Source organism: Sprattus sprattus (assembly GCF_963457725.1).
Source record: "Sprattus sprattus genome assembly, chromosome: 4".
Lineage (NCBI taxonomy): Eukaryota > Metazoa > Chordata > Actinopteri > Clupeiformes > Clupeidae > Sprattus > Sprattus sprattus.
The window spans coordinates 11,259,145-11,328,294 of NC_137923.1; the positions used below are offsets into that span (position 1 = coordinate 11,259,145).

General features: G+C 41.0%; 5 protein-coding genes and 1 long non-coding RNA gene across 7 annotated transcripts; 4 read left to right on the forward strand and 2 right to left on the reverse strand.

Annotated features, from left to right (window-relative positions):
• The first annotated feature begins 923 nt into the window (after window positions 1-923).
• LOC308364419 lies at window positions 924-3,461 on the forward strand. The gene is made up of 5 exons (XR_013968628.1): window positions 924-954; window positions 1,577-1,695; window positions 2,091-2,208; window positions 2,522-2,634; window positions 2,951-3,461. It is a non-coding gene; the product is annotated as an uncharacterized lncRNA (long non-coding RNA).
• Window positions 3,462-3,965: 504 nt separating this feature from the next.
• LOC308364414 (segment polarity protein dishevelled homolog DVL-3-like) lies at window positions 3,966-13,405 on the forward strand. 2 transcript variants are annotated; one of them, XM_080837540.1, is made up of 15 exons: window positions 3,966-4,447; window positions 6,555-6,624; window positions 7,175-7,293; window positions 7,842-7,957; window positions 8,427-8,562; window positions 9,395-9,485; window positions 9,613-9,682; window positions 9,916-10,055; window positions 10,171-10,247; window positions 10,424-10,491; window positions 10,617-10,766; window positions 11,017-11,148; window positions 11,674-11,841; window positions 12,199-12,399; window positions 12,594-13,405. In XM_080837540.1, exons 1-15 carry the CDS (start codon window positions 4,287-4,289, stop codon window positions 12,902-12,904), a joined length of 2,010 nt encoding a protein of 669 aa, XP_080693666.1. In that variant the 5' UTR covers window positions 3,966-4,286; the 3' UTR covers window positions 12,905-13,405. The 2 variants fall into 2 exon arrangements, with proteins under 2 accessions (XP_080693666.1, XP_080693667.1); XM_080837541.1 differs by having other exon boundaries at window positions 11,674-11,838.
• Window positions 13,406-14,437: 1,032 nt separating this feature from the next.
• On the forward strand, window positions 14,438-22,440 carry LOC308364418 (AP-2 complex subunit mu-A). Its single transcript, XM_080837545.1, has 11 exons — window positions 14,438-14,557; window positions 15,644-15,760; window positions 16,989-17,254; window positions 18,064-18,146; window positions 18,402-18,537; window positions 18,853-18,997; window positions 19,648-19,770; window positions 21,016-21,151; window positions 21,262-21,359; window positions 21,496-21,607; window positions 21,828-22,440. The coding sequence occupies exons 2-11, from the start codon at window positions 15,687-15,689 to the stop codon at window positions 21,960-21,962; spliced, it is 1,308 nt and encodes a 435-aa protein (XP_080693671.1). The 5' UTR covers window positions 14,438-14,557; window positions 15,644-15,686; the 3' UTR covers window positions 21,963-22,440.
• A 135-nt stretch (window positions 22,441-22,575) lies between these two features.
• Window positions 22,576-34,559, reverse strand: pcyt1aa (phosphate cytidylyltransferase 1A, choline a). Its single transcript, XM_080837542.1, has 9 exons — window positions 34,347-34,559; window positions 28,541-28,652; window positions 27,930-28,029; window positions 26,438-26,554; window positions 26,012-26,163; window positions 25,568-25,646; window positions 25,306-25,448; window positions 24,829-25,017; window positions 22,576-24,534 (listed from the first exon to the last, which is right to left on the reverse strand). Exons 2-9 carry the CDS (start codon window positions 28,649-28,651, stop codon window positions 24,295-24,297), a joined length of 1,131 nt encoding a protein of 376 aa, XP_080693668.1. The 5' UTR covers window position 28,652; window positions 34,347-34,559; the 3' UTR covers window positions 22,576-24,294.
• A 2,128-nt stretch (window positions 34,560-36,687) lies between these two features.
• LOC308364417 (stress-associated endoplasmic reticulum protein 1) lies at window positions 36,688-38,774 on the reverse strand. The gene is made up of 3 exons (XM_080837544.1): window positions 38,602-38,774; window positions 38,244-38,319; window positions 36,688-37,217 (listed from the first exon to the last, which is right to left on the reverse strand). The coding sequence occupies exons 1-3, from the start codon at window positions 38,683-38,685 to the stop codon at window positions 37,177-37,179; spliced, it is 201 nt and encodes a 66-aa protein (XP_080693670.1). The 5' UTR covers window positions 38,686-38,774; the 3' UTR covers window positions 36,688-37,176.
• A 4,728-nt stretch (window positions 38,775-43,502) lies between these two features.
• Window positions 43,503-46,597, forward strand: selenot1a (selenoprotein T, 1a). The gene is made up of 6 exons (XM_080837975.1): window positions 43,503-43,652; window positions 44,296-44,406; window positions 44,595-44,721; window positions 45,163-45,250; window positions 45,366-45,532; window positions 45,888-46,597. The coding sequence occupies exons 1-5, from the start codon at window positions 43,519-43,521 to the stop codon at window positions 45,488-45,490; spliced, it is 585 nt and encodes a 194-aa protein (XP_080694101.1). The 5' UTR covers window positions 43,503-43,518; the 3' UTR covers window positions 45,491-45,532; window positions 45,888-46,597.
• Window positions 46,598-69,150: the final 22,553 nt, after the last annotated feature.

Genomic DNA, 69,150 nt, shown 5'->3' on the forward strand with positions numbered 1-69,150 from the left:
ATTAAAGAAGAAACATCGCGCGAGTCCATCTAAAAATGTCGGAAACAGCAGGGAAAGCATCACACAAATGAAAGTATTTTCTTTGTAATTCACGATTTTAAAACTTGGTTGATGAAATGTTGCATTGTGTAAATAACAGCTGCAGACGCCATGTTTGTTTATGTCTGGTGAGTGACAGCTGTCGCTCTCCGGTAACGTAACAGCTGACGCAGCGTACTGATGACGTACGTAAGTGTTGAAGGGCTATCCCAATTCGTAGGGCTAGAGTTTAAACCCCTTCGACTACCCCTCCGTTTGAAAAAGCGAGGGCAAAGGGGTAGGGGTAAGGGTAGGGGTGGAGATTAGAAATGGGATTGGGCCTTAATGTTCCTAGTTACAGTTAAATTGAGAGGGACATAGAAGAGGTTCCTTTGATTTGGCGCAGGTGTCAGTGAAGCACAGGTGCAAGCCAGTTTAAAGACCCTATTATGATGTCATAATGGCCCAATGTAAGTCAATGGGAAAATTTAGATTCGTTTTTATTTAATATCTTAAAAAGTATAAAGTTTAGAAAAGTGAAAAATACATAGCATAAGTGTCCTTTACAAGACCTACGCGACAAAGTTTGAATGAAGTTTCTACGTTAAGCGGTTCGGGGTGAATTAATCGCAGAAAAAGGTGAGAAGAATAAGAAGAAGAAGCCTAGGAATAACAATACAGGGCATTCCATGCACTGTAATTACAGGTAGGAATACAGATAGGAATGTGGCTCGATGAAATGCCGAAACGTCTTGCCATAAATCGGGAGCATTTCAGACTACTTCGTTACCAACAGAGTTTTGCTGTCATGGACTTCAACGTCACCACATATCGTCAGAGGTCTTGATGATGATGATCTTCCCAGCGTGCTTTGCGCCGCCCGTACTCTCTTCTCACGTGGGCAGAGTCAAGCGACAGCAGTACCAAACTACAATGGTAGGTCTCATTCTTCGATATTAACCTTTGGAATTCTCACTTTAGCTGTAATTTAATTCTTACATAGTAGTATTACAGAAGACACCTAACTAGCATTAAATCTGAACTTGGTTATCTTAATTACATAAAAGTGTAAAGCGTGGCGCACTTTCATCATCTGGTAACGTTGTCAGTAAGATTCTTGTTGCTCCGGTTTTTAATGTGTAATTTCACAAAAGGCGACCAAAAACCAAAACCTAACACAACCGGTCACTATTGTGGCGCCGAAGCGAACTAACGTTAGCAGCATGTACCAGGCAGCTAACACGTGTACGTTAGCTAGTGGATAGCAGGGTGCCAACTTTGCGTTGCCCATCGAAATAAATGTAAGACTAAAAACTTGTGGGCCCTTCTAACTGCCCATTTCCCCATCTCGTTGGTACGTTATGTATTAGGTCTTAAGTCAAATTGACTGCATTTGGAAGATCGCTCTGTGACATCGTCATCTGTTTCCCCTGTTAGTATAAGCAAGCTTATTTTACCAGAGGATTTCCCAACGGGAGGTTCTGAGCTGTGGTTCGTTCAGGGTCTACACACTAATACCAAATACTTCTTTTCATGTGGCTTATGTTATTTTTGACAGTACAATGGAGAGCGGCTATTATGGAGGTACACCCAGATTGAGTGATGAAGACGTCTGCAAAATGGTTGCCTTGCATGACCCTGTACGACACGGTTTCTCCATGGAGGATCCTTTGGAAGGTGGGTTTGAACCAAAGCCTGCGTGTTGAAGTCATGGGAATGTTATAATGGAACATATTTTTTGGTTGTACTTAGAATCGGTCCTGTGGTCTGTTACCATGTACGTGTATACGCCTTATGATAAACGTGATTCAAGAACGTCACTGCATGGATTGAAGACCAGTACATTTGAGAAGTTTGCCTTTATGTGTTGCCTGTTCACTTTCCCAGTGGTGAATGTGGTGTCAACTAAGGCATACATCAACTCTTGATGTGTGGATATCGTTCAAAAGTACAAAAAGTACTTTTTACTTCCCCCTCAAGCACATTCTACTCAGAGTAAACGATTGAAAGGGTTTTTAATCTGTTAAGTTATTTTCACGGTTAATTCACTCTTGTTTTTGTTTCATATTCAGATAACTTGTTCAACTTAAAAATAACTGAGAGGATTGGTATGGGGTGATGCCACAACTTCTTTCTGGATTTGTGCAACTGCGATGCTATCCCACGACAGCCCAGTCTCTGAAAGGCATGGTAAGACCGATCAACAGCACATGCTTATCATTGATCTCAGTGAGAAATTAGTTTGTTTATCTTATTGCCTGAAGATGTATGCATGTCTTGCCTTTTTGTGTTGCCCGTCCATTGTTTATTCAGTGAATGCGGTGTCAATAAAGGCATACATTAACTTTTGAGGTGAATTAGTAAAAATGCTCTCTTGTGACCATTTTTTCCCCTTATCTCAAGCACATTATGAGATATGAATTATGATTGGTGCTGAAATGACTACCTCAATGTAAATATGTTCCTGCTGACGGTTAATTTAATATGTGGTTATCTTGAACAGGAAATCAAAGCAAGGTGGCTCAAACCCAGTAAAAATGGGTCTTAACAACAACCAGTCTTGGACACCAAAATTAAATCTAGATCACTGCTGGAAAAGAAACCCAGGAGCAAGAGGTAATACCATGAGCTCAACAGTCTCAAAAAACAAACTACTGTGTCTAATACGTGTATTAGCTTTTCGTGAGCTTATTTCTATTACAGTGCCTGGCAGTGATGCCACTTGCCTTTGTGTTGCCCGTTCATTTTTCTGTAATTGAACGTGGTGTCTACTAAGGCACACATTAATCTTGAGGGGATTTTAACCTGGAAATGTATGTATTTTGCACTTCTGAAGCTCCTCAAGAACATTTCCTTAATTGTATATGGTGGATGTTATATTTTGTATTGCTATTGGATACAGATAGTTTTAGCGGATGGTTGTTTATTTCAGCAAGACATAAACTGGAGTTGGATCAGTGGCAGTGGACACACCAGGGGGAAATCTTCCAGTCAACGCCTCCATTTTGCGTACCTGGGGAAGCTATGAGGAACATGGGTGGGAACATCGGTATTAAGGAGAGGATGAAATGGAGGTTACAGCCCGAGGACCAAACCGATACCATTGGGGGGAATAGTCTCCTGGACTTCAAGGATGGAGGCCCAAGAGGACCACAGCATCGTAGGCTTGGTCAACTCTTAAGGACCAAACCAGCAGATGTCTCAAACCGTTTTTGCAAGCTATGTGATTTTTGTCCTTCATTGGGTTTCCCTGTTCAGTTCTGAAGTGTGGGTTGTTTATCCAAGGTGTGCATGACCATGTCTGTTATGGTTTGTGGTCACATTTTATGATGTGTGTTGCAGGATTTTCTCTTATTGGACATGAATATATTTGAAGTTATTTTTGTCCTTGTTGGTGGTGTGTTCATGAATGAGGATATATGTACTGCAATTTCAAAAATAAAGAAAAATATCAGACATATTTTGGATGTTTCGTTTCATGAATTCCGTTTGCCACATGTAAATGAACCGTTGGTCATCCTAACCAATGACTGTAAAACATTTATTTTCAGTAATTTGTTCTACCTTCTAATCAGTCTAATTACCTGCTGAATGAGTTTCTCTGGTTTCCAATCTGACCGTAATGATGAAATGGTCACAACTTAAATGCTGTGAAATAGTGAAGAGTTAGCTGAGACTGCATAAACTATTTGGAGCTAACATATAACTATATTGCTTAGACTTGAATAATGGAACCCACACATAAACACTACATGTTACATATAACTCATATTTTAGTGGAGCAAAACATTGTCTGGCATTTAAGTGTCAAGTAACGTCAGAGGTCGCTGTGTTCCACAATGTAATGGATACAATGCAACTTTTCTTCCTCGGTGATCCTTCATAGCCATTTCTCTCCAGTAGAGGGAGTTTTATGGAATAATGTCCACACTGCCACAAAGCCTTGTGAGTAGTGGACGCGCTACATGGGAAACGAAAAGATTACAATTCCTATTCGCTACACAGGTCTGTATTTGATCAAAGATTGTTATCGTCGAAGTTAGAATTGCTTATTGGCGATCAGAAGAGAGAAGAACTGGAACGCAGGAATGGTCCAGTTGGCGGTGAGAGCTCCATAGAGGTCCAGAGGAAGCCTCGATGTTTGGCGAAAGTAAAGAAAGAAAAACACAGAAATAAAGGCAACTACCACAGCACAAGCCGGTTCCGGAGAGGGATCCAAAAACACTAAAGCTGGATGATCACAGACTATCTTTCCCCGGTGGTCTGCGATGGGGGAGACCAAAATAATATATCATCTCGACGACCAGGAAACTCCTTACCTGGTCAAATTGCCCATCCCAGCCGATAGGGTCACTCTCTTGGACCTAAAAAATGCTCTCAAGAAGCCGAACTACAAGTTTTTCTTTAAATCAATGGATGATGACTTCGGGTGAGTGTGTTTGCTTAGTAAACCTCTCTTCGCTTTCGTATTATACCTCTTGTTTTACTGCAGTTTAACTCTTAACAGTTTTTTTGTTCGCGTCTCCCTCCATGCTTGGGAACTACAACAAGAGTCAGCGAGGTCTCACTTGCTAGTTTTAGTCGCTTGTATTTCGCCCTTCATGTGTGTATATATAAATATATTCCTTAAAACGTTGTATCTAATTGAAAAGTACCCAGTTTCGCTCGATTGTGCCAGCAGCATGCATGTTAAACCTGTTCAGTTACCAAATAGGGATTGTATCTCTTTTACGAGGTAGAGTGAATGGGGGAGTCCGTAAGAGGAATAATGGACGTAGCTAACGTTAATACAGTCTTCAAAATGTGGCCCAGTGATGCCAAAACGCGTACACGGCTCCCCGAAGTATGTTGTTCACAAATAACCATTATATTCTCTTAAATACATATATTTTACTTGCAACATAAATATATATACATATATATATAATCACATTGTTGGCGTGAAAGGGATTCCGTAGGTTACGAATCGTCTGTTAAAATTAAATGAGATGTTTTTTTTTATTTTTTTTTTACGTTTTACGTTAGTCTAATATCGAATGACCATCTGCAAGATGCTCGTTTTTTAAATACACGTAGGCTGTAAATATCCGTCTGATTTCTTCAATCTCTCAACCCCTTCAACATGTGCACTAGTGGTGACTCAGGACCTGTCTTTGTCCCACATAGGCTACTTAGTATAGTACACAGTTTAATTGTATCATCTTCATTATAGACTGTTTTGTCAGTTGACAGTGGAACGTGGGTTCAAAGATGATTAAAATACCTACATAGGAAATGAGGCCAAATAAATAAATAACCTAAAAACTGTTCATCTAGAGTTCTTGATTACTTTTGAAACTGATCTACACTACTAATAGCGCTAAAACTACCTAATGTAGTCATTGTCTACTGTATCATCTTGAGACATTTTCTAGAGGAATAATATTTCTGAGTGATGAGAAAAGCACAGCTTGGTTTCCATTACAGTCTAGAGTTTCAAGCGTCTTTCATAAACTTTCTTTTTTACTAACATGTGCATAGCTTCCCACATACTAGCTATTTGTTATCTCCAGTCTTACCAAGGCCCTTCTGCCTGTGTCTGTACATTAAAGCGGGGCAGGAATGCCGCTGTGAAACAACTGCAATCAGTCACTTAGGAATGTCCTGATCACACCGAGGACTGGCAGCTTTACTGCTGCGGCCTCAGCTGTGAAATGTGTTCCAGGTCAGACTCCACCCAAGGAAGGGTTTCTCTCCCCATGTGCAAATTAAAAACTCCACGACTCGTCCAGCCACTCTCCCCACAACAGGGATACCAGCCACCCCAACTTCATAGATTTGTACACTTAGTGGTGCCAAGTGAGACTTGGGCTTGAATTGACTGTTTGAAAGTTGTGCATGAGAGTTGTGCTTGATGCTCATGGAAGTGTGTGTGTGTGTGTGTGTTTGTGTGTTTGTGTGTGTGTGTGTGTGTGTGTGTGTGTGTGTGTGTGTGTGTGTGTGTGTGTGTGTGTGTGTGTGTGTGTGTTTAATTGCAACGGAGTAGAGCCATTTTTGGGAGCCTGTGTGTGGAATGCAGAATTGTGAATTGTGAAAGTGTAATGGCTCTCTCAGTTGCTCTCTCTCACGTCAGTGTATGTTCACTGATTGGTTACTATGATATACACTATGAAAGAATCTCTCTTTCTCTCTTGGTCTCTCCCAATCAATGACCCAGTTTTTGTGCTGTTTTATTTTCTTGTCATGTCTTTCTTTCTTTTGTATTTGAGTTTGTATGCATGCATGTGTGTCTGTGCCTGTGCCTATTTGATGTATGCACAGAAGATTAGATCCCCTTCCCCCACCCTGAATCTTAATGACATTTTTGTATTTATTTGATTCAGTCTAATTTATTCACCAGAACTTCCAGCCAGGCTGTAGGTAATTGATGTGCTTTGATCTTGTGCTCTGTATTTATTTGACATTGAAAATGAACACATCAGACTTGCACAACTTAAAGGTCATGTAAAAATGGCGGTAGCCTAAAGTCTCTCATCCGCTCTTGTGTGCTGTTTCAGGGTGGTGAAGGAAGAGATTTCAGACGACAATGCAAGGCTCCCCTGTTACAATGGCCGTGTCATTGCTTGGGTAAGCTCATAGACAGACACCTTTCCCAACTCAGTGGCCCCGAACCAAAGTGCATCTTGACCTCCCCTGACGTACGCATGCTCAGTTGCCTGTGAGGGGATGTCAATTGTGTCCATCTGGTGGGTCCTATTGCTCACTCAGTATGACAGAGACACATGGGCAGCATGGTGCATATTATTTATGCTGCCATTAATGAAGTCCATGTACCTTATTTTACGCACACATATTTCAGATCCATTGGAATAGACCGACACACTTAGTTTCAACTCGGTCTACTGCAAAGGCTTATTTCCCCCAAAGGACAGGACTGATTAAATAAATCTAACTTGAATCACAGGACTTGGATGAGGGTTCAATCAAACTAAAAACAACAGTCACAGGATGAATGTAGGCAGAGAATTTTTTGGGAATGCTAAACCTTTTTATATGTAAAAAGACTATATCCATTAGTTACCTTCTAAATCTAGCAATGATTAGTTATTGTACCATACTGTACAATACTGAGTATAGTTATAGTGAGCTGGTTGTGATGTTGTCTCTGTCTCTGTAGTTGGTGTCCGCTGATGGTTCTCATTCAGACGGGGGCTCTGTGGCTGAGAGCCAGTCAGATCGCCCCCCTTCCCTTGAGAGGTGCCAAGGCATTGGAGATTCCAGACCACCCTCCTTCCAGTAAGTACTACCCTTCTCTCTGTCTGTCTGTGTCTGTCTGTCTCATTTTTCTTGCGTTCTACCCCCTTCTTTCTTTGTTTCTCTATCTTCCTTTCCCTGTACCCCATTTATTTATTCATTCATTCATTCATTCAATCTTTAAGTATCTGTGACTTAATCATTTGGTGTTTAGGTATATGTGATTTATTTATTCATTCAATCTATCTTGAAGTATGTGTGATTGAGTCATTTGGTATTTAAGTATGTGTGATTTGTTCATTCATTCATTCATTCATACATTCAGTCTTTAAGTATGTGTGGTTTATTTATTTAATCATTCATTCATTTATTCACTCTTTAAGTATGTGTGATTTATTCTTAATTGAGATCCAAGCCATTGCTTCCTAACAAATATGCCAAATCAATCCTTTATGAGGATGAGTATGATACCTTGTAATTGATTGTATATGTTGTTATGAGTACTAATAACCATTAAAGGCATCACAGATCGTCATCATCGTAACCTCCCTCCTCCTCCTCCTCCTTCTCCTGTTCTGTGTATGGCTCAGTGCAAAGTCAGCTGGCAGTCGTGACGGCATGGATGATAACACAGAGACTGACTCTGTGGCGTCCCATCGCAGGGACAGGGAGAGGTCGCGCCGGAAACACCCCCAAGATCACACAGGTTTGCCATTTTCTCACTCTGGCTTTCTTTCATGTTTGCCATCATCCTGTCCTCTCCTACTTTTCCACTGTCTGTCCTTTTATTTCCAACCTTGTAACTTCCATCCAGTTCTTTTCCCTTTGGCACTATTCTTTCACTGTTTGTCTCTCTCTTTTCACTTGTGTGCTAAAGCCCTCCAGAGGACCTTTGGTGACCACATTGATTTAAGGTGAAGTGCTTGGGGAAACTACACTGTAAATAGTCATTATTAATAGTCATACTGTGTCAAGGAGTTTTTGGTTTAGTTGTTCCATATCAGTGTCAATAGCTATTTTAAAGATCCAAAAAGCACTTAAGTGAATAGAACATTACTCTTTTTACCCCCCTGAGACTGTTTGTGTGTTTAGTTGAAGAAACAGAACTCTTCATGATGACGTTGAATGGCCATGTCTATGCTGTGCTGATCCAGGGGTGTTTGTTTTGGGTGCAGGAGGGAGGATGAATGGGTACACACGTGCTGGTCGAGGACTGGACCTGGGGGGCTACGACAGTCAATCATCCCTCATGAGCAGCGAGCTGGAGTCCAGTAGCTGCTTCGACTCAGAAGATGATGGATCCACCAGCCGGTAAGAGGCACCACCACACTCAGACAGCTGTATATTCATAGCTTAAAGGCCTGAGACGGGCCTCCTCAGATGGCACTCTGACAGAACCTGTCTGGGCTGGTGCTGACAAATGCCCTGCTTTTATGCTCCATCAGAACTACAGTTCTGGCAGTGATCCAAAGCTATTTATCCACCCAGAGGAGTGGTCTGAGTGATGCTGTTACAGAGGACTCATTGCAACACCAAACCATTTCCAAACACGCACAGCTGCCAAATCTTTTTTTTTTTTTTTTTTTTTAGGCATTCACTTGCTTTTTGTTCTTACCTCATCATTTCTCCTACCTTTTTTCATCCAGAAACTGTAGCACAATTGAATCAAATTGAGTTGGGTTTTTCATGTGTCATTCAATTTACATACCCATCATTACAGCAAATATAAATAGTGTTGGCTCCCTCTTTCTCCCACCCTGGTCTGAAGCCATGATTTACAAAATGACTGTCAGTTGTATATAACAAACAGACTAAACAAAACATCTGCTGTTCCTTTAAGCAGACACTCTTACATACATTGTATTGTGTTTTGAATGGTGCTTCTGTCATAGACCTATGAGTTAAAGCAATTGTTATTGTTAAGATGGTATGGAATGCTTAGATTGGTTTGGAATTATACTTGCATCTTGTAGATAGTCATCTGGCTTAGAACATTTATACAGGAATGCTTGACTTGAATTAACCATCTGCTACACTGGTTTAGATGTTCCGGTGTACAGTTGTGTATTTCTAACACACTTTTACCTCCTTCCTGGATTGTGCCTGGCTAAGAGAGTGATGTTATGTGGTGCATGTCTGTCAGGTTCAGCAGTGTTACAGAACAGAGTGGCTCATCACGCCTGGTCAGGCGTCCTCGCCGTCGGCGGCGAAGACCCAAACAAAACATTGAAAGGGTGAGAGTGTTTTTTTTAAATGTGTGTATATATATATATATATTTATCTGCAGTGGCGCCACATTTGAGTGAAATTAGTGTTTGTTCAGTTGTGTAACCGTCCTGTTGGTCTATCTCCTCTGTGTAGTCGTCATCCTTCAGCAGCATCACTGACTCAACCATGTCACTCAACATTATCACTGTTACACTAAACATGGGTAAGTATCAGAGCCCTCCAGCCGTCCTACATTTGAATAACTGTTAAACAGAAGATGTACCCAGTATTTAATCACAGCTGTATGCCTGTGGAGGCTTGGTTTATGACTCTAACACAGCTATAACAGCCCTACTTTGTAAACCTGAATTGTCTCACCATGTTTTATCAGGGTTTCCTAGTGTCCTTGAATCTTTCCATTGACTGTGTGTTTTGTCCTTTTTGCTCTCCCCACAGAGAAGTATAATTTCCTGGGTATCAGTATTGTTGGGCAGAGCAACGAGAGAGGAGATGGAGGCATCTACATTGGTTCCATCATGAAAGGTGGGGCAGTGGCAGCAGATGGACGGATAGAACCAGGAGACATGCTACTTCAGGTATGTAGGCGCTAAACATGAACTCCAATTGTCAAAAGAGTACTGTGGAGTGTTAACCTGAAATGGTTTCATATTGATTCACGTGATTGTTTTCGTATTCGATCTCCTCTTGCAGGTGAATGACATCAACTTTGAGAACTTGTGCAATGATGATGCAGTGCGAGTTCTGAGAGATATCGTTCATAAGCCGGGGTGAGTGGCAGGCCCTTGGCATATGATGCTGGAGATATTTCCTCATGATTTAACATGATTATATATGGATTTAGAACATTCTGGAGTGGTCTTCTGTGCATGGAAACAAAGTCATTCAGAATTAGCTTCTGAGGTTACATTTTGAAAAATTAATTTTGAATTCTCTCTGTGCCTAGCCCTGTTTCTCTGACTGTGGCAAAGTGCTGGGACCCAAACCCAAACAGCTGCTTTGCACTACCTAGAAGTGAGTATTAATGCTCTACACTGCCTTCCCCTCCTCTACAACAGTCCTGCTCTTTGTGTTATGCTCTATGGCTGTGTTTATCCCACGGCTCTGTGTGACTCTGACCCTTTGTCCTGCCTCTGTAGGTGAGCCTATTAGGCCCATTGACCCCGCAGCATGGGTGTCCCACACGGCGGCCATGACGGGTGTGTACCCCGCCTACGGGATGAGCCCCTCTATGAGCACCGTCACCTCCACCAGCTCCTCCATCACCAGCTCCATCCCTGAGACCGAGCGTAAGAGCCATCTGCATGTCCACACACTCAGTTCAGTCAGTCAGTATCTGCTGTTAGAAAGTGTTAGAAACTAAGCGTTTGTGGCATGACTAAAATCGTAACAAGGCAAATGTAAATATTTTGTTCACATGATCGTACGTTTATGTTTGTCAGGGTGACTTGTTTCTATACTTAAGCCTCACGCTTTCGTGTGGATAGACTGAGATGAAGTTAAACTGTCACACTGTTACTTCATCTGTTTTCCTGTCAGGCTTCGATGATTACCACCTGTCAGTTCACAGTGACATGGCAACTGTTGCTAAAGCAATGGCATGTCCTGATTCTGGATTGGAAGTTCGTGATCGGTTGTGGCTGAAGATAACCATCGCTAATGCCTTCATAGGTACAGTATGAACTGTCTGCCTCTCTATCTGAATGTTCATAGTCAGCACCTGCATAGACTAATTGTCTTCGTGGCTATAGTCTGTCTGTCTGGCCTTTATCAGTATGGTTATGGTGTAGTATGGCTATTCTTACAGAACACATGATGTGTGCTTCTAGGCATTTAGATTAATTTAATTCTTGCATTTCAGTATACTAGTAAAGACTGTAGATACGTATTGAGACATACCGTAATGATTTTTAAAAAAGAGGTCCCTGTCTGCATTGTGCTAATGACAACTCTGTCAAGCCTGAAAAAGAAAGCTGGAATCGGCTCCTAGATAAACTGTAGAAATGCAAAACATGCAAGTTTGATGGAATATTTAGCTTATTATAGCTATAATAAACAGTAGCGCAAAGGAAACATCTTCTTGATGAAAAAACAACCCCTCTTCATGTTTGGACTAGTTACAGCTATAACAGATATTTGTTTTGTTGTGGTGGCAAAAATATGACGACTAGCACTAAATTCAGATCCTGTTCTCAGGGTCAGATGTAGTCGACTGGCTCTTCCATCACGTTGAGGGCTTCACAGATCGCCGTGAGGCACGCAAGTACGCCAGCAACCTGCTGAAGGCTGGTTTCATCCGCCATACTGTCAACAAGATCACCTTCTCTGAGCAGTGCTACTACACATTTGGTGATCTCTGTGGTAGTAAGTCTTTTTTTTATTATTATTATTTTTTTATTATTATTCTATCCTCTTTGTTGCCTTTTTAATTTAATTACTTGATTCACCTTCCTATTTTAATTCAACATTGAAAACTGCCATAGAACAATGAAATGCCTGGTCAGTGCCAGGGACTACCTCCTCAACTACTGCACATGTCTTCGAATGCCAACTGCATTACCATAACAGTAGTAGAGAAAATTAAGGATGTCGTTTTAGCAGTTTCAATTTTTGGCATCTGAGACATCAGTCAAGAATCAACTGCTTGCCTGTAGCTGTATTCAAGTAACTGTTGTATTTTGTGTGTGACCTTAAACTGCTGGTCTTTGCCCATCCTTTCAGACATGGCTCACATGTCCCTGCAAGACCATGATGGCTCGAGTGGGGCTTCTGATCAGGACACTCTGGCTCCTCTCCTCCACTCTGGTGAGGCTCCGTGGCCTATGGCTTTCCCTTACCAGTACCCAGTTCCCCACCCTCCGGAGCTGCCCCATGGCTTCAGCGAAGCAGGAGGAGGAAGTGCAGGCAGCCAGCATAGTGAGGGTGAGATGATTTTATGACTGGTGACAACACACACACACACACACACACACAGAAAACAATCAATAACACAACACATCACTCAAAGAGACAGACAGACACACACACACACACAGAAATGTTAAAAGGACAAACACATACATTTCCACTGAGATGAGACCGCGCTCACCTCCTTCCATCTGTCTGTCTTCTGTCAGGGAGCCGTAGCAGCGGGTCCCACTGCAGCGAATCAGATCTCAGGAGGGAGAGGGCCCCCAGCGAACGCTCCGCCCCCAGTGAGTGCAGCATGCGCAGCTCGCACAGCATGCGCAACCCTCGTTCCCACGGTCACAGCTCCGGCTCAGTTCGCCTAGCCCACCCGCCTCTCGGGGCGGTGGCGCTGGCGGTGGCCACACCGGGCTCCCCCTCTGGCCGCACTCTGATATCCATGCCCCCCGAACTCTCTGGCTCGCGCCAGTCCTGCCACACAGTGGGCAGCCAGGGCGAGTTCTTTGTTGACATTATGTGATGTTGGCTAGATGAATGGATGGATGAATTAGATGTATGATGTGTGTATGTGAGTTTCCTCTTGTTCGTGAAAGACAGTAAAGATATGCCATGTTTCCGTTAGGCATCCTGCGTCTCTAGGGGCTACCTGGGAAGGTGGCAAATAGGGCCGTTAAGAAGAAATGTAGGTCCGAGAGAGTAGGAGAGAACATCAACTCATCTGGATGAACTTCAAAAGGCGTTGTAGAAGGAAGAAAAGCAAATACCCATTTCAAGATGTGACAAAATAGAAGTGAGGGCTCTAACCTCCCTCTGGCTCTGCTTTCGCTCTGGTTTCCTTGCCATCATTTGAGCATGACTATGTTGATCTAGAATGTATCTCACAGACATATACTTTTAGTATTGGTCATTTCCATTTTGTCAACATTTCTTTTTTTAACTTTGAAGCTTCACTTGGCAGAAATGCATTGACTAAAACAAACTCCATTTTTGATGAGAAAATGTTTTTTATTTATAAATATAGTTTTATTGCCTAAGCCTGGAATATCCCTCTATTTGTGTCTGCGTGTTTATTAAGAAGACCACTAGGGTCTGTAAGTGTCCGCTAGCTGGACATGTTGGGTGAACTTAAAACAAGTGAGGAATTTCACTTCCTTGGACTGGAATGTTTGTTGGAATGTTATCTGGAACCCAGATGTGTGAGTGTCGTCCTCAAAAGAAGGCAGCAGTCCACTGTATGTTATGAATGGACAAATGGAGTTCTATTGGAAAGGAACTGTGGAGGAGCTTGTAAGTAGGCTACTTGTCTCTAGACTGCCTGGACAGGAGCCATTTTGATGGAGACTTTGCTATTGTGACCCATTGGCACCATTATGTGCATAATGAAATACACACACCAACAGACGTGCAACAATATTTATAGGAACATTTCAGCAGTTCGGAAATGCACTTATCGGCGTCTTCCAAGATCAAGGGTGTGTCCTGGAAGAATTTCACTTTAAACAACACTTAGACAGAATTCATTGGAAATTGTTTTTCAGGTAGACAAAATTTTGCAAGCAGTAAAATGAAAAAGACAGTAAAGCAAGATTGCATAGTAATTAACTGTTGGATATATGCAATCATTATAGTAAATGTCATTTCTATTTCTGTGTAGAATGAGAAAAAAATTGTATCCTGTCTTTTAAATGCATGTCTTTTTGCCTCTTGGCTATCCTGACCACATACTGACAACCACAACGGAGAGGAGTTAAGTAAAGAGGCTATATTAGTATAGGAATCCAAAATCTGTACAGGTTGGGCAGGTTTAAGTTCTGCTGTCTAGGATTGACGAATGGGTCATCAAACTGTTCAGTGCTACCACACACATTAATTAAGTCTGAGAGAACCGTTCTCCAGAATGTTGAAACAGCCATGACGTAGGCCACTTCACAATAATCTATAAATTCATTTTGGATTTATACATGACAGACTTTTATCCCATTGGTCACGCACAGCACGACATTTCGGTAATGACGTAAACGCGTAGACCACTGATGGTTGTCAGCTGACTGACCATTGGGAGGGAGGGGCTTGAGTCGGCGAAGCAAGAATCCCGCTAATCCCTTTGATCCTGGAAATACCAAGCAAAAGGAAAGGGCGATACCGCGCTTTTTTGTGCAGCGGTATTTATCAGGTAAGATTTAACACACTCCAATAAGATTGCATGAAAATTCGTTCAGTGCCCCTATTTTGTTTCGTCGGTCACGACACCATTATTAGCGGCAGATCTCTGTTCTATTTCGCAACAGGAACAGGATAGCTTGAAACTAAATGAAATCAAAAATATGGGAAAGATCTATCTGTGTAGGGTTTTAAGAGTTGTAAACGAAGGTGTAGTCCCAGCGGTCAACGAAAATCTGATGAATACGAAAGGGTGAAAAACATTAACATTTCATGAGCATTTTCTTTCCGTTGAGGCAGACATCTTGGACCAATTATATTGCGATAAACCAGCCACGGGAATGATACTTCCTGTATTTTCACCATTGTGAATGTCCGAACTAGCTAGAGCTACATTGTATTAATTCGCAGCCACCTTGTCCCATGTCCTTGAGTCGATATGGACTGAAAATGATATAATCCTGCGGTATTTTTGACCTTAACTGTGCGATGTTGATAGTCCAAGCCAGGTCACGTCTTAGTGGACACGAACAGATTTGGGTAACCCGGCTAAAACGATATGGCTTTTACCACCACCCTAACGGTAGTTGCTAAGGTTTGGTTTGATAACGTGTGCTTCAGTGGGTGCAAGGTAACATTCCCGTTGAATTGGTTTGTCTGTAGCAAACACCAGGCTAGTGTTCATGCACCAACACCCGTCATACATCGAGACTTTGCTCGTGCACATCCTGGTCATATCTGTTTTGAGATGTTGCACGTTATCAGCATCGCCATGCCGCCTGTAATGTGAACAGTGCCTCTATATTACCATGTTGTTCAGTTCTATCAAGTGTTGCTGGAGGTCATTATGGCAACCTATTCATTGGTAAGGATGCAATAAATTGTGCATACATTTTTCATCGCTAACCAGACAGCTGCAGCCATCAGTGACCCCAGTGCTGATCAAACTGAAAGTCAAAATAGATGTGTAAGTGGTATAGAATAATAGAGATGAGCTCCAATGGGAAAAACTCAGTTTTTGTTGCTCAAACAGTAACTTGTTACTTGTACATCACGAATAAATCATGTATGGCTCATGCTTAGTGCTCTTGTTGTGTAGGTGTTGGACCATCATGACTCGTGAGGACTGAAGAACAGCCACCATGATTGGAGGACTGTTTATCTACAACCATAAGGGAGAGGTTCTTATCTCCCGTGTCTACCGTGATGATATTGGGTATGTCCTGAAAGGCTGAGGGATGATTCTTGAACATTCTGCCGCCTGCCACACTTTCTTTTATGCTGTCATAAACGGTCACCAAGTCAAACCAATGAGAAATGTAATTAAAAAGGGTGCTATTCATGTGGAATTATTTAATTTAAGACTTGATCATGTTTTTGTCAGCACCCTACAAAATCATTTGTGAATTATGTACAAATCCCTCCATATTGTGAGACCATTTTAATGCCATCAGCCATCCCTAGAGCCTCTTTGTGTGTGAATATATTGTGTGTGGGTGAGTATACACACCTACCCTACCTATGTTTATGTATCTGTCCTCTCATTCTCTTCATCCCTTTTGTCATATTGCTCCCTCTACATTTCCATTATGGCAACTGTAGGAGTAGGTAAGAGATGTCCCCCTATCACTTCCTCAGAAGCATGTTCCCAGACCCATGACAACCAATCAAACTGAAGCGCATGCCACCTGACCAATGGCAAAAGACTTAGGACCGCAAAGCATGAAACCTGACAAACATGTGCATAACTATAATTTGTATATTATTGCACCTAACAAGGCAGGCCAATGAAGTGTGGAAATTGATAGTATTAAGAGAGACCAGCCAATTGCATAAGGGGCCGCCAATTGCACCAGCTGTCATTTCCCAGTCATCCGCCTTTTTAGTTCCTCCTTTTTTGTTTACTTTGAAAGCATGTTCGCAAGAAATTATGTAAACTGAACTCTGAAGCCCAACCCAAATATGTTTTACCTGCTCATCCATGTGAAGAGGAGTACGCCTATTGTAATCAGTGTCAGCCTTCTGTATATGCACACACAGTGCACACTGATGATGACCTTATGCACCCTGTTTAAATGGGAACGGGAAGGTTACCTTGGACATGATTGGTATATTTAGAGATCAACTCCTGAAGGGAAAATCACAACATTTCATGGCAGACTAGTGGTTAGTCATTATTGAAGACATTAGTTAGCTGAACTCTGTGAAGTGAAGCCAAGTGGAGGACTTGTCTCATTAGAGGACGTTATTAAGTGGCAGGTGTCTGGCATAAAATGGTGAGGGAAGCCGGTTGGCTTGAAAGCGTGCCTCTGAGGAATGGACACTGTGACCTTGATAACTGGCATACTATACAAGTGGAGATGCGTCAGCTGCTTTTTGTTGTTGACATCAATCTGTTTCTTTTCCCTCATCTCTGTCTCCCTCTCTATCTCTTTATGTCTCAGACGCAATGCAGTGGATGCGTTCCGTGTGAATGTGATCCATGCGCGGCAACAAGTGCGCTCACCAGTCACCAACATTGCCCGCACCAGCTTCTTCCATGTCAAGCGAGCCAACATCTGGCTGGCGGCCGTCACCAAGCAGAATGTCAACGCTGCCATGGTGTTTGAATTCCTCTACAAGATGTGTGATGTTATGACTGCCTACTTTGGCAAGATCAGCGAGGAGAACATCAAGAACAACTTTGTGCTGATCTACGAACTGCTTGATGGTAAGGGCTATGGCACCATTAGTTGACATCATTCATCAAAAGCAGAAAGGCGTTTTCCTTGTTTGTTTATTTATTTTTACGTTCACTTTTTGAATTTTGCTCATTTGTTCAAATTCACATTTTTTTTACCCTGAGGTCAAAGTGAATAAGGGAATTCTGATTCCTCTGTCAAAACTTGTACAGAGAGGGGCACCTCCAGAGAGCAGCCGGCTCGAGAGCAGTGGTGGCCCTTCCCTGGAGTGTGTTAGCACCAGCACCAGGGCCTCCGCTGTTCCAGAATTGGCAGCGATCTGTGAAAAAGAGCCAAACCTTTTCTGTCCGAACACAAGCTCTGACAGTGAGGGACAAAATGGCCCCTTATTCTCTTCCCTTTGTACACCCACTCATCTTTTAAGTTGGTATGCTGCAATTTTGTTTGCGTTGCAACTTTAACAATGGGTATTGTCCCAGTCTGACAGGAAGCAGAACTCTCGTCGTCCATTGTATCCATTGAGGCCGTCTTTTCCTCTGTTTATTGCACTCTGTAAAGGATGGTGATTGATCATTTGGGATATCAAGCAGTGTGAAGCTTTTGATTTTGTCAGTTTAACTAACCAAATACTACATCTTTAAAACTTGGCGGACATTCATGGCCAGACATCAGGTACAGACTGTGCTAAAAAAAAAAAAACAAGGTGGCTATAATTGGCTGATGAAATAGGCCAATGGGGATGATTAAAGGGAAGTAGGTATTTCAAGTCTAGGTTCATTACTATGCATGTATGACTGTGTGTGTGTGTGTGTGTGTGTGTGTGTGTGTGCACCTGCAGAGATCCTTGATTTTGGCTACCCTCAGAATTCTGAGACAGGAGCACTGAAAACCTTCATCACCCAGACGGGAATCAAGGGCCAGGTGAGAAGCCTGTTCACATTCCTCACAAAGCATCAATATCAGTATTATGCACACAATCCACTCTTTAATCCAGTTATTGGGATGTTTTAAACTTGAACACCTTTTCCATTTTCATTTCCCGCCCTGTCTTTGTTGATGGATCTTCCAACCCACAGCATCAGGTAATGACATAACTTATCTCGATTATCAATTGATGTCGGATGTCAGACATGATTCAGGACCTGTTGACTTGTCCTTCTGCATGTGACACCACAGACCAAGGAGGAGCAGTCTCAGATCACCAGCCAGGTGACTGGGCAGATAGGCTGGCGTCGAGAGGGCATCAAGTACCGCCGTAATGAGCTCTTTCTGGATGTGCTGGAGAGCGTTAACCTGCTCATGTCCCCACAAGGTAATAGTCCTTGCGGAGTTAAAGTAGATTTTGGGTTTAGAGGCTCAACTTCTAATGCTGTCAAACTGCAAAAAAAAAAAAAAAAAACATTTTCTTTTTTTTTGTGTTGGCAGGTAGCATATACAATAAGCGGGATAATGAATAGTCCGCCAGTCATTCTGCTTCATTCAAAATTAATTATTTCAGGATGAAACAAGACCACTTTACAGATTTACTTTTCAACAATAAGTGGCAGACTACATTATCCCTTACATTTAGGATATGCTCTACTGTTTTCAGTTCCACTCACCCTCCTGTTGTGTGCCCTTGCTGCAGGTCAGGTGCTCAGCGCGCATGTGTCTGGCCGAGTGGTGATGAAGAGCTACCTGAGTGGCATGCCTGAGTGCAAATTTGGCATGAATGACAAAATTGTGATTGACAAGGCGGGAAAAGGCGCAACTACAGATGAAGCAGGCAAGAGGTGAGTTGGTGGGCGTGTTCTGAAACGTTTTGAATGGCGATGTAAATGGGACCTCTTTTTAATTGTAAATGGGGAGGCTGTCAGTTAACCTTGTTTTGGTGCTCTGTACGTGTTTTTCGTTATGTTTTTTATGCATGGATATATCTGGTGTATTCGTTGAGTTAGCTGTTTATTTATGATTAGGGTGTAGAAGCCACGGTTGGTTTTGTTTGAGTTCTGAAGTTGTGTACTTCTGTTGCATTCCCCTTGCTTTCTCTTTCTGTGCTCTACCTCAGTGAGTTAGGGGGAAGGTACTGTATCTCTGGCATTCGTTCCTTCACATCCATCCCCCTCTCTGTGTTCAGTGTGTTGAGTTCTCCCTTTCCATTTGGCATATTAGCATCGCACACACCAGTTTTCAAATCTCTATGAAACTCATAACTTGACAGTGATGGTAATATGAATTTACTCATTCTACCATGTGCCCCCCACCCCACCCATTAGTAGATAATGTTCTTGTGGTTGTGTAGCTATCATTGAAGATTGTTGTGCTAGCTAACTAACTGATCATAGCTAAATCACACATGTGACTAAAACCAAATTAAGTGAAAGATAACATTTGTTAGGATGTGTGCACCCTACTGAGCCCCCCCTGTGAATATGTTCTGCAGCAGTGGAAAGCAGTCCATAGCCATCGACGACTGCACTTTCCACCAGTGTGTGCGCCTCAGCAAGTTCGACTCGGAGCGCAGCATCAGCTTCATCCCTCCAGATGGCGAGTACGAGCTCATGAGGTGAGTGGGGACAACATATGGCAAGCCATTTTAACATTTAATCGAACCACACTCCTATCTTTAATTACTCTTTAGATATTCATAATGGCATTTCTTGAAGTCAAAATTGTATTCTCACTAGTCAAAATGGTTATGAAAGATATCCACAATAAAATTCTTATACAGGAATTGTATTTCAAAATATCCACAGCTTTGATTGTACTTGGGTTAGGGTTAGACTTTAAGATATCTAAAAAAAAATCTTTAAACAGTATAGTGGCCATTTTAACATAAAATAGCTAGGCTGGATATATATTATAGATATCTGTAATTCAATTTATCCTGGTCACGAAGAACATGTCAGATATCCACAATGACATTCTTCCTGTCCACAATTGTCATTACAGATATCCTCAACATCATATGAATTGGTCTTTAAATTTCAGATATCAGATAAAACTCCCATTTCAGATGCCTACAATGCAGTTGTTTCTAATTTGGTAATACAATCAGATATCCAAAATAATGGCGGGGGAAGAAAAAAAAACATTCAAATTTTGAATATCCGGAAATACATTATTAATAGTCAAAATTTCAGATGTCCACAGTAAATGTATTATAGTAAATTAATTAAATGTATTAGATGTAATAAATGTAAAGTATTAGGACTAGTACAATTTCAGATATCTACAGTTAGGTCTAGAATCAATGCAACTGCATTGCAGATATCCACAATTGTCTCTCTTACTAGTAGGAATGCAATTCTGGATATCCAAAAAGATAACGATAAATGCCCAAATCGGTCAGTTCAGTTTTTCCTACTAAGAATTATATCAATGTAACTGGATATCTGAAATTATAATTGTGGATAGGGAGAAAGTCATTGTGGATATCTGAAATGTTCTTTTTGACTAGGATGAGTTGAATTACAGATTATCTGCAATATATATCAGTCTGGCTATTAAATGTTAAAACGGCTTGCCACAGACAACAAGCCCTTTTCAGCCTTGAGCCAAGAAAGGAAGGGGTGCACATTCAGTACAAATGCAGTGTAGATGTAGTGCTTTGAGGTTTAAAAAAAACACCCTGCCTAAATAGTGCATTGTCATGTTTTTTTTTCTGTGTATTTCAGAATAAGTTGAAATGTAGGTGTCTGTGCAACCATGAAACATTGGACCAACATTTCAGTAAATCAGTAATTGAGTAATTGTCCATATGGTGACATGTTTGGGTTGCCATATACCTCATTGTGGATGCCATGAGCAGGTATCGGACCACCAAGGACATCATCCTGCCCTTCCGTGTCATTCCACTGGTGAGGGAGGTGGGGCGCACCAAGCTGGAGGTGAAGGTGGTCATCAAGTCCAACTTTAAGCCCTCTCTGCTTGCACAAAAGATTGAGGTGAGTAAGACCAGGCTGGAGCTGTGTGTCCTTGGAGTTTCTGAGCCAGCTGTCGTTTTGGGGGTGGCTGGTTTTGTTTAGTCTGGTGACCCTCTTTTTCCCTCCTCTAGGTCCGCATCCCAACTCCTCTAAACACAAGTGGGGTTCAGGTGATCTGCATGAAGGGAAAGGCCAAGTACAAGGCCAGCGAGAACGCCATTGTGTGGAAGTGAGTGAGCTGAGCTTGTCTGTATTCTCCTGGCTCGTTGCACGCTCTCGTGCAGTGGCACCCACCCAGAATAGCGTGCTAATGTGGAAGTGGTGCAGGGGTAACTTGCTCTGTGTGTGCCCTCCCGTCTCATTAGGATCAAACGCATGGCTGGAATGAAGGAGTCCCAGATTAGTGCTGAGATTGAGCTGCTGCCCACCAATGACAAGAAGAAGTGGGCCCGTCCACCCATCTCTATGAACTTTGAGGTACAGTCTTGCTGTGTATTTAAAACACATTTATTCACTTCGTTTGTTAGACTTTTGTTGTTGATTTAAAAAACAAAACTCTGATACTTTGATGTGGAAATGTTGTGGTATGTTTTAAGTATTTAGGACGGTGCGTTCATAAATTATTAAACTATTTATTTCTTAACCTGTCAATTTGTCATGTAACATCACATTGTAAATCCCTATTTATGTACTTTAGGTTCCATTTGCACCTTCTGGACTGAAGGTGCGTTACCTGAAGGTGTTTGAGTCCAAACTGAACTACAGCGACCACGATGTGATCAAATGGGTGCGTTACATTGGTCGCAGCGGCATCTACGAGACACGCTGTTGATGAGCCACTGAACAGATGAAATCCTCCTTTCTCTATCTCTACCTACAGTATATCCATCCCCCCCATTCCTCTCCCGATTTGTGGATGAATTATAAAAAAAAACACTGCAAAGCTCAAAAGAAATATGCAAAATGTGAACGCTTGTTTTCTCTGTCTGTCTGTATACTGAGTGATCAAATGAACTGGTTCAGTGGGCAAATGGTGACTGAATAGTTAGACCAGGAGGCTTCTCCCTCTGGGGCCCCCTAGTGTTGGGGGGGGGGGCCCCCCTCCTTCTCAGCCACCCCTCTTGCCTGGACCAGTGTAGCAGGCCTAAGTGATGTGACTTGGCCACTGAACCCATTCATTTAGAGCTCCACTTTTGTGGGTTGTAATCTGTGGTTGCCCCTTATTGACTTTATCATACCTTAAGTGTCTGTCTGATCTCGCTTTCAGTGGTCATTGTCTAGTTCAGTATAAAATACATCATGGAAACAGACATGTCATGCCTTCCTTTGTTTTAGATTGATTTCCTCAGAGGACATAGTGATGGTACTCTGTCTTTAGGTTGTGGTGCAGCTTAAGTCATATGTACTTTACAGATATGTGGCAGTATAAATGAACAAAAGAGACATGATATTTAGAAGATTTATTTTACATTTAGGTGTTTCTTTTGTCCCTACTTGATGATCTGTACATGTACACAAGCCACTGAGGGAAAACAAACACAAAGGCCTGGATGACAGATTAAGTCTGTCAATAATGGCATTCCTTAACAGAGGCTGAGGTGAATCTATGTAATTGACAGGCCATTGTAAAGTTTACACAGCTCTTGATTTTGCAGAGAAAAAGATTCGATCACGGATTCACTATTTTAAAGAGGTTGACTAATTTTAAGGACGACTAAACTCAAATAAAATACTTGCAGTAACAACCACGCACACCGTTGCCAGTCAGAAATACCTCAAAGGTAACTGCTTTAAACAACCTTTCACAGTTCTGGGAATAATAAAACTTACTTCAAACGACATTTCTTGTCTTACAAACAGTGGTAGGTTTATTCTTAATCTTAGGATCTTCATAATTTATCACAGGTAAACCACATTTCCTTCAGAAAGTGCAACAAAATGCCTACTCTACCTGTTCATGCACTAGTTCAGATCTCTTCCACACTGACCATGCACCAATCCACTTGACCTGGACCTGTATTTTAAAGTTTAAAGGAAGATGAACTGTAACCAGACAAACGTATCTAGGGGCCTTCCCCGGCTGCCCTGATCATCCTTAGCTTCCTCTGAGCTGGTGGCAGATAAGTGAGTTCATGAACTGCTGCTGAATGTCATACAAAAACCAAACCAGGCAGCCCTGCCAGTCTGATAGCAGCAGCACCTATACGTCCAACTCGAGCTGTTCATCTGCTGGTTTCTGGGTCTTTTCAAAGGTCTAATAGTGTTCAAACTATATTCAAAGATGGAAGAAAAAACAGTAACAACGTCAAACGCAAGGCAAAAAGAAGCTACTCATGTGTCTACCTGGGAATCGGTACAATTGAACCACTGCCATCTTTTCACAGAGAAAATTCACAGTGGTAAGTAACTCTTAGGGGGACCTGGAGCTTCGGGGCCAGGTGGGTTGTGCACACACAACAATGATGCCCTGCCAAGAGCGCTTTTAGGCGATGTAAAGTCACACACTGCACCTACACACATCTGTGAGAACACAAACAGCTTGACAAACAACAGATCTGCCCTGCACGCACAACAGGCTGAGCAATTCACAGGGTTAACTGCACTATATTTGTGCACTTTCCTGATCTTTTGTTAAACTATTAACTATAAGCATAATAAAAATTGCATTGTGTGAGCATTATCACTGCCAAAACACTGAAACTAAAAACCAAGTGGACTGTGTAGTTGTATATCTTGTTTGTATGTATATCTTATCCCCAACACGGTGATCATAAAAAAGGCAGGAGAACCCATATATATTTAAATGGTCTTGCCCTGTCTTCCCCAAATCTTTGCAGTGCTACAAGTGTGGAAACTGAATGTATACATTAATAGTCTCAAAGTACTACAAAGCTGCTGGGGAATTGCGTCCTGTCAAAAAAGACGGGCTTGATCCACTCAACACAAACCCCCAAATAAATAACGTCCTATGTTTTTTAGTGTGTGTGTGTGTGTTTCTGCAAGACTCCTGTCCATGAACTAGTGTGGATCAGCGCAATAACATATGGAGATATGACATGACAAGACCAATCAGATAGAAAGTGCTGATTATGAGGAGTGAGGTTCTTGCAGTCTAGTTGCCAGGTAAAATCAGTGCGAGAGGGAGTCTGGGAGGCTGAGATGCCCTACTCGTCATCGTCGTCATCGTCATCTTCGCTGATGGCTTGTCCCCGCACAGCGTAAGAGTAGCCACGGAAGGCGCTGCCATGCTGGGATGGGGGGGAGGAGGATGGAGAGGTCTTGTTGAAGAACGGCAGGCGAAAGGTGGGAGAGGGAGAGCGTTCACGTGTGGGGCTGCTGTTGGGGCTCTGCCGTGGGCTGATGGCCTGAATCATACGACCCTTGCCCTCTTTCAGCATGTGCTTCTGTAGAAAGAGTAAGATGCATTTAGCAAAAGGGGAACTGTATTTCTGATTTGCACCCAATCAGAATGACCTTCAGAGAGTACTGTGTTCTTTTCTCTGAGGAGCTACGCTGAGTGAAGCATTGTAGATAAAAATTATTCTAGGCATGAGGGTAAGTAAGATGCAGAGGAAGAGAAGTGAGGTGAGATAATAAAGCCTTCTGCACAATCTACAATCTGCTTTTCTTTACAATCTCACAAGGCCTCACAATTCAACCACACTGTGCTGCATCACCGTTCAGAGGCAGAGACTCACCAGTGCCCCCTCTGGACCAAACATCTGCAGAAAGTTGCCAATGAATTCCCGGGACTTCTCCTCCCACTTCTGGATAAGGTCAATGCTCTTCTCCTCCACCTTCTGCACAAACTCCTTACTCTTCTCCTCCACGTCACGCACCTTCTTCTTCACTTTGTCAACTCTCTCCTGCAGGTGATACTTCTTCTCCTGGGAAGCGTAGAAATCACATACATGCACTTAGGGTACAAAGGTGTTTAGCCTATTGTGGAAGAACCCATTAAGATTCAAACAAATCCTCATGGGTTCTACACTGCACCATTTTGGGGGTGTTAATGAACAGATATTGTTTAGGCCTACTTTCAAGTGTCACTGTATGTACTAATCAAAGTTTGATAGTAAAAGTGAAATCATATCAAGCTCTTACATGGCGTATCTGCTGAATTAGTAAAAATGAAACTAAGGGGCACCTACTGAGAAACCACACTTAATCCTTACATTGATGAAGCTGACATTCAGCTCCTTGGCAGTGTACCCGCGCTGTAGGTTCCGGCGCACATAAACATCATAGTCACGGACAATCCTTGTGATGATGTCAGAAGTGGAAATGCCCTCTGTCCGCTGGGTCGGGGCAAACATTCCTGAAAAACCACCACAAGGAAGCAAAAAAAAGAGAAAAGAGGACTTCATGAAACACTTTCAGCTTTTAAAGAGACGGCTCTCACTGAAGACAGCATCTAAAGGGGCTATAAGCACCCACCAGCTTCCTTGATGTGCTTGTAAACATCCTCACTTCCTGCCGATGAGTATGGGATGTCGTCATGGGCAACAAAGTCAATCTGAAAAATCAGGATATTCCAGATAGGATAGGATAACAAGAGGGAAGCACAATAAACACTCACAAGATATTTATGTTTAACTGTCATAACATTATCAGTGTAAGTCAGAAACACAAGCATGTTATCTACTAGAGCATGTTATCTACTCAGAGTTTCTCTGAGTAAAATGGAAGTTTAGTACTAGCCACACATTATCCCCTCTGACAGCTACATTATATAAATCACTACACTTATAATTTAGCAGACACTTATTTCTTTTGTCCAGAAAGAGGCATTTCACCAGACCAGTGGAACAAATGTTCTAAGGCTAAAATAGACGCTGACAAGAGCTCTAATTCCACCCAACTATGCCCCATTCTGCTTACCCGGTGCTCAGCCAGAAACCCGGGCGAGAGCGTCCAGGGTGCGTTTCGGACAACCTCATCAACGTAGCGGCAGTGGCTGATGGCATCGTAGCGCTCGTCTTCGTTCATGACGGTGAAGCCTTTAAACTTGTGTGTGAGGTCATCACTGCACACTGTGGTGGGGTGGGAAAGGCACTGAATACAACTATATTGATAACCCTAGGCTAAACCTCCACCTGTACTTAGGAACTGTTGGGCAGAAGAATTTTGCTCAAAATTCAACATGACTTACATTTATGAAAAGCACACTGAAAGAAGGACAGGGTCTCAGTCATAAGTGTCAAAACAACCTTCCTTGGTAAATGACATTGAACAGCAGACAAACACAGTCTGACACACAAACACAGAAAAAGAGAGAGCGAAACATTAAAATAGAAATGAGCTCACCGCCCACGATGAGGTGTGTGTTTGGGAACAGTCCTTTGGCCTGCATGAGGGCTCTAGCATGTCCAGAGTGGAACATGTCAAAGATCCCATCAGCATACACCCGCACCGGTCTGTCCGCTAGATCAGCAAAGCCACAAAAGAGTTCAGCCCTGTGGTAACACTTGAGTATATGCTGATTAAAAACCTATATACAACTTGGACGATTTCCTGTGATGTATTACTTTTGTCATCTCTTTAACTGAATGAAAATGGACCTTAAACAGAAGGCCGTTACCAAAAAGGCCCATGTGGAATAATCTGCCTGGTTAAAGTTGTCATTCAGACCTCCAAAGGCTCCTCAAAGCAGCCAGTGGTTACTCATAATACCTGATCGAGGGTGTCTGGGAAACAAAACATCTTTCCACCTTTATTTGACAGTGTTGGAGCCCTAGGCAAGACTTTAATTTGCTGACTACTTTTCCCATGATGAATTTGTGGCACAATATTTTGCTTTGAAAAATTGTGTGTAAGGCATTTTGGGTGTGCACAGATAAGAAAGCGAGTGAGAAAGACGCTGTGCGAGGGGGTGTAGATTTGAAGTTGACGCACATGGTATAAATGGAATAGATAGGTTTCCTTCGCTGGAGAAAAAAAAATACTTTACAAAATATAATTTCCTGTGTGCAAATTTTAATTTTTTTTTGTATTCAAAAAAGCCCAGTGCACACTCAGGAATGAGGCACAATAATAACACCATAGTAGTCTCCTTCTTATTCAATGTCAAGGTGTAAGCCATCACGTAGCCTACGCCTTTCTAGAACCCCACACAGCATATCATAGATCATAGATCATAGATCTGATTTGTAAGACATCCTGTTACCTTGCTCATAGACATTAGCAAACCCTCTGGTGAAACTTCGTCAGAAGGTATAACATGAACACGCAGCAGAGAGGCTCCACATAGCAACACAGATGTTACAGCAATCAACTGTTTGGATTGGCTATAGCTCAGAACCAGAATAGAATAAAGTTGTCATTAAGGGGCGAAATAAATCTCTTTTGTGCCCTAGGCAACTGCCCATGTCGCCTATGTCGGGAGGTTCATTTGTAGTTGAGCTGAAGGATCCAGCATAGGGCCTCTGAAAGAGAGTCGAATATTTTGGGGCTGCAGCAACACAGAAGAAATATGTTTCTTGTTGCTACAAAATATCTTACCTGCAAAATGCATAAAGTGCACTTACCTCTTATGGCCACATGGTGCCACCTTTAATGTTAATGTCAACACATTTGATATTGTTTTCATATGTTTACATAAGGTTTTGGCTATGGTATTTTAAGTGCAGACAAAGAGCATTTGTGCATTTTTTCATTATAAAACTTTATTTTATGACTTCAGTTTGTGTATCAGTACACAACATTGTCAACATTTCCAGCACATTTTTGAACATTGTGAGCATCTCTATTCGACCCAGGCCAGTGATGGGAGCTACATGTGTTGTTGAAAGGGACTCACGTGGGGTGCCTTTGCGAGCCTCCTCCATGCTCACACGCTGATACGACCGGTTATCCACTGACACAAGCTGATCTGCAAATGGTGCTGGGTCTTTCAAAGCCTGAGCAGGCAACAGGAGAAAAGTATTCAATTCAGCACCATCTTCACTTTTTATTTTTACATATCTCTGACCTCCATCTCTCTTTGCACAAACAACAACAATGGCAAACAGCCATGCAGCTATCAAATACAATTACCATGCTACAACTTTGCAAATACCATATTACAACTTGCAACTACTTCCAAAACTACTTGCAATAAAACAAAATAACTATTAAATCAAATAGTCTAAAATAGGCTGTTTATCTGCTCTATTGAATTCAGGAATGTTATTTTTGTTGTTAGAACCAAGAAATGTTACTAGGCTCAAGATGATGAAGTAATCCCAAAGGCACAATATTGTTGCACGTCAGGCAACGGAGATGTGCTCGGAGAGGGTTTGCAACGTCGGAGAGGGCTCTCTGTGACTCCGAAAACGGACGACCAGAAATCTGCCTTAAGTCATGTCTGTATATATATTTCTTTATTCTGTGTAGTGGGGGGGAAAACATGGCAGATGTCATCTCACTGACCTCGGTGCGTCGCTTAATCTTGCCTTGCCGCTCCCCCTCTTCTGCCTCGCCATTTGACCCGTCCCTTTTTCTCTTCCGAGACAGCAGTCGTGCTGAGCCATGGGCCTCCATGCTGGGAATATATTACATATCGGGTTCAAAGGTCAGACACACAGTCCCATATACACATATACATGCACACACATACATAAACACTGAGAACAAATGTCATCAAAACACTGTTGTATAACTGTATACCAGCACAGCTGTTTTGAGATGAGAAATAAAAGTTGAAAATATTCCTTCATTTTTAAAATGGTTCGGCTTAGCAGCTAGGCCCTAAAGATCCGCCACTGTTGTTAACTTAAATTATCACATTACTTTAAAATACTATAAGCAGTGGCATTATCAGAATGTCTTCCTGGGGTATGCATTTGTAGGACGGCAACTAAATTCAACATGAATAGATAAAATCCAACCCATAGTGCCATAGTGTAGGCTACAATTGCAACTTTGCAACACAATAATTGTCAATTTGATGCCAGCAAAAAACGGTTAAACTCTTTTGCTTAGTGTTAGTGTATGTTGCCTGAAACCATCGATTGTATAAAGAGGTGGACAATGTGGCTTCTTGCCCTTCTGTTCTATTAAATGAAGCCTAATACCTCCCGCCATGTTGTCACACTTGGAGCCAGCATTGGCCACTGTTGTTACCTTATATAAATATTATAAGCAGTGGCGTTATAAGAAGGTCATCCTGGGGTGGGCATTTGTAGGATGGGCGACTAAATTCAACATGAATAGATAAAATCCAACCCATAGTGCCATATTGTAGGCTACAATTGCAACCTCCAACACGATCATGATCAATTTGATGCCAGCAAAAACTCTTGCCTGAAGCCATCAATTCTATATAGAGGTGGACGATTAGTTTCTTGCCCTTCTGGGAAGAAGCTGTTATTGAGGCGTGTCGTTCCAGCTCGAATAGATCTGTAGCGTCTTCCAGAAGGCAGAAGTTCAAAAAGGTCATGGCTTGGATGGGAGGAGTCTCTGATTATGTTCTTTGCACGATTAAAGCTACGCTCAGCATACAAAGAGAGGACTGATGGAAGGTCACAACCAATAATGTTGGAGGCTTTGGTCATCACTCTCTCCAGTTTCATCTTTGTGCGACTGTCAGAATTTCCATACCAGACAGTTATTGATGCGGTGATGACACTTTCTATGATGGCTTTATAGAAGAGCACCAAAAGGTGTTTGTGACATGAAACTTTTTCAGTTGTCTGAGGAAATACAGTCTTTGTTGGGCTTTTTTGATAAGGTGGGTGGTGTTGATATCCCATTTGAAATGTTGGCTGATGTAAGAGCCCAGAAATGTATAGAACTCTGTAAGGGTTATGGGCTGGTCAAATACATTGACTAAGGCTTTGGTGTTAGGCCTCCTTCTCAAGTCCACAACTATTTCCTTAGTTTTTTAGGCGTTAAGATGGAGCTTGTTCTTCCTACACCAGTCTATAGCCCAGTTCAGCTTCTTGATGTACTGAGACTCATCCTCATCTCTGATTAGGCCGATGATGGTGGTGTCATCTGCATATTTGAGCATCTTGACGGAGTGGTGGTGAGATCTCAGGTCATTTGTATAGATGGAGAACAGACGAGGAGATAGCACACAGCCTTGCGGCGCACCAGTGTTGAGGGTCAGAGGGCATGATGTTGCATTGTTGACATTGACTGTTTGAGTTCTGTTCCTCAGGAAGTCCAGTATCCAGTGACACAGAGCTATGTCGATGTTCATGGCTTGCAGCCTGGAGAATTGAATGTGTGGATCTATCGTGTTGAAGGCTAAGCTAAAGTCAATAAACAGCATGTGTGCATAGGTGTTACTTGGCTCCAGATGTTGCAGAGTAGAGTGAAAAGCTAGGTTGATGGGATCTTCTACAAATCTGTTAGCCTGGTAAGCAAACTGATGGGGATCCATCAGCGGTGATACACTGGATTGTAGGTGAGAGAGTACTAACCGTTCAAACACCTTCATGGCCACTGAAGTGAGGCCCACTGGCCTGAAGTCAATGAGCTCTGTTGTTTTTGCTGACTTTGGGACCGGGATGATGACAGATGATTTAAAACACTGTGGGACTGCACACTGTTGCAAAGAGGAGTTGAAAATGTCTGTGAAGACATAAGCCAGTTGATTTGCACAGTGTCTGTAAACAGCTGGGGAAAGCTGCTCTTGTCCTGCTGCTTTCCTAGCATTCTGATTTTGAAAAAGCTTGCACACCTCTGCCTCCTGGATGACAAAAGGAGGAGAGGAGGAAGAGGGAAAGACTGCCAGGGACTGATTGTCCTCAAACCGGGCATAAAACTCATTGAGTTTGTCAGGAGGATCAGGGTCCTCGTCTGGTAGAGGGGCAGGCCCTTTCTTGTAGTTAGTCATATCCTTCAGATTTCTACACACTGACCGAGGGTTGTTGGTAGTGACTTGATGGAGATGGAGTAAATGTAAGAAAGAGATGGTGCTCAACTAAACATAACTAACAGACGTTTTCATAATCCTTATCATCTGTTCTCATATTTCTTATTGGACATAATGGCTTTAATATCAATATCAGCCCGTCGTGATCTCTACTGGGCCTTTGGCTAACAGTAGCCACTCGTGGGAGCTATTCATGCAGAATTCTCCCGCAGTGCAGGGTGAGATAATAACTCATTATTAAAACATTAGGCTTACCAGAAAAACAGTTAAGAACTTATAACAACCAAGAGCAACACAACCAGGACATGGCTGTTAAAACCTTTACATTTTACAGTACTACAACACAGTGGAAGGTTAAACTAAGTCGCCAAACTCAGCTACTCCACGTAATGAATAAGGACTGGTGCAATTCAGGTACTGCAGCTGATCTCTTCCAACGAAGGCCGTCAATCACCTAATTCCCAAGAGTATCCACGCCGTAGTAGATTCATGTTTTAATAAATTATTTCTTTAAATGATTTCTTTGAAAAAATAAAACATTTGCAGATATATGCATAGGGCAAACTAACTGTTTGTAAAAGAAAGGAGTCGCACATTGTACTGCTAGACCTGTGGTGGCCTCACTTTTTGGAGATGACACGCTGTTCATCTGGCACAAATTTGCAAGGTGGCAAGATTTGATCCTTACTTTAGTTGTGTCTTGTCTGCCATTCCTTAATTTAGATAGTTCGCTTTGTGTGGAGAAACTATGAGATAAGTTAATTGGGAATAAATCAAATGTTCTTCATTACATAAAGTTCATCGAAGTATCCGTTGTTTGCCATTAATGTGTGGTGAACATAACACTGCCAAGGTTTGTTTACTATGTTAATTCACGTCAATGGCAAATCTGACAGATTGCTAAATGCTTTTCAAATTGAAATATTCAAAGAATTTATATTAATTAATCACAAAGCATACAGCCCTAGTAAATTTACTAACCTCCTTGTACAAACCCAAATCAGAAAAAGTTGGGACGGTATGTTAAATTAAAATTAAAACTAAAAACAGTGATTTTACCTGTTTTACATTGAAAACAATACAACAGCACATTACATTGAAGCTTTAACTCATTCATTTTCAAAATAAACACTTTCGAGTCTTGCAACATATTTCAAAAAAAGTTGGGACAGTAAAGCATTCATCACTTTGTGAAGTTGCAATTCCTTAAAACACTTAAAAGACGTTTAGGGACAAGAGACACCAAGCGACGAAGCGTTTCAGATGTTACTTTGTCCCATACCTCCTGCAAACAAGTCTTAAGGTGTGCAACGGTACGGGGTCTTGTTGTCGCATTTTGCGTTTCAAAATGCGCCGCACATTCTCTATTGGGGACGAGTCAGGATTGCAGGCATGCCAGTCCAGCACCCGCACACCATCCTTCCTCAGCCATGACTTTGAAATGAATTGTCTTGTTGAAATATGCATGGGCTTCCCTGGAAAGGATGTCGTCTTGAATGCAGCACATGTTGGACCAAAATCTCTATGTACTTTTAATGGCATTAATGGTGCCATCACAGAAATGTAAGGTACCTTTGTCAAGGGCACTGACACAACCCCATACCATGACAGACTCTGGCTTTGGGACTTGTAGCTGGTTACAGTCTGGATGGTCCTTTTCTTCTTTGGTCCGGAGCACACTGCGTCCATTTCTTCCAAGAAAGAACTGAAAAACTGATTGGTCTGACCACAATACATGTTTCCACTCTGTGATGGTCCATCCCAGATGCCTCAGAGCCCAGAGAAGTTGAAGGCGCTTCTAGACACAGTTAACATAAGGCTTCCTTTTGGCACAGTAAAGTTTTAACTGGCATTTGTGGATGTGACAAATCACATCATTATTTAATTTTTCTTCCTCATTACTACTCCTTAATTGCCGTCGTCCCGACTTTTTTTTTTTATGTGTTGCAGGCCTGAATGGCATGATTGGATTTATATTTACAAATCAAATAAAGTTGACCAGACAAAATATGAAGTGTTCTGTCTTCAATGAAATACAAATCAAGCTAAATTAATAAATCACTGCTTTCTTTTTACTTTTCATACCGTCCGAGCTTTTTCTGATTTGGGTTTGTACACAATGGTATAATTTGCCTATACAGTACAGATACTAAGTTCTGATAATGCCATTGCCATGGCCTGTGGGAAAGCACCTGTCACCCACAGGCAACTTACGCCACAGTTCCTACCAAAGTGGCTGAAATTAACACTCAAACTGATATGCGAGGGCATTCCTACAATATTCAATAGCAGCGAAACCAAACTAATAGAATCTATGCCACTGGAGACATTAGTATAATGTTTAGCCTTCTTGTAAAGTAATTAGTTGGCCTGGGATTCTAGTGTGTAAACCTATATTTCCTAAACAGGCCCTCTTTACGGCACATTTCTATTGGCACTCACATTATACTATCACATGTCTGCACATAAGTCTTGATTTATGTTGTGACACCATCCAAGCCCTTGTGATCAAGTAACTTTAATTATGCAGACAAATGTATGGAAATGACAACAACGTTTTGTTATGTTTTTCTTATTTGTATACTAAGTGTGGAAAGTAAAAGGTTCTGAATATGACTTTATGAAACAAGGTTCCAAAGAGTGGAGTAGCCTTAACCTGTTGCAGCTGTTCTGCTTGTAGCTGGCAATCTTATTTACAGTCAACCTACATCAGAAATAGCTACAGAAGCTATGTCGCAGTCTGGAGAGACAAAACAGCTGAAGTAACCCCTATCTAGTTCAGTTGTTGGCGAGCAAACCTGCACTAATTGTAGGCTATTCACGACAAACTTGGTAGAAGCACCTAGTTATCCTAGCTAGCTAGCTAAATTTACAAAGAAAAACAGGTATCCTTGCGTAGACAGCAATTTGAAATCTAATTTCGTAACGAAAAGATGATGAAGCAGATCAACCAATATAATGATAGATTTGCATACCAGGTAACATTGAACACTGCAATGTTCCATAGCAGGCCAGCGTTCAATGTCATGAGGTTAGCTAATGTAATCTACCTACTGTAAGCTTATATGACCAGCATATATTGGCATTTGCAAACGTTACTGCATAACGTCAAGTCTTTCATACAGTGTCAACATCGCAGGCAACCCCAGTTTAGCAATCAGAAGACAACTGTCAAATTTAGCTTGACTTCCTGACAAGTTAACGTTACCTAAAGCCATCTAACGAAGCATTTTCTGAAGTCGATCTAAAACCACCTTCTCCCCCTAGTTCATACTATAAATCTGGCTCAGCTGGCTACCTTGCTAGCTCGTCTCAGAGCTCAATATACCCAAAGCTAGCGCTTAAGTTACTTACCCTTGCAGAGGTCGGTGTGAGTTCGATCAAGTTGATTTATCTTAACTCGACACCCTGATCTCAAGTGTGTCCTCTCGTCATTAACAGTAATTTTACTTGGCGGCGGTTTGATTGGTCAGTTACGGGCGTATAAGCGTCGATAAAACAATAACTTACTTATCAACCAGTTTGTATTATTCAGTGTTCAAACTCGTTGACAGCGTCAATATTCTTCATAAGAAACTACAACGGAAGTGATGCCTCTTTAGGAAGTGACGATGGAAGAAAGGTGGAAGGCGATACCATCGAGACCAGAGAAGATTAGTTAGTAGGCCTATTAGAAATTCACTTGGCAAGACTGGCGCATCCCGTCAAGTCGGTCTGTTTCTTTTGCTCCAAACAGGTTATTTATTTGACCTTTTTGGCGATACCTTTTAGAAGTGTTTGTCCAACTAGGCTTGGCTAAAGTTCCAAACCTTTTTAACAATTGAACATTAGCAGGCCTAACCAACTGGATATCATAGAGTAGGCCTTTGTGGAGGCATCTGCTGGCGAGGAGGATATTAGGCAATAAAGGGAGGCACGGTTAAAAGTTATGTGTTAGTTACTTTGCAGTGCACAGGCCCAAACAAGGACTCAAAATGCGATTTAAGTTAAATCATAATGTATTATATGAAAAAGCCTTTAATTATAATGATAATGGATCACTGATGTCTTTGGATGCAATGCATATGTGGAAGTGAAATATATTGCTCAGACTGGCAGATCAAATCTGAAATTGAGATTAAACTAATGTGTCATAATGTGTCATTTTCTGTCAAATGTTTGAATGTCTCCAGTAAAGTCCACGTGAGGAGACAAAAGTTAAAAACATTGTTGAATACTTGACTTCAGATACAACAGAACTCTGTTACTTAATTTGACGGTGGGTGGTGTGCATGTTGTACCTGTTCATTGAACGAAAGTTCATGAACTCGTTCATAATTTTGGTGAACGTGAACTGAACGTACTGTATTACTGTACTATTACTGCCTCATGAACGATACTGTGAACGCGAAATACACCGTTAACAGTCCTGTATCTAATTGCTGCGTGTGCTTTCTTTTACTGTCTATGACTGGCAAGTGTGAGAGCGCCGAAGTTGCATAGAGGCCGAGAGCGGTGTTGCAGACATATAGAGATTTAGAAAAAATTATAGCTCGCAACATATTGAAAAAAAACTGAACTAGTTCATTTTTTGGCGCTGTGAACTTAGTTCACAATTTTGAATTATGAACTGAACTAGTTCATTTTAAAATTTGTGAACTATGAACTGAACTAGTTCTGACAAACTGACAAACGAATAACCCACCCTGATCCTTTGCCTGCTCCACAACAATGCCCAAATGTATTTCACAAGACTGCTTTATTTACCCCTGAGGTTGTATCTTTTAAGCCAACCGGTGTTGACAATGTAATATCCAATGCTGCGGCTGTATGTGCGTCTGTTGGTGACGATTGCTCCAATGTTGTGAATGTGTCTGATTCGCATTTAAATGCATAAGGGTTCAATATTTTGAGTGAACATTACTTATTCTCTTCCCCTCTCTTACCACTGTGCCCTATGACCTCTCCTTCGTGTTGTCTCCCTATTATTTCGTTAAGACATATGTGCAAAGTCTTTTGAATCTTTAGTTCGGATGACGTCTATTATAATAAGACACCTCTTAGGGTGAGGCATAGTAAGCTGAGACCACCATTCACATACTGAGTTATTTATCAAAGTATTTTCTCTGCACAGAGACTTGAGTATTTGTGCTGTGCTGCAAAATAAATTCAAATGACCCATGTTTCCATTTCACCTAACAGGACTGCACAAACAAACAGTGGTTGTGTGTGTGGGTGGATATTACAATGTGAATAACATTCACTTGCTGTATGAATTCAGATGTCTTTTTGCAAAGATAATCCAGGCAACACTCAAGAAATGTAGTGAAAATGTTGGTCTTTGAAGCCTTAGTACATTTGTACATCTGTATAATGCCAATGGAAATAAATGAATGTAATTTGTGTATTACAGTTAATTTACAATTTCTTTTTGTTGTAATCCATACATTATCCTAGATCAACTTTACTAGATTTACTGCCTTCTAGTAGTGCCATGCTGAACACAATTCATTATCATGATCCCTTATGATAAGCATTAAACATAAATGTGAAACACAAATGATCCCACTCTTTGGACGTATACATAAACTCTAAAAAAAAATGTGAAACTGCATAATCATTTATTTTCCTGTATTATTCTTTGTTCATCAACAACAGATATTCATTAACTCTGCTGAGAAATACAGCATGGGTCTAATACACACCTGTTCTAACAGGTGGCATTCATTAGTCGATGATGCAAGAAAGCTAAACCTATGTAGGCTCTATATAAATTACATTACAAACATCCTGGGTGTGCTTATAAAATCATCTTCTTAAGCTTTCACTTTTGTAACTTGTGCAAATCCCATGTAATTTGGTCACATCATATCCTTTACATGACAGGAAAAAGTAGGCCAAGACAGCAATTACATGATATTGTTGAACAATTATAGCATGCCACGCTTAAACCCCAAAAGAAAACAGAACAGCTCCTGCTGCAACCCTGTGCCATTACATCAAATCAGACACCCTTAATTGGAATGCAACTGTATAACTTTAAAAAAATCTGTAATACATGACTTAAGGCACGAACAAGGCAATGATCTCCATGGACACACAAATCTTGGCAAAATCACTTCATAGTATGGTCCGTGAATCCTCCTGGACAACAGTGGAATGGATGGAACTTTGGCATGTTGAATCACGGTTGTTGGTCCTCATCTTACATACCCATGCGTATGCTCTGAATGATTTGGAATATTGCTGTAAAACAATCAGCATCAGGAAATAGAGACATTCATTCAAAACCACACACACACACACACACACACACACACACACACACACACACACACACACACACACACAGTGGACAATTAAAACCCAGATAAATAATACAGTATTATAACAGTACAATAACAGATGCAAATTCAGTGAGGGAAACAATGTTTTCCCACTACGGAGGGAAAATCAGATAAAGGGCTGTCAAATGTACACTTCACAGTAAACGAGGGTTATGTCGAAGTGTGCTATTCTAACTAGTCCTGTTTGAATGCTGTGGTAGTGATTGCAGGTGGAAGAGAAGTTGTTCAGCAATCGGAAGATTGCTAGTTGGATCTCGACTTCTATATTCTCTCACTTTATGCGCATGCTCCATGACGTCTTTACAGCGTTTTCAACCACTCCGTGTGGACGCAGATTTTTCTTGACACGGCTCAGTGAGGACGTGATTAAAAAAAGTACCAGATCCAAAAATGTTTCATGGTTCATGCAATCCAGGTTTCGTGTGGATTTCGTGTGGACGTATAAAATAGACCAAACACACAAACAAAGTAAAATGGGTAAATAACAATTTTGTTTGACCTCTGTGACCTCAGACAGGAAAGGTGTTTGTTTTTTGTTGCAGAGGGTTGCTGCTGCAGTGAAGGTCTAATCTTAACATATCAGTTTGTGTGAGTGTTACCAACTGGAGAGGCACACGCATGAAAACACACATGCCTGCTATCACACCAGCCTTGCCCACGTGTACACATAGTGGGTTTTTATCTCAACCTTCACTTTCACACCAAGGTTTTGAAATCATACAAATACGGTAAACACAATCCCTATCTCAACACAATGTGTATCGTTTGGTAAAAAGTCCTTTTCTATAATAACACCTGAGGAGAAGACTCAGTGAACAACCGAAATATTTCACACAGCTGAAAGGTGAAGGTTGAGAGGAGATGTGTATCTGTTAATGGATATTACACCAGTGATGCATACTCCACTTGCCAATGAAATACCCACCTGATCCACACACAACAAAAATGAAGAGAGCCAGAAGCCATGGTCCCACAGCGACTTTGTCATCAGCATTGCTCCTCTGCATCAGAAAAGAGAATATTCATTCAATAAATAAAATGAATATATATATAGGCTATATAGGCCTACACATATGTATGTATGTATTTGTGTGTGTGTAAGATGTCATAATAATCTAAGAGCATTGGGATCGAATCAACATTGAGTGACGAATTATATTTTCAACGTTTTAATACCTTTACTGGAAATCAAAAAAATTAAGCCCAGTGTAAATGTACATTCACGCAAACCAATGGTCTAAAATAAACGGAACATCTGGATCGAGAACCCTCATCCTACTTACCGATGTTTTCGCTACGTTGCCCCTTTGATTGATGTTTTTGCTGTGTTTTTCATTTGCCATACGAATCCTTTGCTTCGCAACCATTGTTAAAAGCTTTAAAAGATGATAATTATCTAGGTGCAGAGATTAGCTATTCAATCAACACTAACCAACGCTCTTGGTTGTAGCTGACGTTCGACTACCTCGCTTTTCCTCTGAGACTACGCTCACACAACTATGTCTACGTAGCATATCCAATAGTAGGTCCCACCCACATTAGAACATCTCAGTTCCGGGTGGCGTGTCATAAATGGGCTTGCTGTTGCTGTTCAGCTGTGTTCATAGATATCTTATAAAGGCTAGATATCTTGCCCGCGTTTCTGGCCGACGGAGTCGAATGTCCGCACATGGCGGCCATTTTGCGACAGCATAGCTCGCTCACCCTTAACATTGTGTTGGTAGTGGTAGCCTACATACTTTTTAAATAACCAGAACTTACTCAATTTTCAACCAATTTTCAAACGGGTTGGTTTGTTGTAAACGTAAGATATACAGTTATGACATTGTGTTTTCATATGAAAATAACATTGAATAAAACAGATAGGTGCAATAAATACACATGCACAAGCTATTTATGTAAAATCAATATCTAGGCTACTAAAACTCAGCATACAGAATGGCAACAGGAGATAAATGTATAATATTATTATCACCTTTATAAAAGCAATATTACTGATATAATAAAATAATGGTGATCCCACGGGTTCTCGTTTAGAGGGAACGTTCAATAGAGCAGGCTGCACAAAAGTCTTGCATCTTCATTGGTAATAAAGTCAGCAATTTCCTGTCGAAATCATAATGTAAGATGTTTAACAAACCAACCCGATTGGAAATCATGTGCAACTTCAGTTTTATTATGTGCAACTTAAGTTATATTGAAAAGAAAGAACAATTATGCCTCGCCAATTGATGTAAAATGACTGATACACAATAGCCGTGATAAACAATTAAGCTGCACATTTCAACATATTCAAGCATCCAGAATTATTACCAAGGTAATGACGTTTGTAAATCAAGTCATTTGTAAATCCGTCAAGATTTCCGTGAGATAAGAGTGTAAACGATTGTGAAGATCACTGACGTTACCTAACGTACCACTGATCCCTACCGGAAGCTATACTGTCGAAAAATGGCCTCCTGTGTGGTCGTTCAAGAGTCCACCATAATACATCTAGCCTTTATAAGATATCTATGGCTGTGTTGCCCATAGATATCATATATATCATATATAAAGGCTGGATGTATTACAGCGGAGTCTAGAACAGGCCATCTTGCTTCAGGGAAGCTTTCTGGCAGGATCAGTGATACCTGAGGTCATAGATATCTTATAAGGCTAGATGTATTACGGCAGACTCTTGAACGACCACACAGGAGGCCATTTTTCGACAGTATAGCTTCCGGGATGTTGGAGGATGCGGGAAGGATGCCTGTATCTGTGAAGCTCATGGGCGCGCTTCCAGAAGGGTAGGGCAGTGTGATGGAGTGCCATCACACATGAGTTTGTGCTCTGACTGCCATACCAACGAGCCAGGCTCTTTAACATTGGGATCATGGTGCAGGACTGGTCCCCCATAGACCTGGGTTCAAGGCTGGGTGTGATGACTGCTCTCTACCTCTGCTACAGGGTAAAAAAAACTGCCGCAGCATCCAACAGTGCAGATAGTCTGCTGCTTGTGCAGCTTTTGACTTACGAGGAGAAGACCTCTTCGTCACAGAGGACTGGTCACTTGTGAAGATTTCAATCGATCCAACGTTGATGTAAAGATCAGTTAGCAATTCCTATGGTATCCAGTCTAGTCTCCAAATTGACACCATCTAGTTTTTCCGGTAGCAGATCACAAACCGGATTCATACGTTAAGGCAAATCAACTGGCTTAGCTAGCCTTTTGTAACTGATATCAAGTCAATGGGCCAATTGCTTTTTGGATTCACCTTTTATAAAATGTAAGGACAATGGTCATCAGATGCACTTGGGCTGTGCAATACACAAGCAGGAGTATATGCCTTTTTGCAGGCTTGGACATTATAGCCATCAGACGAGCTACAAATAGATACATCGTACATTCATGTACAGGGGTTAAAGTGGGCCGGAACGCTCCGGTACTCAGTACCGGCACCTCAGATAAATTAATAAATAAATAGATTCTTTAAAAAAAAAAAAAAAATGTAATGTTAAGGCCAGTCTCGTCTCGTCGCAAATCTTTGGTCTGAACCGGCCTTTACGTGCACTGTGAAAGGCTCGCGCTCCTTCTGAAGGAGTTCATCAGCGTCTCGAATCGATCAAATCAAAACGTAATATCATCCCCTAGCCCCGCCTTGTTCATCCCTCTGACAAACACGCTTCGCGTGAAAAAAAAAAAACAGTTAACCTGTCAGTTCAGTTGAGCGCGATGCTTTGCGGTAAGTGTTTAGACTGCTTCCAGTCAGAGCGAGTGCATGTTGGAGTCCAAGGTGAAGTAGTAAGCTAAAGTCTAACATCTATATTTTAAATAGGGCAACAAACACAACTTAAAGAAAGAACCAGGCTTTTAGTTATTCGTTTTCTATCGCTCTGGCCCTGACTGAGAATGACATTAACAATGGTTAACTGCAACTAGTTGGTTATTGGCTATCACGTCAGCTTGTCAGATAGACAAAAAATGCCGGTACCGGTAGTTGTTTCTTAATTGGAAAACACGTTGGTAATGTTATGTCTTCATAATTTCCTTCTTAAAGATGGAGGAGGATCGAAATAAGAGAGGGTGTAAACGAAAAATAACTGATTATTTCCAAGGGTAAGAATTTGTCTGGAAATGGTGCCTAAACAGTCATTCTTTTTAGATTTTCTTTTAAAATCAAGCAATTGATAGTCTAAGAAGTCTACCAAGCATTGTTGCTATGTCATGTTTTGATAATTCATTTAACAGTAAAATATTTTTTAATTTAATAATTGAAGTCTGCAGTGTTGTTTATTAATGGCTGTGTGAGTGGACAGTCCAGGCCATGGAACTAAGTAGGCACTGTGTAATTTGCGCTGTGATTACTGTGTAAGAATGACTAAGATTTGGCCTGATGCAGAACAGATTTCGTTATCCATTTTCACTGTGCAGTCATCAAGGCTGATTTAAGTGTCATTTTCCGAATTCCTTATCTTCACCGTGATTAGGGGAATGAAAGCAGCCCAGGTCATAGCCCAGAGCAGCATCAAGAGTAGCAGCCCAGCTCAGCCCAGCATCAGCACCACTGTACAGCACAGCAGCAACCCAGCGGCAGCCCAGCCTAACAGTAGCAGTACAGCCCAGCTTCAGCAGCCTAAAATGTGTGAATCGCTTAAATGCTATGAGTTTCAAATCTAAATGTCAGCACTAATTGTTCATTTCCAGCTGGCCATCCCCAAAATGCACCAGAATACAGGAAATCATATTTACCAAATTCAAAATTTTCTCATGGAACCAAATAGGGGCCAAAAGGCTCATGATCCATCCCTGGTTTAGGTCTTTGGTTAGACCTCCTTATATCACTGTGATTAAAAAAATATAGGAATGGGTGATTTCAACGCTGCCGCCACCAGATCCACCAAATACCCCCCGCCACGGCCGCCGCCAGATCCACCAAATACCCCCCCCCGCCGCCACCACCACACCGGAAAATAGAGTACCCCCACCTACCAAATCCCACTTTAACCACTGTTCATGTACTGGTCTTGCTGGTTTTAAAAGGGGCAAGTGAAAAGAGAACCACAACGCCACAGTTATGACAAGCACGTTTAATATTGCACTGTAGCTGACCATGAATGCAAAGCAGCAGTGCAGGCCCAAACCCAATGCTGTGATTAGACTATATCATAATGGGTGCTGTATGAAAGAGATAAACACATTACATAGGTGGTAATTTTTGATAGAACTTTGATAGAAACTGATAGAAAATCGATAACAACAACAATCGCCGCCATTTTCTTTATTTTTTGGTAACCTACAATAAATAAAGCAGGTTCCAGTCAATGGAAAAATGGCTTCTCCCCACCGGCGATTGTTGTTGTTTACGATTTTCTATCAGTTCTCACCACACAACGACGTCTCATCTTTGCTCCTTGAATGTCGATATGTAATGGTATGGAGTTATTGAAACTTACTACGTGCAAAAAAGACTAGAAATTGAATGTTTATTTTTCATTGAATGTTTACATAAAGTTGCACTGGGTGCCTTTAACACACAACAAGTTATGACTGGGTAAAGTTAAAAGACAGTTAGTTTTGATTGACCACAATAACAGTCACACCCAAGAATATATCCCACTGCCCATCCTTTTTTTTTACTGGGTATACTAGCCCCTTGGACAGACTTTACTTTAACTTACTATTTATATCACTTTGCACTACTATCCTCACACACACAAGCACATGTACTCTTTGCACTATGCACATCTCATGCACTATCTCTCTGCACTCCATGCACTACTTTCCCTGTGGACATCAACACTGTCACAATTAATGCACACTGTAATATAGGGCCAGATCTGTCCTGTAACTGTAAACACCCCACTCCCTGTGTACATGTTCTCCCTATGTGTATTGTTTTTATTGTGATTCATGTATGTATTTTTGTGAGTTAAGTATATAAACTAATGGATTACCTTAATTTCCCTCGGGATTAATAAAGTATCCATCCATCCATCTATCTATCTATCTATCTATCTATCTATCTATCTATCTATCTATCTATCTATCTATCTATCTATCTATCTATCTATCTATCTATCTATCTTCAGTCTACTTCTTACCGTTTTGTTTGTAGCCTACTTCATTTCCCATAAGCCATAGCAATTTACAATGCCATATACGTGACGTTCAACCTCTTCCTGTTACCGAAAAGGAATACTTGTATAGGGAAGAAGGCAAGATGAGGGCACGGTGGCTACCTCTCTCGGTCCTTTTTCTATGGGCCGTGTCTTTTTATTCAACGTCTGCTGATAATGGCGTGAAAAGGATGAAAATGCAGTATGCCGCAGGGCCACTGCTCAAATTCCAAATTTGGTAAGTAGTCGCTCATTTAAACGATTGACTTGCACCGAGGACTATCACTACTTTTTTGTATAACGTAGCTAACGTTAGTTAGCCAGCTAATCCAATTGTAGCTAGTCAAGCTGGTTAGCTTAGGTAAGATATCAAATAAGATTGTTAACACACCAATTCATTGATTTGGTCTAGTTTGTCTGGTCGACTAGTTCAACTGTGTCGAAAAGTTGTCTTTAAAGTAATATATCTCAAGTTGTGAAAATCAACTTGTCAATCTTACTTGAGGCCTCAGCACCTCCTCAACGGCATTAGCTTGTCAAGACATTGCTATCTTCAATCCTTGAGGGATGTTAATAGTTATTAGCTAGTTGCAGTGGATTTGTAAAGTATGTAGAAAGCATTTTTACAAGTGACCACTGTCGAAAAAAATTTGATCGCATGGCTCAAATATTACGATTCTGTGGCATTAGAGTCGGTTAAGTTAAACGAAACGTTAGCTGAAACCCGTGTCAGGTCAGGAAGGGGATTTAAGCTTTCGTACGGAGTAGGGGTAACGTGACGTCGAGCAGTACAGGGGTATTACTACCCTGAGGGATAACGTGATGTTTATCTCTGTACCTTAACAGTGGATCCTATCATTTGTTTTCTATTTGCGTGTTAGTATTTCCTGAGGGTACAAGCGGGTGTTTGAAGAGTACACGCAGGCCTTGTACCAGCGGTACCCAGACATCCGTATCGAGGGGGAGAATTTCCAACCCCACGCTCTTTACCGGTAAGTTATGCAGCCCCTTATGCTTCTCATTAAAATGAAACGTTGGTCCTGTTTTTGTGCGTTATTGTGCAAGACACCATTTCTGCAGTATGTAATAATTGCCTCATTTGACTCATGTGGTGGTGGTGGAGGATTGGATGAAGTGAAGTGCATAAACATAATGTCTTTTTACTTTCCCTCTCCTTTAGACACTTCTCTTCCTTCCTGTCTGTGTTCAAGCTAGCCCTGATTGGGCTGATCATAGTAGGGAAAGACCCATTTACTCCCTTTGGTATGGAAGCTCCGGGGGTGTGGACTTGGGGTCAAGAAAACAAGGTACACTGTGGTAGAAATTGTCCATTTGTTGAGTGCACAGCAGATCCCAGCCCCACAGGGTCTAATTAGCAACTAAGAGTAAACTGCTGGTTCTCTAGAGGTTGTGATATCCACAGTAACCAAATTCCCTCTGGTAGTTTGGGCTCCTTAATAGCCCTTTAGCAGCTATCTTCTCCGTCGCCTCTGTCTCCTATTTCATGTGATCTTTGCACTAATTATCTATGTTGTGGTGCTCCAATTCAGCTGAATGGGATTTACAAATATAGGTTTACAACCTCTACAGTCCCTTCTGGAAGGTTTCTCTCCATGTCATAGGCTAAAAGTTTGTGCCACACTGTTTGGTCCCTTTGTTGGTAGTGAAGTCAATGCATATTTGTCGATGTTCTAAGTACAGATGATTTCTCCTCTTTCCCCATTGACTGGGTTTCTCCTTTTCAATAGATTTATGCCTGCATGATGGTGTTCTTCTTCAGCAATATGATTGAGAATCAGCTTATGTCAACAGGTGCATTTGAAATCTCGCTGAATGGTAAGACTAAGAATGGGCCCTCCTGAACTCATACATTGTGTGTATGGTGCTTTTATGGGACTGTTAGAATGGCACTCTTGTATTTGACCTGTTTGGCTTTTCTGTCTTTGAACAGATGTGCCAGTTTGGTCTAAACTGGAGTCAGGTCATCTGCCCTCCATGCAGCAGCTGGTGCAGATTCTGGAGAATGAGATGAAGATGAACGTTCACATGGATACACTTCCACACCATCGCTCCTAACCCAGCCTCTGCCCTGTCAGAAGGAGCCTAGGAGCCAGACACGTATGTGCCTACAACCCAATGATACAAATCCCACATGTAATCACTGCTCAAGGGGGAAATTGGGGTTTTTGAATTTGAAGTTTTGAATTATGATGACTCCCAGTGATTTAATTGTGGGGACCTGAAAAAGAAGTTGGAAGTTGTTGCGTAGTTGGTTTCACACTCTTGAAGCACTTAAATGTAACAGTGTGGCAGAGTTATTGTACTGGTGAGACATACTCTGGTTCTGTGATGATGGCTTAGTGTGGTGCCGATTTGTTTAACAGAAGGCACTATCTAGTTCTCCTTTAACAGATTGAAGGTCTCCCCTTTTCACATTTTAATGGATCTTTTCCACCCCATTTTCCCACTATAGGTTTTAGGTGAGCATCTCTTAAGGCTGTGGGACCTTTCTTATGAAGGTTTGCACTGAAAGCAGAACGTCTGCTAGTACAAGCCGGATGTCCTGATTGGTTCTCACCATGCCCCTTGAGATGCTCCTCCTACTGATGTGCTGGAATCCCTGGCAAATTTTGTGGCCATTTTACTACTGCAGACCATTCTTCCCTGTGCAATTAGTTGTATAGACATGCATTTCTCACAAGACCTTTGAAGTACAGGGTTCTATTAGGTTTTTTTTGTTGACTGTCTTTCATATTCTGTGTATGTAATTACATCCAGGTGTGAGAACATTATTGTAGAAATAACATTATTGAGATGCAACCACCTGTATACATCACAAGAAATTGTTTGTCAGATACAGCCTTGTAATTATAAGATCTTAAAATTGGATAACTGTATACATGTATGGCTTACTGTATACATGTATGGCTATCAGAGAGTTGAACAAATGCTAACATCCCCATCTAGATAATGAACAGTGAAGAATCTATCTGATATTTTTGTTATCCCTATGTATCCTTAGAACATGATTCTTGTATAATTTAATAGCTAATTTATTCACTAGATTCAGTCAGCAATAGCTTAACAGTTTAGGTAATGTTTTAATTTCTGAGCCATTGTAATTTTTATATTTCTTTGTATAGCAGAATGTGAGGGCTACTACATTAAAATTGATTCTAACCATGTGGGTGTTGATGCTATTTTTTACATTTCTAGTTTGTGGAGCCTGTTGATTTGGTTTCCATTCCTTGAATCATGCTATGTGTGTAGTTAATGGCACATACTAAGGAACCTAATTTTATTGTGTTAATATCAAATCTACTGTGTGTCCTCTACTATTAATGGTGTGCTTTTAACTGAAATGATGATGATGAGATGTTTTGTTTCATCTTTGGAATAGTTTGAACAAATAACAAATGCCTTATTTAATAGGGAAAAGGGGTGCACAACAAGCTCTTAACCCCCCCCCCCCCCCCCAGCTTCTAGTGTTAAGTGAGTGATCACACGGATGCATACAAGTTACAATTGTTGCCACACAGTACCCCAGCATGTTATGGCCTGATTTTAGTTCCATAAAAGTTGGTTGGAAATAAATTGGCACATCATGAAACTTACAGGGACATTTAAGGATTGAGCTTGGGCCTCAGAATACTTGAATGTGTATACAATTGTGTGATCTGTGGAGCAGATGAAACAGTGTGAAGACTGTTGGTGGCTGTATATCTCCTGACTAATCTACTCTGATCCTGTCATAGCCTTATCTTGACTGGATCATATAAGGTGAAGGTGAAGTATCTTACAAAAGGATGGAAGTAGATGTACTAATCCAATTGTCAAAATCCTGTGAGCATCTGCTTGAGTTTTCTGTAGTTATTTCATGTTGCATCGTGTGTATCTGATACTTGTGTGTGTGCTGAATAGTCTGTTGTATCCACACAAACAGTACTACACTATACTGTAAAAAAGCATGTACAGGCAATCCTGGTTGTATTTTTTGATGAAAACCCTGATACTTTGTCCCGAGTACATCATCACTAAGCTTGAAGTTCCTTAACCAGAGTAAAAAGGTATTGAGGTGGGTGGATGGGAATTGGGTATACTGGCATATTAGGGTTTGGAGAAGACCATCATAGGCAGCTAAAAGAAGCAGTTATTTGCAAGATATCAGTCGTGGGGGAGCAATAGTGGCATGGTTCAGTTATTAGGTAGCAGAGATAAATAACTTAACAAGGAACAATTGACTAGGCCTGAAAGCACAAATATTTAACAGCATCTATAACATATCTCAGACATATCTACTGGATATATGTGGTGTATCATTTGTGCAATATTCAAAGTAATTTTTGTGATATACAGCTAGGTCTGGAAATATTTCGACCTTGACACAATTTTCATAATTTTGGCCGGGTATTTTACCGGAATGGATTTGAAATTAAATAATGCAATTGAAGTGCGTACTAGGAGGAAGGCTTTAAGAATAGCAAAAAATCTCATACATCATAATTTTCATTCATTTCTAGGGACCTAAAGTAATGTAATCATAAATAAAATGTTCATTCTTAATACTTTTTTGAGAATCCTTTGCAGGCGATGACTGCCTGAAGTCTCGAACCCATGGACATCACCAAACGATGGGTTTCCTCCTTTGGGATGCTTTTCCAGGCCTTGACTGCAGCTGTCTTCTGTTTTTGTTTGTTTGCAGGCCTTAAGTCTCATCTTATTATTATACACCTGTACCACTGTTAGTCTAGATATTGGTTGTCATTTAACATGTTACTGGTTCATTGGGAACAACAGTTATGTCTATTATATTCTTTATACTTTGTACTTAAGGGGGTAAAGTCTCCTCTACAAACTTTGAACAAAGTTACCTGCAATGTGGTGTCTACACAAAACTTGGCCTGTAGCATCGAGGAAAGGAAAGACACAACACCTGCTGTTGCTCTACACTGGTACCAATCTTCTTATTCTGAGACAGTAAGATAGGTCACAGAGGAGAGGTTGTGTGGGCAATGTTGAATTCAGCACCACTTCCTGGTCCTCCCTCCCTCTTTACTAAGGCACTGCCCTCCCCACATGACGATGCTCAGCCTTGACACAATTACCAGAGTTCCAAATATCAGTCATCTATTCATATAAACTATTGAAATACATGTACCATCTCTGATTACACCTCAGACAGTACACTACTACGCATTCAGCAGAATGGAAACCTTCTTCTGGCAATGTTCTAATATATCTTAAGAAAACCCCTGGATACAGGGGCCTGTTAGTCCCTGTTAGGTAAGTGAATATCTCCACAACAACATGCACAATTTTAGAATTAGCAGTGATGGAACCACATTTTGATGTATTCCTGTTCTGATTGGTTGTTGCATGGTGATTCTTGTGTGAGCATATAGACATGCTCATATGGGGGACTGATGGAACCAAAAATATTGCTATTCTACCATTGTAAGAGACATGAACAGTCATACCATTGGATGTGTACTCTGTCTGTCTCACTGAGACCTGAACAATTAGATTAGCATGTGACCCCCCCCCCCCCCCCCCCCCCAGATAGCCTCTTCCTTGCTATCACCCTTTGTCCTCTGTTATCACCCCCCTAGGGTGTGGTCTCCCCTCCCCTCTTGTATACTACCTGACTGAATGGAGCTGTGTCCTCCAGTCCGTTCTTCAACTTTGACATGCTCATTTAGATGTGCAGGTTTCCACATGTTTCTGAGCATATAGGTTTAAAATCTCCTTTTGCACTCTTTCACTGAGCTAAAAATAAAGTCTGTATTTGAGTGCATAGTGTGCTTTGATGTCGGTTTCCCTTGTTGACACTCACCATATGATGCCTCCATTAAAGGTTGGTCATCCTGAATGATACAAACCCTCTCCATCCCACTGGGGATGACCAGGGCAAAATTCCCAGAAAGGTATCTTAACCAATCAATAAGGACTCCTCAAGGGGACCACTTAAATAGACATGTACTAACTGTATTATTGCTCTGTGTAGCAAAGGGTATCAATCTGAAGGCTTTGCTGGTATGAGTGAGAGCATATACTCATCTGCAGTGGCGGCACTCCATCACACTGCCCTCCCCTTTTGGAAGCGTTTCCCTTCACACAAGCATCCCTCACGCATCCTCCAACTGTTCTTCTCCCATCCCAGGGTGCCACACTCACTAGTGCTTCCCCCATCTTTGGGGCTCCTCACACAGGGGTCAACCTTCCTGGGGGTCCCTCATACAGTTCACATACTGGGCACGCCTCTGATGGCCTCACAGCAAGTCATCCCACTTCTGACACCATTTGCAGCGAAGGGAGAGAGCAGTCACCCCAAAGCTCCCCTTTCAAAGGCGTCCTCCAATCCAGGGTTGTTTGAATGTGTCCCCTGTGAAGGCACTATCAGAAAGGTGAAATGCTATTGTATATGTGTGGACTAGGCAAAAAAAAACAAAAAAAAACGTCACAGTGATAAGAACGATTTTAACGTGTTGTTTTACATTTACCGCAAAAACACCTTATATTGTTGCAAATATTCTCAATAGGACACCTTACATTTTGTATCTCTTATTTGTAAATAAACTTAAAAAAATAAATCTTATATTTTAAATAAACTCGCCTTGCTTTGTCATGACTGTCATATTCTCAGCAATGAAGTGCTGGTGGCCTGCTGCAAAACAAAGTCGTATTTGTGTTTCCTGACTCTAATTATACATACCACGGTTCCCTTTCTACGCCAAACCTCCCTTCTATTGAATGACTCATGTCCCCCTGGTTGGTTAGCTATCCCCAGTCCACATCACACCTGCTCTTCTCCAGAGCTCTGGATCTTGCTGGCATCTCCTCCTCCCTCATGATGACATCAGCAATCTGGGCCACAGCCTCAGGCTGCTCATCTGGTCTGTCCAGAGCTCCACTCCTCTCCATGGCAACCAACAGCTCCTACGGCATTGAGCCTGTTGTTAATGTCTGTATTTCCTATTACAAACTTATGGTGCATAGAGATCTGTAATGTCTGCCCTGTTCTGTTTATAGTTATTTTTTCAAATGTATACAAGCAGACTGTTGTACATGTCTGTAGTTTTACAGACTTATGCTACTGCCAACTTTTATATGAAAATAAAGGCAGAGGTTATTATATTTGCTTCCTCCAGTGGTCCTCAGTCCATACACAGCATATAAAAAGCCTGACGTATTAACTTGTCTTAGAGTCTGACTTAAAATTGACAAACATATTCATGTTGTATCTAGGCACTTCATATTCATGTTCTTACAGTCGTATATGACGTGTTGACTGGTTTGAAAAAAATGACAGGGTTAAAGGCATTTCATGTCCCATGTCCTTTCGTTTCAAGTCTGTGCTGTCTGTTTCCTTAAAAAGGTTGTGTTTCTCATTGTTTGACAAATTATGTTAGGTCTACACTCAGTCGCTTAGGTATATTTCTCAGATCAGAATAGAAGTTCTCAAAGCTGTTCAACCTCAACATCATCTAATCACTTGTGCACATCATGACAATTTCTCATTCTTTTGAATATTTTGCAAATGTTAAGCACATTCATACAAAAGGTTACGTACAATCATCTGCTGTTCAGTGTCAGGTTGTAAGCCATCAGAAATCTAAAGTCAGAGAGGACGCAGCCTCTCTCTATACTCCAGTAGCAGCCCATAGGTTGAGTATGAAGTATGAGCAGCATGACTTTTCTCAATGGTTCCTGGCTAATTTCACCATGAGGAACAAAACTAGGGTGCTGTCCTTTACTGTATCCCGAGCGAACATCGAGATTTTGCCACGCCCTTTTAGGGCGCGTCCAGCGCATCTGTTTTTCAGCTTCTGAAGGTCGAAGACATTTGAATTTGGTCTCAAAATGACCGTATGTAAGCTGATGGAAAGAATGATTGTTAGAAGGTTAATGTATGAGGGTGTAAAGAGAGGTCTATTCTCCAACCATCAGAGCGGGTTACGTAGTGGACGGACTACAATGGACCCTGTTGTATGCATGGAAAATCTAATAATGAAAGCACAAAATAACAAGGATTTAGTTTTGGCCACATTATTTGACATAGAAAAAGCATATGATATGCTATGGAAGGATGGGTTGTTAATGAAGTTGAATAGGATGGCCATTGGTGGGAAGATGGTTAATTGGATCAGGGACTTCTTAAAAGAAATAACCATAGAAGTAAGAGTTGGAGTTTATTTTTCCAAGACTTATTCTATAGAAAATGGTACACCTCAAGGTAGTGTATGCAGTCCAGTGGTTTTCAACTTATTGATATTTTTGATTCAATAGATGATGTAAGAATTAACAGCATTATATGCTGATGATGGAGCTTTGTGGACAAGAGGCATAACATTGGAAACATTACAGCTAAAATGCAACTAGCTATTAACAAGGTTGAGAAATGGGCATTCGAATGGGCTTTTCATTTATCTGTAGAAAAAAACTCAAGTCATCTGTTTTTCAAAAAAATAACTAATCCTGCTATAGAAATTAAGCTATATGGACAAGTTTTTAAAAAAAAATTCTAATAACTCTATTTTTCAGTTTTCACAGTACAATTATACAAACAAAAACCCTGATCCCACCCACCAAGGGTACATATAATACATACACACACACACACACACACACACACACACACACACACACATACACAACGTCAAAGAAAGAGGAAAGAGAGAGAAAAAAAGTTTTGTTAATGAATGACTGTTCATAAGTAATGCAATTGTGCTGCATGCAGCGCCTCACCAGTCCAGCTGTCATGTGCAATTGAGGATAAAGAGAAGGATAGATTATCTGCAAATTGTAGAAAAGGACTCCAGGTGTTATGGAATCTATTGGAGGATTTACCCCTAGAGTATCTCAGTTTTTCTAGTGGTAGAAAAGCAAGGACTTATTTTACCCAGCAAAGGAAAGATGTGGGATTAGCAGACTTCCATTGCCACAGGATAAGTCTCCTAGCTAAAAGTGAAGCAAATGCAATGGCATATGCTTGTGATGAAGAGGTCTGAACCTCCCCAGCTCTAACACCATTTGCTAGCTATAAGAGGAAGCTAGTGCACTATTCTCTGTATGGACATCATGGCAGAGGCGACAAAGAAACTGAGGAAGACATCGTAGGAAGAAGTGAGGAAGAGAAAAAGAGAGTCACCAAGCAAGAGACCGAAAAAGAGTCAGCCTTGGTCTGGTTTTTACTCGTTAGGGAGAGATAAAAGTTACCAAAGGATCCAAGTCAGATGCCGAGCTGGCCTTCTTTCTCAGCCAATGCCACGTAGATACAGGACCTGCGCAACATGCTCTGACTGAGCTGTTGTCCGACTCACAAATATTCTGAATAAAATGGGTATATTAGAAAGTTTACCTATATTACTCATTTAACCAGTCAGTAGACTACTTCACCACAAAAATAAAGGCAAAATCCTTTAGGCTACTGTATGCGCAGTGCAGAGAGCTTGGGGAAATGTGTTAGAGTAGAGAAAATTTGAGATATGTATCTGTTTTTAAGTTTTGTAGGTAAAAATTCTATGTGAAGGTTTTAAACAGTTTTGAGCGGAATGGAGTCTCATCAGTTGGTCAAATGAACCTGGCGAAGCAAAGTGTCCCTTTGGCAATGGTGTGTGGAGTGGTGCGCCAACAACAACCTGGCTCTAAATAACCTGGCTATTTATATTACAGTTCAACTATTGAGATGTGTATGTATATATTGAGATGTGTATATTTTTTACTGCTATAGAAATATATAGCTTTTTTTTGTAATGTTGATTTGTGAAATAACTGTGTATTGCCAATTGCACTGTTCAAGGTTACTTAATGCACATACTTGAAAAGGAACTATTAAACTATGAAAAACACACTGACTGCCAGTTTCTCACTATTTGATGTACGTATGCTCTTTCTCTTAATGATGGTCAATACGTAGTAACTAAAGAAGCACTATTTCGATAGTTTATAGATCTTCTCAGTGTTTTCAAAGTGCACGAGCTGTGCAAGAAAAGTGAGCGTTATCATAGACCCATGCACATGTATGACTGGCGATTTAACTAGCGAGATTCAAAGTAACGTAGAGGCAAATCTTTTTCACACACTTCACGTAGAGCATAAACCCTTGAATACTCCATGAAATTGGTTGCGAAATGTAAAAGGTTATCGTGATTTTTATCCAGATAAACCGCAGCTCCTGGCAACTTGCGCTTGTTTGACACGTTTGACAGACCTCTGACGTCAGAGAGCTCCTCTAACAATATGGCGGCGACGCGTTTCGCCGAGGCAACGGGCTGAAGCAGTGGAGGCGGCGTCTACCTATATGATGTCTATGGCTGTCACCCTACTGAACTCTGCACCACGGTGATAGCCCCCCACCCCCACACACACCTTCCCCAGTAGTGACTGTACTTCCCCCCTCCACCCTGGCTTGACTGCCACACACCCTCTCCCAGCCACTAAACATTTGCACTGTACTTCTCCCCTCCACCCTGGCTTGACTGCCACACACCCTCCTCCAGCCACTTAACATTTGCACCAGAATATTATCCCACGTTTTACTGTATTAATCGTACTTATACCATACAATACTTCTTAAATATAATATTACTACTACCTCATTCACTTAATTTCACTTATTACCACCACTAATACTTACACCTGCACACATACTTATCATATCTACACTTCTTACTTCAATTGCTGCTAGTCCCAATACTGTTCATATTACATATCTATCTTATTTATTCCACTCTTCATATACTCTGAACATTTACTGCTATTTTGCACTTATGTTTAGTTGCTAAACTGCATTTCGTTGTCTCAGTACTTGTACTCTGTGCAATGACAAAAAAGTTGAATCTAATCTAATCTAATAAACAAGTGGGTTTATTTTTGGTCAGCTGGCTGAGTCTGATAAGTTATTAGTTACTTGCAATATAGCAACCCCAGCTAGAAAGCCCTTAAATCTATGATTAGACTGGTGGCCAAGTGAAGGTTTCTCTCTCACTCTCTCAGTTCAATTAAGTTCAAATAGAGAAAATATCTAATCTTAATATCTGGATATGTCTCCCCAAACACACCAATGCCAATATATCTTCAAACAAACAAACAAAAGACAACCTTGAACCCTGATCTTTCAATAGCTAGACACGCCCCTGGGTAGCAGCCTTGGCCTACTATTTTAATTTTCAATTCCAGTCCAATGTGAATCAGCACACAGTTTGTCTTTTATGGGCTAATTATGACGACCAGGGCCATACATGTTAAGTCTAACAGCTCTCGTTTAGTGCCTAAGATAAACTGGTTAAAGAATTGAGTTGAGAGAAAAATCATTCAGTTGGTGTTTTAAAGGCACCCAGTGCAACTTTATGTAAACATTCAATGAAAAATAAACATTAAATTTCTAGTCTTTTTTACACGTAGTAAGTTTCAATAACTCCATACCATCACATATCAACATTCAAGGAGCAAAGATGAGACATCGTTGTGTGGTGAGAACTGATATAAAATCGTAAACAACAACAATCGCCGGTGGGGAGAAGCCTTTTTTCCATTGACTGGAAGCCTGCTTTATTTATTGGAGGTTACAAAAAATAAAGAAAATGGCGGCGATTGTTGTTGTTATCGATTTTCTATCAATTCTCACCACACAACGACGTCTCATCTTTGCTGCTTGAATGTCGGTATGTAATGGTATGGAGTTATTGAAACTTACTACGTGTAAAAAAGACTAGAAATTTAATGTTTATTTTTAAGCCTCGAAAGTTGCACTGGGTGCCTTTAATTTGTACCCTGCTCAGCTGTCACCTCAATTACATTGATGAGTATTTGAGTAAGTACGATCAGCTGCGTCGTCTGATAAACTGAAGAAGTTAAGCGATATAATTGGTCCGACACACATTTATTTAAATTGAGAATAACCAGCTTCCTATTTATGCTGGAGGAATTGCAAGACAAGTGTTTGGTGCAACTCCCTGCTTTTGAAATGAGGCGTACACGAAACAGGGATGTTGTTTTATTTTTGTGTCTTTGCGCTCTTTATTTCCACCAAACATGCTCTGTAAGCCTCCAGATCATGGAAAGACACGCGATGCACGATGAGAACAAAGCAGAGGGTGTTCGAGTAGGGACAATTAAGTTTGGTAGAGGAGTCAATTCACTTGGCCCAAAGAAAGACGAGGTAACTCGACACGTTGGAAATGGTATTGCAGACGATGCTTCTATCAGCATTCAAGCTGACCTTTCGAGTGCAGGCCTGGTGGGTGGACGAAATTACATTGATGACTTCAGTTCTTCTGAGACAGCCTGGGATCGTATGCAACCAACTGTATATTGTACTAAAGACTTCATGAAGTTCTCGGCAAAAGGCCCGGGGTCCTCTTCACTGCAGCTAGACCAAGGTAAATAAGGATTATCAGAAGAGGTTTAAATCTTGGGGTTCAGTCTGCCATCGCCCTTTGTTTTTGGGTCTAAAATATATGGGTAATACCATATTGTTTGAGGAGCTATACTCGTTAGACTGTACGCAACGTCTTCGTTTGCCAGATTCCGCAGAAACCGACCCTTCCTTTCGTTGAGTCATTATAGGTGTGTGTTCGAACGTTAAAAATATATATATTTTGTTCTCCCCAGCAGGAGGCACACCTCTCTTCCTAAACCAGCTGCCTCAGGACTGTGGCTACTCTGTGTACGATACTGTACTGGGCCTTGTGTTTCTCATCCCCTATGATGGTTGTGATGTTATAAATCGGGTATGCTTTGTCATTATTTTATTTGAGGAGTCACTAGAAAGTGACTTAAATACGAATGGTGTAGGAGTAAATGTGCTCATGGCACCCATATGCCATCTCCCATTGACCATTCCTCTTTCTCCCTTGACAATTAGTTGGTCCTGTAACATTGTTTTAAGAATCCTTTCACTTGGTGCATTACACATAGCTGGGGCTTTACTGGGTGTAAATGGCCTCCAAACAGAAGTATTCTTGGAGCTGGTGCCAAAAAGGGACCCTGGAGTAACTTTTTAGCATTTCAATACATGTAGGACTCATGTAGGAGGTTTGTGTAATTGTTTATATGGGGATGACTGCATTATTTTTTTCCCCCTCATTTTTTTCCAGAGTGGTTACCATATGTTACTGATGTGGTGGGAAGGCAATCCAGTAACCCTTGCTTGCCCCATGTCAAGTTCAACCTCACAATCTCGTATGGATCCCCCACTTGAGCCTCTTCCCATGCATGTGAAAAATACCCCTCAAGCCACATCCACACCCTCCCATCAAGATCAACAAGACTTGCAACAGTTAATTCATTCTTACTATCAATCCCCTTTTAAACCACCCATGCAAGCCAAGGCTCCATCACAAACTACTGCAGCTTCTACAGAAGCTGCTTCATCCACCACAATGGGTTTGCCACAGAATCCACAGCCAGCACAGCAGTTGATTAATCCTTACTTCATGTACCCAGGATACCCTAACCCTTTCATGCCAGTGAAGGCTCCCCCTCAAACTACTGCAGCTCCAACTACTACAGAAGCTACTTCATCCACTGCCTCTAAGCTTCCCCCACAAGATCAACAGTTGATGCAACAGCAACAGTTGCCAAACTCTTACTTCATGTACCCAGGATACCCTAACCCTTTCATGCCAGTGAAGGCTCCCCCTCAAACTACTGCAGCTCCAACTACTACAGAAGCTACTTCAACCACTGCCTCTAAGCTTCCTCCACAAGATCAGCAACAGTTGATGCAGCAGCAACAGTTGATTAACCCTTACTACATGTACCCAAGATACTCTAACCCCTTCATGCCAGTGAAGGCTCCTCCTGAAACTACTGAAGCTCCAACTACTGCAGCTCCAACTACTACAGAAGCGACTTCATCCACTGCCTCTAAGCTTCCTCCACAAGATCAACAGTTGATGCAGCTGCAGCAGCAGCAGCAGCAGCAGCAGCAACACCAACCGTTTCCAAACCCTTACTTCATGTACCCAGGATACCCTAACCCTTACCTGCCAGTGAAGGCTCCCCCTCAAACTACTGCAGCTCCAACTACAGAAGCACCTTCATCCACTGTCTCTAAGCTTCCTCCACAAGATCAGCAGCAGCAACAGTTTCCAAACCCTTACTACTTGTACCCAGGATACCCTAACCCTTACATGCCAGTGAAGGCTCCCCCTCAAACTACTGCAGCTCCAACTACAAAAGAGGCTTATTCCACAATCAAGCCATCCAATCAAGATCAAGCCCAGCAGCATTTCCTGAACGCTTACCATTTTTGCCATCAATATTTTGTCATGCCACCACCACCTATGCCAGCTAAGGCCCCAGCATCCCCTGCTGCTCCAACAACCATCTCTCCTGATGACAAACCTACCACAAAAGGAGCCCCTACACAGATGCTGAGTTCCCAGATCAAAAAATCCTTGCAACCTGTCTTTGCCCAGGTAGCCAAATTCCTATTAAATAACTTTGTCTTTTGAATTGAAGTTGTTTTCCTTTATTAAGTGTCATGTATTAAGTGAAGACTTGCACCAGATGTATCCAATTATCCTTTTTGTTTGTTTGTGAAGCTTGAATATAAGATGATCAACTGAAGCCTGATGTGATCCCAGGAAATATTTGACTGCGCACCCACATAACTGGGGGTAATTGGTAAAAACACTTCTAGAAGTGGTTTGCCAGGTTAAACTAAAATGGAAAAGATGGTAAACACAAAGGTACTAATTGGCTCTATGGAATTTCTGTATAAGAGCAAGAAGTACAAAAGTAGCCTAGGCTACTCGAACAGTTTCATCAAATCTCAAATTTCTACATTTCACATCAAGTACCCTACTCGCTCATCACGTAAAATGTAAATATATTAAAGCACTTTTATTTTTACTTTGTTACTGATTTTTCTAGATGGCTTCCTGTGTCTTAAACCTTAGGAAGTCTAAAATCACAAGTGCAGACTGGGAGATGCTTAAGAAGGCCAAACTGTGTGTGTTTAAAGTTCTATGTTTTCCACAACTTAAATATTGATTTATATATTACAACCACCTGCAAATTTGTCAAGGCAACTGTGTGAGTGTGCCCATATGGGTGTTTATTGTAAATTATTTCATGTAACAATCTGTTCTAGGCTACACCATTCTTAAATGATAGTTTCATTCCACTTTTCCTTGGGTTTTGTCATGCTTATTGTTCAAATTACACCATTTCAAAAGACAATCCCGTTTTTCAATATCTGTCATGAAACCATATTAATAAAAAGTCTGTTATTTTTCAATACCTGTCATGAAACCATATACTTATTCTGACCTGTACTTATTACGATATATAAAAGAATGACCAAACTACATTTTATTTAAATGAATTTCTTACTGACAGATGGGTGAAACCTACTGGTTGGAAGGATACTGGAAGTACAAAGATTTAATATTCACGATTAATTACTTTTTTGGGGCTGTGCTGTAATCCTTATATAAAGAGTTTTAATTTGGCATCTAACTCTAGCTCTTAATATACTTCAAGTATTTTTTTGGGTATAGACATTTTTGTTACACTGAATTACTTTAGTGGGTATCTTCAGTAAATCATATTTTCTTGCTCGGAAAATATAAAAATGAAAGAGGATACATTCTAGTGTACAGAAAAAAAAACATTTAAAGTTGTTTTCCACTTTCCCTTTTTTATGCTTAAACCTCTTTTTGACCCATAAACCAGTCATTGCTTTTTAAGGTTCATTATTTGCACTCCCAAGACGTAATAGCCAATCAATACCCAAGACATAATACTGACAAAATTGGGTTAGTGTCTAATTTCACCTGTTCAGCTGTAACTTCACAGACATTGGTGAGTATTTGAATAAGTAGACACGATCAGCTGCATCACCTTAAACGGAGGAGTTAGGTGATAACGTTGGCCTGACTTCAAATTCTGTTAATTTAGAACAACACGCTTTCTATTTATACTTGAAGAGTTGAAACGTTGGTGAAGGCATTTACAGAAATGAGACATACACCAAACAGGGATGTTATTTTACTTTGAGTCTTTGCTTTCTTTGTGTCAGCCAAACATATTGTACCCAGGTTACCCTAACCCTTTCATGCCTATGAAGAATCCCTCCCAATCTACTCAAGCCTACAAATCCAGTTGAGAATATGCCCATTAATTCAGAATGATATGCTGGGTAAATTTCTATTCAGTAAATTCCTCTCGACTAAGCGCATTTCTTTCCTAAATGAAGGCCTCCCACAATAAAAGTGCTGGCATTCACAGTAAACATGGACAAAAGTACTTACACATGTTTTTGAGTTTACTTTAAATGTCAGATAATTTTGCCTTTTGCTTTTTCCCCCTCCAATATTGGACTTTGTAACAGTAAAACATTTTTTTAATTTAAATTGTCTGGGTCTTTTCTTTAGGCAGTTTGTCATTGCCATTTTTTAAGTGAAGACTTTCACTGGATATGTTCAATCTGAAATCTTAAAATTGTTCTGGTGTAATATCATTCGAATAGTGTGGTCTTTTTTTGTTGCTTTACATAATTTTTTAACAGTGTTTGAAACTTGACTATAATCTGATCAACTGGATCCTGATGTGAAGATTGGAAATGAACAATGATTATCCCCATAATGAATTTTATATGGAGTTAAAACTGTCACAAACAAACTGAACATGTTTTACAAACTCTTCTCTGAAATATGTGCAGGCAAATACAAGATATGTCTATATTTATATGAAAAAAAATATGCGTTTAGCAAATAAAAGGACCGGTTCCACAAATGTAAAAGACTGGAAATAAATAAGAAAGTATTATTTTTAATGTCTATATGTTTACTAAAGCAACATTTTCAAGCGCACGGCAACTTTGTTACATGTTTATCATGTGATTCCACTTCTAGGAGTTGCAAAAGCAAAGGAACTTCAACAGCATGTGGCACTACAGGGGTGCTACAGGGATGCTACAGGGGCATCCGCCTTCCATTCAACTCACAAAATGGTTCAGTAACGTTGGTGGGTTATTCAACTAGAGAAGGACGTTGATTTGTCTAATTTTTACATTACACCGAAACTATTTTTATATTCTTTACTTTACACTTTATTTTAGTTATCAGGTATTATAGTAAGGTCAGTCTTCCACATTAAGGAATATTATTCAGATAGCTACTCATTGTAGACATGTGACTAACTATATTGTGAGCTGAATGAATATAGTTATAAATTATTGCCACAGATTGTCCGGTAAGAACTGAAAGGATGTCAAAGTTCCAATGATGCAGATGTGACAACGGTGTTTATTGCACACACACACTCAAGACATGAATTGAAGGATGAACATAACTGACTGATGACTGTGTAAAGGATTGACATGAGTTGGATGAGAATGACAGAATGATCTGTGAATATTGACTAGGATGAACCGTGGTTTCTATGGAATGATATGAATAACAAGACATACAAATATGAACAATTATGTACAACAAGAATGATCATTATGACTCTGACTTAAATGTGGAAATGTCCCTTTAACACCGTGCCACGTAACGGTGAACATTCCATTTAGTGTCGTAATGTAGTGAGATCAAGCTCAGCTTGCCGGAAATCCTCCGCTGTGGGGTCTGTGGACGTGGCCGCCCCATGACATGCTCTGACAGAGGCCTCCAGTAGCTCTTGGTAGCTGCTGAAACCTCCTGCATTGGGAAGTGACTGAGCAGGGGTCACCGAGACGTGACCACAGAAGTGTGACTTCCCAGTTCCGCAGACTTCTTGGATGCTGCAAAGTATGGACCTGCTGGCCATGTAGTCTCGTCCTGCAGCAGGAATGATGGTCCGTTGATCCAGCGGTGCTCACCAAGAAGTTGAGACAGGGTTAGGCCTCTGAATATGTCATCAGCAGGGTTGTATGCTGATCTTACATGCCACCAGAGACTGCCTTCTTTCAGCTCTTGGATGTTGGCTACAGCTGCTGTGGCCTGCTTCGACCGTGTGATGAGCTTCTCATTACCGTAGGGCAGGACGTCCATCTGCCAGAGCTGAGCCACATGATGGAGTAGCTCAGTATTGGGAATCATAACCCTAGTGAGTAGACACTGAGGGGTGGAGGACTGATGCCACGGAAAAGGAGACTGACCTCCCTGGCACAGACTTGACGTCCTGACGGATGGTTCTGAGTGCCAGCTCCTCAGTCCGTCTATGAAGACCCAGTTCCTGAGTAGCACTTTGAAGAAGCATTGAGAAGCACACTAACTCAATACTGAACCGTTTTGGATCATTTTTGTTCTAGAACAAATTCGGACTAAAAAAGATGAGGTAGGAAAAAGGGTAGCATGAAACAGACTTTTGTTAGCATTTTGTTTCAGATACAAGAGGGTTTTAAGGTGCACTTTATACATGTATCAATTGTGGTGTATACTCTCAGATTACCACTTGATCTTCTAAGGGCTAGAAAGATTAACGTTGGTGTTTTTTACCTGTTCTCGATGTAAATGAAGTGGAGTAAATGATTCTACTGATGACATTACAGTACTGAAGCTGATGCATCACAGATTCAGTTGACAAAGACAAAGAAAAGAAAGGCAGAAATAATAAAAGAGAACTGGGTATTTTTGAGTCATTGTTTGCATGGGGCAGCTAAAAAATTCCACATTGAATAGTATGAATTTAAGGATTAGGAAGAGAAAGGAGGAAGAAAAGCAAAGTGGGAAAGTGGCTAAATGATTACTATGTTCTTTCAGATTAGGGTTCAGATCTGGTTTTGTTTTGCAAATATTCCCACCACTATTTACAACTAGAATGCGTTTCGTGAACGAACTGCGAGAGTGTGCTTGCTCTGTTGCGGCCATGACCGAGAAAACAAGTGCCTTGGAATTGGGGCAGGTGTCAGCTCTCCAGCTCTCCCTGCTGGATGAGCATGCACAAATGAGTATGCATGAGTGAGTAAACATGAGTGAGTATGCATGAGTGAGTATGCATGAGTGAGTATGCATGAGTGAGTAAACATGAGTGAGTATGCATGAGTGAGTAAACATGAGTGAGTATACATGAGTGAGTATGCATGAGTGAGTATGCATGAGTGAGTATGCATGAGTGAGTAAACATGAGTGAGTATGCATGAGTGAGTATGCACGAGTGAGTAAACATGAGTGAGTATGCATGAGTGAGTATGCATGAGTGAGTATGCATGAGTGAGTAAACATGAGTGAGTATGCATGAGTGAGTATGCATGAGTGAGTATGCATGAGTGAGTAAACATGAGTGAGTATGCATGAGTGAGTAAACATGAGTGAGTATACATGAGTGAGTATGCATGAGTGAGTATGCATGAGTGAGTATGCATGAGTGAGTAAACATGAGTGAGTATGCATGAGTGAGTATGCACGAGTGAGTAAACATGAGTGAGTATGCATGAGTGAGTATGCATGAGTGAGTATGCATGAGTGAGTAAACATGAGTGAGTATGCATGAGTGAGTAAACATGAGTGAGTATGCATGAGTGAGTAAACATGAGTGAGTATGCATGAGTGAGTAAACATGAGTGAGTACGCATGAGTGAGTAAACATGAGTGAGTATGCATGAGTAAGTATGCATGAGTGAGTATGCACGAGTGAGTATGCATTAGTGAGTATGCACGAGTGAGTAAACATGAGTGAGTATGCATGAGTGAGTAGAGCCCTGGTATGGAAGGTGTCTCTTAATATTCCTAGTTATACAGTTGAATAGAGAGGGACAGAGAGAGAAGAGGAGCCGTGCGCAGGTGTCAGTGAGAGTTGTCAGTGAAGCACAGGTGCAAGCCAGTTTAATGACCCTATTATGATGTCATAATGGCACAGAGTTCTGCCATGCAAGTCTATGGAGAAAAAAGGTGATGGAAAAAGAGGAATAAAAAAGGAGTGGCAAGGAGTACCGCCACGAAAAGATATAGCAGGTTGCACCGGATCGGGCCGGACGTTTTGGTGTTTGAATGGCGTCTGTACCTCGAACTGGCAAGGCGTAGTTAGCTGCAAGAAAAACGGGGAGGCACACTAAGCACACTAATTTGTAAATTTACTTTGTGGAATGCTAAAAATATGTTATAACCCTTTCTAGGCTTGAGTACATGTGACGGACCGAGCCTCGGTTGCCGTCAAAAATGTGGGTTTGGCCCGAAAGCTCAGAGACAGAGTGAGGGTTTAACAATATATGTTTACTTAGGCATCCAATGTCCTGGAGGGCTGCTACGCCTCTGAATTAGCAGAGGACTAAAAGCGACAGTCTCCATATATATCACCTGCTAAGCCTCTATATGCAGAGGACAATATTCAGCATTATAAAAACATAACAGAACCTGCTAAGCCTCTTTATGGGTAGAGGACAACAATCAGCAGTTCGATACGGTCTACATAGGAACACATACCTGACATGACAAGACTAACTGAACTAGACAAAACAATGAACATATAACATTTCCACACCCCGGTGTAGACACAAAACCAAACAATACAACAATGACAAAACAGACCCTGAGACACAAACATAGTATTGTCACGATCTTCACTCAAATAAATAACTATGACATGACATAAATAAATGATGTGTCCAAGGTTTGTTTTAATCCACCTAATCCAAGTGGTGTGGCCCAGACCATTTTTGGTGTGTCCCCTGCCAGTCTGGGCAATTAGCAGTTTTACAGAGGTAGGATCCAATTGCAATCAATGGTATGAGTGTTTGTGTGTTCGGTGTGTGCAAACCATGTCTGTTGGGTGCACTAGTGGTTAAAACTGGGAAGAAGTGTGCAGGTAATGTGCGGTCGCACCACGACCGTCACAATACAATATATTTAAACATTGATATTATATGTGAATATGTGTGTGTAGTTGTGTGTGGGTTAGTTTTTTTGTGAGCACTGCCACATCCAGCACGAAGACAGGCTCCATTTCACTTCTCCAGCAATTCCTTTTTCAGTGCTCCTGTTCTGTTGACTACATTAAATTCTGTCAGTGACATTGGCCCTCTATTTACATCACATCATGATGTGTGTCGCCATTGTCAATTCCATCACACAAATATAATCATTTTCACACGCCCTCATTTGCAGTTCTGCTGGGATTTAGAGGCTGATGGTCTAGTTTTCTGGTGCTGATGTCTTATTACACAGGCCCAGAGAATTGAGAAGGAGTCCATCAGGCAGAAACTGGCTTTGGTCAGTATCTATGACAACGGACTAGGCATCTACATAGGCTACAGCAAGAGTTCTCTAGCTTCACAGTACGTAAGTTGGAAGAATTCCATGTTAAATGGTAAAAATGAAATGTGCTGGTCGGAAAAAATAAAGTGGTTTTGGATTTGGTTGCTATGCAGAGTGATGGTATTTTATTTTAAAGATAAGCTTGATGCCAGCTAGACTGTTTATCGCCTTTTAAGGGTTTGTGTGCTGCATATGTGCATGTGTTTATGTACAGGGCAGTTCTTCTCATTATGCAGAGCATGCGCTAATGGTTGGGGTTGTAATTGAGCGTTTTACGACCGAAACCTCAGTTCAAGGAGCAAAGAAGCTTCTCAGCAAACAAGTTAATCATATTTTGAAAAGGAAACCCCAGAACATGAGAGGAAGGAAAAGTAAAAAATAAAATAAAAAATGATGTGGCTGACAATGGTGCACATATCAGAGGAAATGTAATTGTGAATTTGGTCATGCACACACAAAAAATACACACCCCTGTCTTGGTTTGTATTTGCTTGTGGCGCTTGAGTGACCTTACTTATACCAAAGAGTACTGATGCAGCCACCATCATCCAACTAGACATTTTTGAAAAAAATGGAATTTCCAGTGGTCACACTATTACATAAGGAAACCTTTGCGGTTCTCAACAAACCACAAACCAATGCATAATGAAAGTTAGTCTACTAATGAACAGCTGATTTCAAACAAATACTAACACTCATGTCATTTAGGTACAGAATACAACAGTGAGTAAACCCCTGTGATTCAGAACTGTATCACCTTACAGTTATTTCATTACTTCTAAGTTGAACAAAAGGGTATTTGCTCTCATGTGAAATTGAAAATTAACAGTTTAGATCTACCTTGTTAAAAATACAGGCCCCACAGTAGAAGCTCAATGCAACGAATGTTAGTACACCTTTCAGTACTGAGAATGTAGTAATTCTTTTTTTCAGTATTTCTTATCTCCACCTTTTTTTCTGAGGTTGCACAAATTTCAGGATTTTTCAGAGACACATTTTTTTCAGCTAATCTTTGCTGGAGGGGTTGTGTTGCTATAATTTCATTTTTTTTAAATGCCACAAATGTGTTCAATTGGATTCAGGCGACATACTTGGCCAGGTCCTGTCCAGGTTCAAGCCAAATATGCTGGACTCCATCTGAGCCGAACAAATGTATCTTGGTCTCATCTGCCAAACTTCAGAACGGCTCCCAATATTCATTAGGCTTCTTTTCATGTATTTAAGCAGATTTGTTCAGAAGAGCTGTTTGGTGCAGATGGGGTTCAGCATGTTTAGTGTGAACCTGGCCAAGATTACCACATTGAATGCACAGTCCCAACAGTGAAGCCAGAGTCTGATGATATAGGGCTGCATGAATGGAAAAGACATTATGTCATTTATAGGGTGTTTTTCAAAGTCAAGGATACTTTTAGTCCTTCCAAGTCGGGTCCTTCAGAGGCTAGGCAAGACTCCCTCCGTGCATTCGGAGAACCATCTAGCAAGTGTGCAGATGTGCATCATTGAAAACATATCACCTTCACATTTCGGGTTACTTTAAAAATGCAGAGGACAATCCAACTGCATCCTTGAAAATTCTCTGACGCAGGAGACGGTCCTTGGTGGAATTCAAAAACGTAGCATCCTTGAGATGCACCTGTCAAGGATCTGTCAGGGTCCTTCCTTGACTTTGAGAGACACCCATAGATTGCATCGTGAATGCTTGTGGATATACGAAATACCAGATGTGATGAATCCCAGTCACCAGAAGTTTGGCAGAAGAGGGACAATCCAGCATGACAACGATCCAAAGCACACAGCCAAGATCATGCAAGACTTAAAAAAAAAGAAAAAGGTGAAAGCTATAACCTGGTCATATGTGTCCCCTGACTTGAATCCAATAGAACAGCTTTGAGTTATTTTGAAGAGAAAGGTAGAGAAACACAACCCACATAGCAAAGAGCAGCTCAAAGAAATGCAGAGGAGGATAGAGTCTGTCATCAAAAATAAAGGTGGACGTATGTCAAGATCTGAATCCCAGTAAAGAAAGGTGTACTGACCTTTGCTGCATTTGGGCTCCTACTGAGAGGCCCATATTTTTTTATCTAATCTAATCTAATCTAACCAACAACAACAACAGGACAGATATCACTGATAAACGTTCGCTAGCATGCTAACTGGTGTCTTTTGGTGCTAGAGTTGGTCATGACATCATATGAAAGCTTTTCTTACATTATCATGGGCTGGTCCGAGCTGGACAACAGAACTACAATGTATGGCCCGGCTAGTTAATGGGAATGGAAGGCATGTTTATTTGTCGTTCACATCATGATATATCATCCAAATTAATTTCTGTAAATTCCTTGAAAATGTTGCTTCAAACTCCAGATATTATTTTTGCTTTTTAGTTGCAGTTTGCTTTGCAGTGAGGCAGAGGACAGCCTGGACACCCCCCAGTCACCCGGTGTAATTAGCCTATAATGTGTGTGTGTGTGTGTGTGTGTGTGTGTGTGTGTGTGTGTGTCTGAGTACCAGGATGTAATTTCCATCGTCTCTTTGGTGCCTTGTGCTCTGGCATGACATCCTCTGAACCTTTTATTTAGTCTTATGAGCCTGTAAGAACTTCAACTGCTAGCTTGTATTGTATGGCACTATTGTACGGCCTGCATGTAGGTGGAGGTGGAGGATATGTCTGAGTTAAATAGATCCACAGCTTTTGGGAGGAAGCTTCTTTTCAATCTGTTTATGTGTTCTCTCCTTCGTACGTCGGTTTGGATGAAAGCTTCTGCTAAATGACTAAATATAAATGTGGATTGATCTGAAGTGCCTGCCTGATAGGAGGAGACACAGATGGTGCCCAGGGTGTGGTGGCTCTCCTTAACAATAAAGGCATTGCTGTGCCGTACCCACTACTGCTGAGGTGTTGTCAGCCCAGGAGAGGTCCTCTGTAATGGAACATGAAGGTGGGAACTCTCTCCAGAGCGTCTGTTGAGGTGGACAGGACTGTGTTTGGCCTTCTTGGTACTCCTAAAATGTACCTAAAATCTTGATAATCTCCTTTGTCTTTTCAGTTTTTAAGACCAGCTGGTTCTTGGCACACCACACGGTCAGATTCCAAATTCAGATTGTGCTACTGAATTAAGGGAGAAAACTGGGCTTGTCTAGTATGTTCTCTGGCGTTTCTGTGTTTCTATACAACTGCTCTGTAAATCGGATTGAGGGTTTAAGTCAGAATCAGGAGGATATAAAACTTGCAGAGCACCATCCAGAAAGACTGAGAAATGAAATTCCATTGGAATAATATCTCTCCATAAATCTTATTGTTTCTGAAAAAAAGAATACACAAAATATTTTTTTTAAACTATGAATTTGTCACAAGTTGTCATTGAGGCCATATCACAATAACACTAGTGAAGAGTACAACTACTTTTACCTTATCATGTGAAACACCAGATTTGTGTGGACCTGGTTCCTCTGACAGTATTCTAGCTCCCATTTCATATGCCTCCTCCAATCCAGGGTTCTTTAAATCAGTCCATGTGTCCTCTTTGAAGGCACTGTCAGAAAGCTGAAACGTAATTATATTTGTGTGTGGTCGGTCTGGGAAAATAAAAACATTTCACACTGAAGATCTGTTCGAGCTTGCTATGATATCATGAAATTATTTCCTGTTTAAATGATTGGACAAGGACCTATTATGTTAATTTACATAATCATAATTTACACATTATTTTTTTGTGGGGGGTCTACTAGAATACATTTACATGCTTCAAGGTTCCAAAAACACTTATTTTTTTCTTATACTGTACATCTCTTTTCACCCTGTCACATAATTTTGTACTAAGGGAAAGGGCTGGAATTTCAAAAGTAGTTTCTATGGGAGAGCACTACTCCCTCTGCCGTTTTCTTTGGGCTTCAAAACTTTGCAGACCGTTTACATGCACAAAAGGCTATATTACACACAAAGGGAAAGGGTGAAAAATGGCGAAAAAGCCTCTCTAAAATTCAAATACAAAAAAGAATGCAATTCAATACACACATGTTTTGTGAATACGTATGGATTTTACTTTACAGCAAGGTCTAACCTTGTGTAGATGGTGCCCAGCCCTAATTTGGGACGTACTGTATTATTGCCTATTCTTGAATTTGTTCAATGCTTTGCTGAACCCAGGCTTGCACAACCATAACAAACAAGTTGTATATTCTGTACTTACAGTTGTCTGAAGGTATGACACCTGCATGAGATTTGCTTGTTTCTTGGTAGTACTGCTCCATCTCTTCCTCCTGCAGCCTGGATGAGTAGAGAACATGTGCAATAGAATAGGATTATGTTGTGTAATTAGTTCATTTTTTTGAGGCATACCTTACAAATATAATCATAGTTTTGGTATTTGGTATTATTATAATGACTAATATTACTGTTGTTGTTGCTGTCATAATTGATGGTTTTACTTCAACATGATACCTAAAATACCTTAAAGAACCAATTTGAAATAAATGTACTCTATGATATGTCATCAGAGATTAAGGAAACATGCTTAATAGAAATACTGGCTTTACTGGCTACACTGA

What these genes read in the sequence shown, in the direction of transcription:
- LOC308364414 (XM_080837540.1), top strand. Translation starts at nt 4,287, where the DNA reads ATGGGGGAGACCAAAATAATATATCATCTCGACGACCAGGAAACTCCT. An exon ending in TCAATGGATGATGACTTCGG is followed by an intron (nt 4,448 to 6,554) that starts GTGAGTGTGTTT and finishes GTGCTGTTTCAG; the next exon opens with GGTGGTGAAGGAAGAGATTT. An exon ending in CACTGTTACACTAAACATGG is followed by an intron (nt 9,683 to 9,915) that starts GTAAGTATCAGA and finishes CTCTCCCCACAG; the next exon opens with AGAAGTATAATTTCCTGGGT.
- LOC308364418 (XM_080837545.1), top strand. Translation starts at nt 15,687, where the DNA reads ATGATTGGAGGACTGTTTATCTACAACCATAAGGGAGAGGTTCTTATC. An exon ending in GATCTACGAACTGCTTGATG is followed by an intron (nt 17,255 to 18,063) that starts GTAAGGGCTATG and finishes GTGCACCTGCAG; the next exon opens with AGATCCTTGATTTTGGCTAC. An exon ending in TGCTTGCACAAAAGATTGAG is followed by an intron (nt 21,152 to 21,261) that starts GTGAGTAAGACC and finishes TCCCTCCTCTAG; the next exon opens with GTCCGCATCCCAACTCCTCT.
- pcyt1aa (XM_080837542.1), bottom strand. Translation starts at nt 28,651, where the DNA reads ATGGAGGCCCATGGCTCAGCACGACTGCTGTCTCGGAAGAGAAAAAGG. An exon ending in CACACACCTCATCGTGGGCG is followed by an intron (nt 26,164 to 26,437) that starts GTGAGCTCATTT and finishes ACCCCACCACAG; the next exon opens with TGTGCAGTGATGACCTCACA. An exon ending in TGAATGTCAGCTTCATCAAT is followed by an intron (nt 25,018 to 25,305) that starts GTAAGGATTAAG and finishes TACGCTTCCCAG; the next exon opens with GAGAAGAAGTATCACCTGCA.
- LOC308364417 (XM_080837544.1), bottom strand. Translation starts at nt 38,685, where the DNA reads ATGGTTGCGAAGCAAAGGATTCGTATGGCAAATGAAAAACACAGCAAA. An exon ending in GCAACGTAGCGAAAACATCG is followed by an intron (nt 38,320 to 38,601) that starts GTAAGTAGGATG and finishes TTTCTGATGCAG; the next exon opens with AGGAGCAATGCTGATGACAA. An exon ending in TTTTGTTGTGTGTGGATCAG is followed by an intron (nt 37,218 to 38,243) that starts GTGGGTATTTCA and finishes ATTGTTTTACAG; the next exon opens with CAATATTCCAAATCATTCAG.